The sequence below is a fragment of the Lathyrus oleraceus genome, chromosome 1, assembly GCF_024323335.1.
Source record: "Lathyrus oleraceus cultivar Zhongwan6 chromosome 1, CAAS_Psat_ZW6_1.0, whole genome shotgun sequence".
Lineage (NCBI taxonomy): Eukaryota > Viridiplantae > Streptophyta > Magnoliopsida > Fabales > Fabaceae > Lathyrus > Lathyrus oleraceus.
Window position 1 is genome coordinate 462,231,568 of NC_066579.1, and position 72,089 is coordinate 462,303,656.

Genomic DNA, 72,089 nt, shown 5'->3' on the forward strand with positions numbered 1-72,089 from the left:
AGGAACTCCAAGGGTTTTATCTCTTTCTCTTATCTTTGTATGCTTTAGGACTAACCCTTCTCTTCTTCTCCCCACTCTAACCCAAGCCAAAAATCTTTTTCTTTAAACTTTGACATTGTTTTCAAATTAGAAACCTAGGCCTTATGCCTTTGACTTTTCAAACTCATTTTCATTAATACTCGTTATGAATGAATCTTAATCCAACTTTGACCTCATTTTGTAAATAAATCTAACTTGTAAATACAACTCACTTCAAGTCGTTTTTGTGGTTCCAATGGCCATCTTTGTTAAACCTTTTCATAAACATTAGTCATAGGTTTGAGTTATCATAGTGGTTGATGTAAATCTCACCTCATCCTTAGTGATTGGATTATAAGTCTTTCATACTTATTATAGGGTTAACCCCTCACTAGTATGTTGAAGCTCTCCTCACATGGTGGATTGTTGGTTTAGGTTGAGTTTTCTCCCTTTGATAACAAAAGACCTTAAGGCTTTTGATCAAATCAATTCACCAATCTTTGAGATTTTTACCCCGAACTACGAGGTTTTGATCCTACCTTTGTGATGGTACGTAGGCAATGGGTTCATCCATTCAAACAACAAATTTGTAAATACAATCTATTCTCTTCTCATCCCTCCAATCTTTTGCACATATTTTCATAAATACTAACCTACAACACATATTTGCAAAAAGGGTTCCCTTAGAGTACTAAGGATGTTTTGGATGCGTAAAACCTTCCCATTTCACAACCAACCCCCTTACCTAGATCTCTGACATTTTTATTAGTTTTTGATTTGATAAAACTTCTTACTTGACTTTTGTTCGCTTTTTAGCCTTTCCTTTGGACAAATAAAAGTGCGGTGGCGACTCGAATTGTATGTTTACTTTTGGTTTAGTCAATAAACCATGAGGTAACGAATACCCCGCTACAACACCAACAAAAAGCACATCGACACTACTACTCAGAGGATTCTCTCTTCTCGTCTTTCGGAAATGAAAATAAAATGACATAGAGGAAAAAATTATGACAGAAGAGAATAATTTTCTTTGTGTGTACCATACATACTCTCTACAAATCTCTTATTTCCACCATCATTTTTCACCACAAAACATTAAGCTCCCCCCCCCCCCCCCGGTCAAACTACACACACTTTCCTCTTTTTCACAAAGTCACGTCAAAAAACTCACCTTTATGACACATACCCTTAAAGACAAGGACGAGAAGAAACTCATTTCTCGTTCCTCCATAACTGGTCTTCAGGTTTTCCTTCTTCATCTATTTATTTCAAAATTTTATTTTTATTACTTATCCAAATGTTCCAAGTTTTCACTTTTTCACTCTTTTGTTAATGATCTACCTCTTCATCATATTTTCCATATGCTACATACTCAAAGTCTTGATTTTTATATATTTCATTTATAAAAATTGTAATAGGGAAATAGGTTTTACTTTTTGTTGAGAGAAACTGGATTTATATTTGAGGTTTTATGTATGATGATATAGGTTGGAGGCAAAAGATTGATTTTTGACTAAGATTGAAATTTGGGTACATTTTATTATTGATGAGATTCGTTGTTGCACCATAAAAGTCTATGTAATGATTTTCATTCTCATGTTGTTCGTTTTCACTAAAGCATTTTGCTTGATAGAGCAGAGGTCCATCCCCTTTTTATTTCTCCTTTTTTAAATTTTATTTTATTACTTATTTTTTCACTAATTTAATTATTTAAATTAGTAATTAATTATTTATTTATTTATATTTGATTAGTTAATTAGATTTTAATTAATTATTTGTTTTATTTTTATTTGATTAGTTGATTAGATTTTAATTAATTAATTATTTTTTTATTACCAAGTGGATTATTTGATTAATTGTTTAATCGATCTTATTGTGTTAAGTTGATTAATTAGGTAATCTTCGTTCATACCCTCACATGTAAATAATCATATTCAATGTTTCGCGCAATTTCAATTTCACAGTTTTTTCGATCACTTTCAAAATCAACCATTTTTAAAATCACATACCACAATTCCATAATCATTTCACAAATAATTCCGGACTAACGCGATAAACCCTCGATCAACATCGAGTTTTTTTCTTTGCTTCTTGTCTGAAGCGTTTAATTCCTTTTCTTAATAAAATTAGTTGAAAAGGGAATGAGGCGGAAGTAATTTCTTATCTTTTCCTCGAGTATTCAAGGGCTAGCCATACTTGAATTTCGTTCGAATATTTGTCATTCGTTCAAAATGCATTAAATTAACGGAATTTAGTTTTGTAGTTATTGGAAGAAAAATGAATTGGGCGTGTCGCACCGTGAAAAATACATAGTTGTCACCGAACTTTATTTATTTCAAAGGAAAGTGAAATATCCATAAAACCCTTCAAAGAAAAGAAGATGGTAATCACAACCAAATTCGAGTTCGGAAGTCGGTTACGTAGGGGGTATTAACACCACTCACATCCGTTGTACTTAATAAGAACCATTTTGATTGGTCTTTGTGCGAACAAATTTTATTATCTAAAGATTACTTGCGATTGGTTTTAATTAAAGGGGAAAATAAGTTTTTAATTAATGTGTTCACCAAGATCTCGAAATCCCGTGTCTACGTATTCCCATAGTGCAATGAGAAAATCAGAGCTCTGTAGTTCGTGGGTTAAGGAATAAGTGTTTGTTGTTTGTTTGTATTGAACGATGTTAACGTTCACATTCTAGCAGTTAAACGTTGCTTGTATACTCGCGTATGAGAGACTTAAGCGTTTGTTTATATTAAGGTAGAAGGGACACACTTGAGTCGTATTCTAGCAATTAAATATAGTTTGTATGCTCAGGCATGAGAGATTTAAGTGTTGTCTGTATTGCGGTACAATAGAGATAACATGTCCTTTTTGAAAGGGTAAAATGTTGTCCTAAGGCGAAAATTTGCATTTGATTAGTTGTGGTTGATTTAGTTTGAAGACAAATATTTAGACAGGGAGCTCTACAGTAGTATTTGAATATTCGGGGAGAGAAAAGCTACCTCCTTCTCCTTTTTCTTCCTTTTATTATGAAAATTTTACCTTAATTTTGATGGCACTAAAGTCTATGAATATAGGTGAATATTTTGAACAAATGAGTCACTTGTCTCGTATCCAAAGATATTCAGAATAAGGATAAGAATACTATCTCTTATTCCTTCTCCATTTCTTAAGTCTCGTGGTGCACAATTCGCATCATAATTATTAAGTATTTTGAAGTTTTATTAAGAAAAAAAGAGTTTTTTTTGTTATAATGGACAAGTGAGAAAATTTAATTTTAATTGGTGGATAAAAAATAAAATCAAAATCAGAATTAAAATCGGGTAAAGAATGAATTAGTAACGAAGAAAATAAGAGGAAAAAAACTGATTCATTTTAGTGGTGCAAATAACAATTAAAATAAGGCTCAATGGCCAAAAAGACCCACATGATCAGTTTCATCTTATTTTTTCTCTATAGTGCCTAAACAGCCAACCAAAAAGCGCCATGTGACGGGAATTAAATAAAGAAAAAAGAAATAAAGCATGACACATGTCATTGTCTCGTGCATTATGGGTTGCAACTTCAGTGTTCATCATTTTCTCATGTATTCTTGAATTTAATTTGCCAAAATTACTAAATTGAATAAACAATATATAAATTATATATCATTGGACTCGGTTTTTTTGCAAGGAATCCAAATATGCAACCGAATTTTATAAACAAGCCACAAATTTTGAAGAATCGAACGAAAAAGTGAAGAACAAAGCGTGTAAAGAATCAATTGATTCGCATTCGTTATAATGATTCGTGAAAAAACAATCGCATATTCATATTCGTAATGAAATATCGCTTCTAGTGATGTATTCACATGTTAATAACAATTAAGAATTAAAGAATCATCATTTTCAAGTTTATGTGTTCTATGTCGAATTCAGGTTTTTGGCTCAAATAAGTGATTATTCTAATAATCTATTTCATAACAATGACTTAAATTAATCAACTAGAAACATTCAATAACTCATGACAATGGTATGGAAGAAAAGAGATGAATAAATAACGACGGAGCAGAGATTTGCTCTAGTAAAAGGTTGTTAACAGAGTGCCAAAGAGAAACCCGAAAAACTTTAAAGGTAAGCCTTTTTTTCTATGCTTCCAATAATTTCCAAGCTTGATGATTATTTTTTATGATGAATGAATATAGAAAATGAATCTTGAATGTATAATATTAATGAATATGCTTGAATCTTGATGAACTTTGGATGATGATTGTTGATGATAATACTTGAATTGTTGAAACTTTATTGATGACTTGTTAAAATTGGATTGTGGCTAAAACTCAATATTTTAGTTGCCAACTAGAATCAACAATTTCCAAATAATTCTTCACATATTACATATATCACAAACAGACAAGGAAACTAATATTCAGTCATTCTCATCAACAAACAAAACCTAATCCATTTCCAACATACACCATTTTTCACATATATAAAACCAAATCCCCCATCTAGCATATATTTCTCATTTAATTTTAGTTTCAATATATGAACTAACTTTCAGACTCATTTTAAACCTGCTAAGTAAGTTGTTCATCCCAAAACCTTTAAGCTCAATACTCAAAACTTTAACAACATACACACAAGGTTCATTAATGAAACCCCACCCACTCCTCTTCATTATCTCATAAAACCTAATCATTTACTCTCTTCTCTTAGTTCCAACAACATTTTTAATCAAACATAAAATAACATGTATGAATTTCATATAGGCATTTTCTCAAACATCCTGTGAATGCATAAAGAGAGATGGAGAGAGATAAGTACATAAGTTGAAGAAAAATAGAACAATAGAATGACGGTGGTGCGACGATGATTGTTGAACGGGTAAGAGTCTCTAAGCTTCTTTCAATGTTTAGCGCGGTGGAGTTTTCTTAGTGAAAAGTGAAGGGATTGGCGGAAAAGTTACTTCACATGTGAGATTGTTGGAACAAAATAATGCCCCCTCAATAAGGCCCAAAAATAATACATTAATTGAGGGCCTTAAAATAATCTCATTAATAGGGGGTTTAATATACTTGAGTCAGATAATAAGGGCTTTTAAATTTTGAGCTTATTTGACAACTCTAGTTCAAACTGACTAGCCCTCATAAATATTGAACTTTTTAGGACTGGGCTAAAAAACCCTTATAAAATTCGCGCTCTAATTTAAATATTCATATCCTAGATTTTATTGGATTTGAAGGGCCGAACCCATATGAACTAGGTCATTTTGACAGCTCAGTCACCAAACCAACTATAGGTTACATGACATTTTTAATCGACAATCTTTTGTTAAAAACATGTATATCACCATAATCTATTCAAATTATGCTATGTAAGTCCACTATTTAACAATATTAGCATCCATGATACGAATTAGATTTTAGGATGATGCACAACCATGCATCCTAATCTAAGATTAATAATCCAAAATTAGTAGTATGGTGGAGAACACTAAGCACAAAAGTCATTCCTCGCACAACAAAACCAAGAGAATTTGGGATAAAAGCAACATGGAAATTTAGTATATGGGTGAACTATTTAGATAAAAATGAAGAGGCCCATTGTCTTGCTAGATGGGTTTTTTATGACAAAAGTCTGACTTGTATATGAGATTTTGTCCTACTACCCTAAAAATTGAACTTGACACCCCCGTATTTTTTGTATTGACAAAAATGTCCTTAGCATTATTTACCTCATCTCAAAATTATATTTGGTTAAAAAAATTTACTCTAAAAAAACAGTAAAGAAATTTTAGAAAAAATCTAATAAAAATTTTACTAAGCAAAATTTTGCATATTTATCACATTTTATAGTGAAAACACAAACAAAAGGAATGTAAGGTAAAAAAAATGGGGTGATGCATAGACATATGGCAAAAGCTCAATAGAAACTTATTGAATGAATAAATCCTAGTGTTTTTTTTTTAAATTATTTTAAATGTAAGATTAATACTAACATTTGAAAATCTTAGTCAAAGTTTCTTAATTAAATATTAAAAATAAGAGTCTGGTATTTTGAAATTAGAAAATAATAAGTGTTGGTCTAAGAAGGTCCTGTATTAAGTGCAGTGAATGTTACATTTGGGATCGTAGTCAGAGTGATATCCCAAAAAACTAGGAGATGATGAGATTTGTTTAGAAACCCTAAAATCTGTTCGGGTCGAGGGTTCAGTAAAATACCCGTTTTTAACACAAAATAAATATAAAAACGAAACAAACAAACATTCCTTCATCCTCTCTGTTTCTGCGATTGCGATTGCGATTTATTCACTTCGTCACTGTCTAGTGTGTTCTATATTAAACTCTTACAATCACTTGTTCTCTTCATGGCTTCAACCAATGGTCCCCCTCCACGAATTTCACCTACTGCTGCAAAAGGTAATGTCAATGCGTTGATATTCATTCGTATATACATTTATCGATTAATTATCCATTTACCTTTTTCAATTTTTGAATTATTTATCAACTTGTGAATTTATGATTATCAACTTACTCAAATTTTGTGATTTAGGCGTTATTTTATTCATCTATCATAATTTGAATGCATATACGTGTATATAAATATAAACTGACTGCCGTGGCCCGGAAGTTTTGTGGATTTGATGATGCTCTGTGCATTCCTTCCGATGTCGCCATGCTGTTGTGGTGAAAACAAATTGATCTTCTAACTGATTCATCCGACTTTACAAACCAGTTCTTGTTGTCTATCATATCATTGCTGCAACCTGTATCATGGTACCACACATTTGCTTTCTCTTTGCTGAATCTCATCTCATGTGCCACAAGAGATGCTTGCAAAACTTCAATTGCTACCACAATGTGATCAAACGGAAAGCCTCGGTGCTTGGGTATATCCATAGGCCTAGGAGACACAACATTGTTGTAGTACCTTTTAATTCTATGTAGAAGATCCACTACCTCTGCCGTTAGGGTTGTTGCTCATTTAGGAGTGGAAGCAGGCAGGTAATTCCGTCATATGTTTGAAATGGTTGCTTCAATCAAATAGTCTAGAGTGTACCCTTCAATGTGGTTTCATGTTAGGTTTTAGTGAGCCAGGGTGATTTTATTTTGTTTCTCTTTTATAGGACAAATTACATATTTATATGTTTTATTTATGGTCTACTTACTGTCTTATTAACTTCAGCCTTAACCATGTGATTGGTATTATTCCTATAAGAAACTAGAGAAAGGGAAAATTGATTCTCTTTGATTCTGTTAGTATGATGACAATTCTTTTACAAATGGGGACGGACAACTTTATATAGCTGCCTCTTAACATGCACCAGTAGGTTTATCGTGCTTCACAGTGGACAGCGCGTTCACAGTGGACAGCTGTCATGTAAAAAACTGGAGCAGTCACACTGAGCTTGGAATGATGAATCAGAAGCTTGGAGGTGGAAAGTGTTACGAACCCGAAATTCCGCAACTTACAGAATATAGAAGAAATGGATTAAAATGCACAAATATGGAAAATAGTGTATTATTTCTAAAAATGAAAGGTAAATGCAAGAGGATGAGTATCCTAATGCCCACAGAGCAAAGCTCCTACAGAGGCAAGAAGCCCACTGTCCATAACAAACTATTACTCTTCCATGATCCTTTTACACTCCTTCACGTCACTCTATATACTACTAAGAGGCATAACAAACTTGCCAACTAAGCAACCTAAACACTCATTATTTACCATATAACCTCACCACACTCTTTATTACAATAATAGCCCTTTTCCTATATCTCTCATACTCGGGTCTCTATCAGAAAGCCTCAGTGCTTTCATTGGTGGAATAACCTTAACCACCTTTCGATTCAGAGTCCTTATGCTTCATTATTGGTGCTTTGGTTCGCTGCCACTTATTGTTTCAATCTCTGACGTGTGTAAGCTACACCCCACCTTATTATATGAAACATACCGATAAAATGACCCTTCACCAAGGGGAATTTAGAAAATATGTTTTATAGAACAGTTTCAAGACATTGCAGGTTGAGAATGATAACTATCAATATTCATTCACCAATTCGAGGGAGATTATTGTATTTTAGGAAAATATGTTGCTTTATAGATTTTATTTTCTCTAGTGCGTACAGATTTTATTTCCTCTTTGCTTAATTTTAGGATAGCCATTAATAGATTTTACGGACTTAGTTTATACTATATTTTAGCTTTTTGGCTTTTGTACATTTGACAATCACATAATCAATTTTCTCCATCTTTCAAGTTCATGGACAAACTTGGAATGTTTTTAACCTTTGAGTTTGGTGTTGTGTGATTAAGTTATCCCGGTTATTCTTACTTACTGACTATGCCCTTTATAATATCAGGAACTATTGTCGGTGTCGATGGGGATTATGCTGATCAACAACCTGACCTGTCCTACACCAGTTATTTTCAACAACCAGGCCTTCATAAATCAGAAGACATGCCTTATCGTTCTTCGGTATCACCTTCTGCTGGCATGCAATATAAACCTGTCAGTGGTTCTGTATTTGCAAAAAATTATCCAAAATCTTCTACCTTAGAGGATCAAAACAGCTCACAATATGCACATAGAACTGGCAGTTTAACCAGCAGGCTACCCAAGATTTTGATTAATGCCAGAAAAGAAATGGAAATTCAAAAAAAGGTAATCAGCTGTAGATTATGATGTGTCAGATATTTTAAGATATTAGTGGATATCACTGCTTGTTGTTTATATATATTCATTTTGTGGAGTGGTATAATTGTTGTATTTATGATGGATACCTAGAAAAGGTGTTATTCTCTTTGTTTTGTCAATACCAGCTTCACTCATGTGGATAATTCATTGAGGGAAAATTTATGTTGGACCTTGTTTGCCAATTGCCACCTCTAGAATCACTTGTTTTTCTTTTAATGGATAATAATGTACATGGACTTTGTGTTATTTAGTTTAGATTTTCATTGTAACTTCCGTTGAATTATGGAGTTTTGATTGAGTGAGTGTTTTATTTTGCAGGCTCCTCATTTGCATTCTAATTTTACAGCTGCTACACCTACAAGGACCTACAACCAAACAGGAAACTTTTCATCATTTGCCAACCCAAGAAGCCATGTCTTCCCGCATACTAACTACAGGCCAAATGCCTCCACCAACTACAGACCAAGTGCCTCTACAAATTACAGACCAAATGTCTCTACCAACTACAGACCAAATGCCTCTACGAACTACAGACCAAATGGTGGAGTGTCTAATGTAAATGATAGAGTTTTGTTGAGCGAGGAATTCAGAAGTGGAGGACCTGAAATGTCAAAGGAAATGACTCGGGGTCCTCGGTTTCATCAAAGAAGTTCTCGCCCACAATCATCAGTTGTTAAGGATGAGTTTGCAGTCACAGTATGCAGAGATCGATATAACCTTCCAGATTTCCAAACTAAATATGAAGCTGCCAAGTTTTATATGATTAAATCTTTCAATGAAGATGACATTCATAAGGGTATTAAACATGATGTTTGGACAAGCACTCCACATGGGAATAAGAAGTTGAACGCCGCATTCCAAAATGCAGAAGCTAAATTAAGTGAGACAGGCACGCAGTGCCCAGTCTTCCTCTTCTTCTCGGTGAGTTAAAATCCCGTCCCAAAGTTTTCTCTTGTTTTACATTTAAGAACTAAGGGTTCATGTCTTCCAATATTTTCCTAATTATTCTGTTATCCCGAATGTATTTTGTTGTCAAATCAGGTTAATGCAAGTGGGCAGTTTGTCGGAGTAGCTGAGATGCTTGGGCCAGTGGACTTCAAAAAAGATATGAAGTTTTGGAAACTCGACAAATACAACGGGTTCTTCCCGATTAAGTGGCATATAATAAAAGATGTTCCAAATCGCCAGTTTGTGCACATCATCCTTCAAAACAACGAGAACAAGTGTGTAACTTTCAGCAGAGACACACAAGAGGTAATTCTTACTTTCAACGGTGTTAACATAATTCTTCTGTCATAGAGTCTGAGGGAAATCGTTGTTGCATAAACCAAAATAAAGTTTGTGTCAAAGTTGCGCCTTTCTGTTGGATATGATTTATCATTAAACCCGTAATTGTGTGTTTTGCAGATTGGACTGAAAGAGGGTCTGGAAATGCTGAAAATATTTAAAAGTTATCAAGCTAAGACTTGTCTATTGGATGATTTTGATTTCTATGAAAATCGAGAGAAGTTAATACATTCTGAAAAGATTACTGAGCAGCATACAAGCCCAAAACAGGAAGTGTACAACAATGACAGTTATTATGTAAGTTCTATTTCCTTTGTCTAGAACGCAATTGCCGCATAAGAAATATGTGATTTACAGCAGGCACACGCAATTCTATTTCCTTGCATGCTGTAATTTTGATTTATATTGTGCAGAACACAATGAAGGCAAGAGAGGAGAAAACAGAGATGCATTCGAGTGGTAGGAATGAAGAAACTCTGGTCAAACTGACAAAGAATCTCTCTCTCAATCCCTCTGTAAGACAAGGCTTTAGATAGTTAGATTGACCAATTACGAGTAAAATACCAAAGAAAAAAAGGATGGCCAGATTAATTTTTTTATTTTATATTTTAGAGAATTATGACAATAAGTATGGCTCTTATCTAATTATGACAATTTATTATACATAAGATCACCTCGAGACATTTGGATTTTAATAAAGTTCACATCACTTTTACATTTCAATGGTATTTCTTGCCAACATTATTAATTATTCAAATTGATTATTAATGACCGCTCAAAATAGAGTTAACATGCCAAGTGATCCAATATGCGTGTGACACAAGAGACTAAAATTACCCTCAGCAATGTCTAATAGAAGCAACATTGATGTAAAAATGATTGATGTAGAATTGAACAATTTTGAAATTAATACTATTTTTTTTTTATCTTTAGTAAAAATGATTTTTTTAATAAATATAAATGTTTTTGCTTGAATTTTGCATATTTGATTTTTTTTAATCAACTTATACTTCTAAACTTTGATTTTTTATTTAAAATAACCACTTTTTTCAAGAATAATACAAAAATAATCACAATTTCAAATTATTTACCAATATAATCATTTTTTTTAAAAATGAACCAATTGGTGATTTGCTATGGCGCATGCGTTGATGAATTTATACTCATGTGTCACTGCAATTGGCGCATGCATGCAATTTATACGCATCTACTCTTTATTTTTTTACATGCATGCGTCAATTGCAGTGGTGCATGCTCCTATATTTTACATGCATGTGTCAATTGTAGTGGCGCATGCTTCTACATTTTACATTCATGCGTTAATTATAGTGGCGCATGCTCCTATATTTGATATGCTTTTACATGCATGTGTCAATTGCAGTGGCGCATGCTCCTACATTTTACATATATGTGTCAAACATGGTTAGTTTGGTAAATAAATTGAAAACATTGGTATTTTGGTATATTGTTCTGGACTGGGCCATGACACTAGGCACGGCACGGCCCAATGCTCGCCAAGCCCACGTCCAAACGACCGTGTCCAAACGACCACGAGGACACGTCAGGTGAACGACCGTCCGCCCGACGAACGTCTCCCCGGCCCCTAAATACGTGTCGGACAACGAGCGGGTCCTCCTCATATGATCTCCATCCACTCATCGTCAACCCACGTCGCGGACACCTAAGTTGTGTCGGGCAGAGCCATAACGGCATCTCACTCACCACGTCACCCAACTCCCCTATATTGTCTCCTTAGGGATCGGGGCAGTTGGACCAGGGGGCAGACCTTGGTCTAGGTCTTAACGCTTCTTACGCGTCCCCTGGCAGCTCCTCCTTGGGCCTAGCTAATCCAGCCCATTAGGAGCCTTGGCCCAGCGCTGGGGGCTCAATATAAATACCCCTTTCATGGCAAAGGGGCAGGTATTCTAACTCACACTCTGATAACCTCATTCTGTACCTTTTCTGACTTAAGCATTGGAGCACCTTGCAGGTACACCCCCCTCTCATTTCATTCTCCGGCCCATTCACCAAGACCTTGGAAGGCCCTCCTGATCAGGTCAGATCAGTGGCGCCGTCTGTGGGAACTAGCTATCCCCATCTTCATCAAACGAGGATCAAAAGCTCATTTATTTCTGTCCTTCCAACATGGCCGGAGAACAACATAGCGATCACAGCCGTCCCCTCGACAACTACAATATGGACGACGGCCCGCCATCCCATGAAACGGGCGCTCGGGACGGTCATCCATCCACCCCGTCTCCAGAGCCCCAAAACAACGGGGATGCCTCTCACGCCCACAATTTAGGGGCAGAGACATTTCATCCCATTCCCGTTCCCGTTGAAGGAGACGCCGTAATGATTGCCATGGTGAATGCCCTCAATCAGGCCGGTTCTATGCTCCACCAGCAGCACGAACGAATCGTGGCCCTCGAAGCCGAACGACAAGAAGCCCGGCCCCAGCCGGTGAGTAGGATACAACAACGTTCGGAGCCAACGAAGAAGCGAGGACGTCGTTCTCCAGAACCCCACGTCGGCAGGGCACGCGCCCGTCGTGACGGTGGTCGAGCGGGAACATCACCAAGGCGCGGACACAGCCCCGACAACAACGAACTGTCTCCCTTAAGGAGCGACGAGGAAGATTTGCATTGCCCCCTATCTCGGGCAATAATGGAAGCCCCGCTCCCCAAAGGCATGGAGAAACCACCAAATCTAGCTGTGTACGACGGGACTACAGATCCCGACGATCACGTCGACAACGTCAACGCGATGCTCGACTACCGCAATGATATAACCGGGCACCTCAAATGCCGACTGTTCTCAACGACCCTCAGGAAAGGGGCCATGGCTTGGTACAAAAGCTTGGCCCCTGAGTCCATTACGTCATGGAGAGTCATGAGGTCCATGTTCACCAGGCACTTTACAGCTTCCCGTCGTCACCCCAAGACTGAGGCGACCCTGGAAGCCATAGTGCAGAAGAAGAATGAAACACTGCGCTCATACATCGAGCGATTCAACCAGGAAGCTGTCGAGGTAGATACCACCGAGCACATGAAGAAGTATCTCCTCGAGAGAGGTCTCTTGCCCGACAGTGAACTTAGCAGAGCCGTAGGGATCGAGCCTCCCCGCACCTTAAACGAGCTCCTGCATAAAGCCCAGGCCTACATCAGATACGAGGAAAAGCAGGTGGCACACAATGCCCGCAGCGGACGTAACGCTGGGGAAACCGAGCACTCAAAACGCGAGGACACGAGCATTTCCCGTCGCAACGGAGACAAACGAAGAGAAGAAAGACCTCGCGAGCTCCGGGAAGGAAGAGGCCCCGCGGGCAGATATAGCGAGTACACCTTACTGACAGCTCCTCGGGAGCGCATCCTCGCAGAATGTATCAACTCTGAATTTAAGCAGGGCAGGGTCAGGTTCCCAAAACCGTCTGCACCAAAGCCCCACACCCCAAAACCGTCTGCACCAAAGCCCCACACCGACAAATCAAAGTACTGCCGGTTCCACAGAAGTCACGGGCACGTGACCGAAGACTGCGTCCACCTGAAGGATGCGATAGAAATTTTAATCCAAGAGGGGCACCTGAAGCAGTATACGAGGAAGAACGAAGCCCCCAGACGCGACGAGCCAGAGAAGAAGAGACCCCGGGAAGACACACCCCCTGACAACTCTCCCTATCAAGTGGCCCTCTGCGTGTCACGACCGGAAGATTTCTTCCTCCCCGAACCATTGCCCGAGGGCAAGATCACTGCACTCAGCCCCTGGGAAAACTTCCCTGCCACACTGGTGATATCAGGAGGAGGAACCAACGGGGAATCCGCGGCCCTCTCCGTCAAACGTAAGTTCGACGAACTCCTACTGACTGCCCCCGAGCAGAAAGCGACATTGACAAAATACCGGGGAAAATCCAACCCAATATCCTTCTTCCTGGAGGAACTCCCGGGCGGATCCCCGAACTCGGGCATCCCACTATTGATAAGGGCAAAGATGGCCCAATTCGACGTACGACGCATCCTGGTCGACCAAGGCAGCTCAGTGGATATCATGTACGTCCACCTCTTCAAGACTCTGAAGCTAGACAAGACCAACTTAGCCCCCTACGTCGGATCAGATCTCCAAGGATTCAACGGAGCAACAACCAGACCGTGGGGATATGTTGAGCTCCTCGTCACCTTCGGCGAACAAGAAACGGCCAGGGAAGTCAAAATCCAATTCCTGGTCGTAGACTGTCCGTCTCTCTACAATTGCATCTTTGGACGCCCGACACTGGCCGAACTCACCGCGGTCCCATCCACCGTCCACCTGAAGATGAAATACTACACCAAATTGGGACGTGTGGTCACCATCCATGGTGACATCGAAGCAGCCCGGCGATGCTACGACGCCGCAGTAAAAGGACAGGCCGTAGTCAGCACGAAGAGCAACTGCGACAACAAAAAACTCAAGACCGAGGATCCTGCCCGAGGAGTCAACGCCATCGACCTCGACTGTCGCATCGGGCTGGACGAGACCGAAGAGGGGAGGTTCCCCAAGGAACGCTCTCTCGAACACCCGGTCCGACCAATCCCCGACGGGGAGTTCGAACTCATTCCTCTTGGGGACGATCCGGAAAGGACGGTGAAGATAGGTAAGGGACTACCCGAGGAAACAAGAGAAGAGCTAGTAGCATGCCTCAAAGAGAACTCCGACCTCTTCGCGTGGAATGCCGCAGAAATGCCCGGGCTGGACCCCGAGATCGCGTGTCATAAGCTAGCTTTAGACCGGGCAGCCAAGCCCATAGCACAGCGTAGACGCAAGCAATCGCCCGAAAAGGCAGAGGCTGCCGAGCGGGCTGTAAAAGACCTCTTAGAGGCAAATTTTATTTCTGAAGCCCAGTACACAACCTGGCTCTCTAATGTAGTCCTCGTTAAGAAAAATAATGGAAAATGGCGTATGTGTGTTGATTATACTGATCTTAATAGGGCTTGCCCGAAAGATGCTTTCCCCCTCCCTAATATAGACTTGCTCGTTGACAACTCTGCAGGTTTTAAACTCTTGTCCTTCATGGACGCATATAGTGGATACAACCAGATCCCTATGTCGCCCGCAGACAAGAAACACACAGCGTTCATGACCCCAACGGGCAATTACTATTACAACGTGATGCCGTTCGGGCTCAAGAACGCTGGCGCTACCTACCAACGCATGATGAACAAAGTCTTCAAGGACGAAATAGGGGACATGCTCGAAGTGTACATGGACGACATGATCGTCAAATCACACGAGGAGATAACCCATGCTCGACACCTTGCGAAGGTATTCGAGCAGGCGAGACAGTGTAAAATGAGGTTCAACCCCGAAAAATGCACGTTCGGAGTCCGGGCAGGCAAGTTCCTCGGTTTCTATCTCACCGAAAGAGGGATCGAGGCCAACCCCGACAAATGCCGGGCATTCTCGGAATTTCCGACCCCGAAAACCAAAAAATCGATCCAGTCACTCAATGGAGTGCTCGCCTCACTCTCCCGTTTCATCGCCAAGTCCGCCCAGCACGCATTGCCATTCTTCAGACTCCTTCGCAAAGAGGCTACCTTCGACTGGACCGATGAATGCGAGCAAGCGCTACTCCATCTAAAGAAGGTTCTGTCCCAACCCCCGGTCTTATCACGGCCATCAGAAAAGGAAACCCTATACTTATACCTATCCGTGGCAACCGAGGCCGTCAGCGCCGTTCTAATAAGAGAAACCGACGAAGGACAAAAGCCCATCTATTTTACGAGTAAAGCACTCCAAGGTCCCGAGCTCCGATATCAGTAAATCGAAAAGGTCGCCCTGGCCCTCATCAACACAGCGAGGAGACTACGATATTACTTCCTCGCACACACGATAAAGGTGAGGACCGACCAGCCAATCAAACAGCTGCTCGGGCGCCCTGATATGGCCGGGAGGATGCTCAAGTGGTCACTAGAACTCTCCGAATTCGACATACAATACGAAAGTAGGAAAGCCTTGAAAGCTCAGGCACTGGCCGACTTCGTCGCGGAGATGACCCACTGCCCGACTCCAGCAGAAAGCGCCCACAAATGGACGATCTTCGTCGATGGCGCCTCTAGCACATCAGGCAGCGGGGCCGGGATCATCCTCGAAAACGAGGAAGGGATCCTGATAGAGGTATCATTGGCGCTAGCGTTCCCAACATCAAACAACCAAGCCGAATACGAAGCCTTCCTCGCAGGCCTGAGGTTAGCCGAGGACCTGGGAGCAAAAGAGGTAAAAATATCCACCGACTCCCAGCTCGTGGCCTCACAAGTGCGAGGAGAATACCAAACCAAGAACGACAACCTCCTCGAGTACTTGTCCCTCGTCAAAGAAAAACTTGATAGATTTGAAAAATGGGAAGTTCAACACATACCCCGCGAGCACAACACACGGGCAGACGTTCTCTCGAAACTAGCCAGCACGAGGAAAAAGGGTGGGAATAAATCAGTAATCCAAGAAATTCTCCCTCGGCCCAGCATCGACAAACTACCGCCTCCACTCGAGGTCAACGCTATTGGAGATGCCCGCTGTTGGATGACACCCATCTACAATTACCTCACACGAGACGAACTCCCGGCTGACCCGAAAGAGGCGACCACTGTCAAACGACGCGCATGCTCGTACGTACTCCTCGAAGGCAAACTCTACCGGAGAGGATTCTCCATCCCACTACTCAAATGCGTCGAGGAAGAGAAAGTCCCCGACATACTTGGAGAGATACACCGGGGAATTAACGCTCAACACCTCGGCGGACGATCGCTCGCACGAAAAGCCCTTCGAGCAGGCTACTACTGGCCGACCATGCAAAACGATTCGAAAGAGCACGTCAAAAGATGTGACAAATGCCAACGACATGCCGACATGCACCTCGCACCCCCGAACGACCTCAAATCACTGTCTTCCCCGTGGCCCTTCGCGTGGTGGGGCATGGACATCCTCGGACCCTTCGTCACCGGATCATATCAGAATAAATACCTCATCGTCGGGGTGGATTACTTCACCAAATGGATCGAGGCGGAGGCACTGGCTAAAATAACCGCGCAGAACATTCTCCGGTTCTTCAAACGCAACATCCTCGCTCGGTTCGGTATACCCCAGGCACTTGTCACAGACAACGGGACACAATTCACGGACGGAGGATTCCAGGACTTCATCGCCAGCCTGGGCACCACACAGCATTTCACGTCTGTCGAGCATCCGCAGACGAACGGGCAAGCAGAGGCGGCCAATAGGGTAATCTTACGTGGCCTCAAACGCAGACTCGGTGAGGCAAAGAGGGCATGGGTCGAGGAGCTACATAGCGTGCTATGGGCCTACCGCACGACTCCACATTCTACCACCGGGGAAACCCCGTTCCGACTAACTTACGGCACCGAGGCAGTCATCCCGGTGGAGATACGGGCGCCAACGAGGAGGACGGAGGAGCCCCTAGACGAGGAAATGAACGATGAAACCCTTAGAGCCGAGCTCGACCTAGTCGAGGAGATACGTTCCGAAGCAGCTCTCAGGGAAACAACCCTCAAACAAAAAATAGCACTACGCCATGACGCGAAAGTCATAAAAAGAGAGTTCCAGGTCGGCACCCTGGTCCTCAGAAGAAACCAGAAAAACCCGAGAGAGGGCAAACTGGCGGCCAACTGGGAAGGCCCTTACCGCGTCCGCGACAAAACGAGCAACGGGGCCTATTACCTGGAAAACCTACAAGGAGAACAACTCGCTCGACCATGGAACGCAGAAAAACTTAGACAATATTACAGCTAAATACACCACGGGGAGACGTGGCAGGTACGACCACGCTCTTCGTCCCCAAAACCCCAGGGAGGAACCACGAGACCCGGGAACGATCCGGGGTCACATGACAAACACAACCCTCCCCGACGGTTGGGATCTTGACCAAGACTCAACGTCGAAGTACCAGGACTGGCAGGGCACCCAGCTCGCGATGGGAGGGCCCAAGCCTCGGGACCAGGGTTCGAACAACGGACCCGGGCCTCGATACCCACGGGCACAAAGCCCGACACTTCGTCGGTTCCCTAAACCGAGGAGATTAACAAAGTCGAGCAGAGTACGAATTCATACAAACAAGTATCGAACACAAACGAGCACAATGAATGATAACGTAAATATTCATGCATTAAAAACGATAAGAGCGGCCGAAGCCAAGTACGCCCGAAGGCCATATTACAACGCCCGAAGGCCAAATACATAAGGCACGCAGGCCATGACAACTAAAATCAAAGAAAAACAAATAAACTAAGACTCCGCTCGGAGCACCTCTTCATCCTCTTCTTCTTCTTCTCCCCCCAGCTCCTCCTCCGCTTCAAACGGGCAGATAATCTCACCGTCCCGGACGCAGCAGTTATAGGCCGACCCTACTGTCACCAACTCAGGGTTCAGAAGCCCGAGCTGCTCGACAGCATTGTCGAAACCCTCTTTGAAGCAGGCCACGAGATCTTGGTTGAGAGTCCGAATATGCCCTAGCAGCTCACCGCGCGAACCAAGGGCGTGTTCCTCCTCGGTCTCATCTGCCAGAGGACGGACCTTTCCCTCGAGAGACTCAACCTGAGCCCGTAGGCAAGCGTTGTCCTCGGTCAGCTTCTGATGGTCGACCACCTGCTCTTCCAAGCTCGCCTTAGCAGCCCTCAACTGGTCCCTCTCCCTTTCCACCTCCTCCAGCTTCTGGCTCAGCCCTTCCTGCAGCTGATGCTCTTCTTTGTAGTCCGACAGATCTTTAGATAGTCTTTCCTTCTCCGTCCGAACCTGCAAAAGGGCATCCTCCAGCGAGGCGGTGGAGACCGAAGTGTCGGTCAAAACCATGGCCGTCTCCATCACCCGGATGACAGCAGCAATATCCCTGGCCAGATCTTTCCTCCGGGCAGCAACATCCTGGTCCAGAATAGCCTTGGCCTCAGGCGCGGGCACAGCAATCGACTCCTCGGCCTTGAAGAACGACCGTTCCACATAGCAGGGAGGTAGAAGATAGCTGCCCGGTCCATGCGAACTTCCTGGAGACGACCTGGTAAGGGCCCCAGCCGGACGCTTCCGTTTATGGAGGGGAGAAGCCGCTGGCGACGGACTGCTATCAGGAATGTTGATCGGGTTAGATCAAGGAGGAGAGGAAGGAATCACGCTCGCCGCCTGCGAGGGACTAGCCCCGGCATCGCCAGCAGTCTCCAAGGGACGGGCCACAGTTTTCTTCTTCTTCTTGGGCACCCGGTCAGGAGCGCCGACCTGATTCGCTAGCTTCAGCACCCGATCACGAGCATTGGGCATGGCACCTGCAAATAAATTACACAACAACATTAGCGAGCGAAGTCATAAACAGAAATAAAAAGCTAAACAAAGTCTGCCTACTCAATAACGCCAGAGCTTCCTCCTCGGTATCACACTCGAGCAGAGCCTTCGTATTGATATAACGCGCCTCGGTGATTAGTTCCCCGGCCTCATCCAGGTAGGGCACGCCCTGTCGATTCGCCCAGAACCCCAAGCTGAAGCTCTGCACGTAATCGACCAGCTTCTTGTACGCGAGCCTATCCTCCTCGCCGAGCATCGCATACTTGACTCGGTAATGCGCCGTGGAGAGATCGAAATGATCACGCTGCCACCTCAGCGGTATCTTCGACATCAGCGTCTCCTCCCCATTGGGTGTCCGCTGATAGTAGTATAGAGAGTGAAGGGCAGCCCGGGTAATCGGCATCACCACGTACCACCGGTTTTTGAAATGGCGAACAGAATCCTCGTACGTCTTGAACAGACGCACGGGCTGCTTGAAAGAAACCCAACTGTGGCGACCACGGGAACCGGACCTCTGGAGATGGAAAACGTGGAAGAAGAGAGCCCGGGTGCAACCAATGCCGAGGAACTGGCAAACTAACTCGAATGCCCGCATAAATGCGAGAGCATTAGGATGTAGTTGGGACGGCGCCAGCCGGAGCCACTTGAAGACCGACATCTGGAAGGAGTTGAAGGGCAGTCTAATCCCCGCCTCACGGAAAGCAAATTCATACATGGTGAACTGCTTCCCCGGGAAATGATGGCAAATGCGGTCTTCTTCCTTGGGGGCGCAGCAATACCAGTTTGGTGGATCCTCCCGGCTTATGGTCTCGACCATAGCGTAAGCAATGACGGCCTCGTCACAGAAGTCTGATTCCTCCTCCAAGGGCTCGTCCGCAACCCATGAGAAGTCGACCTGCCCGGAAGAGGAGGCGTGTTCGGTACCATCTCGGACACTCCCGTCCCCGACAGGGAGACGAGCGATTGTGGCGTCTTCGGTGGAGGACCCAGAATCTTCCCTCCTCGGTCGTAAGCGCCCGGTAGCACCTGAAACGCAGACAGAAAGAGTGAATTCGACGTCGTATCAAATCCACCCTTCCACCGCAGGTCAAGTGAAAGGGCGTAGCGGCGACGGACACTAACCGTGCTCAACTCGGTGACGCGCGCATTCTATGGAGACCGGGCATAAACTTCATACAGCCTATGCAAGTATTGCCCGGCATATGAAATTTATGCCCGGTACAGTATGATCCCAACCCTATTTTCTACCACCTAATATACACCTACAGTCCACTACACTGTTCCTAAGTTAAACCTAACCACATTTCTACAAAAATAGCATGCGTTTGACAGAAAACAACAAGGAAAAACAGTGGGTCACAGTGGAAAATCATACCTGTCATAGTTAAGTTGAAAGGGGTACGGTGGTGCCCGAGCAGAAGACGGTGGTTCAGATAGGAGGACGGGCGGAGACGGCGGTCCAGACGGTAGAGCGAGCAAACGAGGGAGAATGTGGAGAACTCCGGTGAACGTGTGAGCGAAAAAAGTGGAAATGAAGTTACTCAACCCCTTTTTTATAGGGCTTGGCACGTGGACCAACACGCTAGGTCATCATTGCCTAGCCTGCCTACGCCGTCTTTGCACACGAAACGAAGCGACCCCACTGATTCTGAGACACGTCTATCAAAGATAAGAAACTGAAACGACCCGAGCACCTATCCGTCTCCTCGACTCACCAAGACGCCACCTCCCCGCGTCATACCCACGTTTACCACAAGGAAGGTGCGGACCAACCGATCACCTCCATCCCCGACATTCCCGGAGAAAGGGTCGGTCATGAACAGGTCTGTTACGACCTCACCTGTCTAACGATGAAGCTTCCCCATCGCCTCGGGGAACCCTTAGTTGAAACATAAGTCATCTCTCTGGCTCAGAGACTCGACTTGGGGGGCTCCTGTTCTGGACTGGGCCATGACACTAGGCACGGCACGGCCCAATGCTCGCCAAGCCCACGTCCAAACGACCGTGTCCAAACGACCACGAGGACACGTCAGGTGAACGACCGTCCGCCCGACGAACGTCTCCCCGGCCCCTAAATACGTGTCGGACAACGAGCGGGTCCTCCTCATATGATCTCCATCCACTCATCGTCAACCCACGTCGCGGACACCTAAGTTGTGTCGGGCAGAGCCATAACGGCATCTCACTCACCACGTCACCCAACTCCCCTATATTGTCTCCTTAGGGATCGGGGCAGTTGGACCAGGGGGCAGACCTTGGTCTAGGTCTTAACGCTTCTTACGCGTCCCCTGGCAGCTCCTCCTTGGGCCTAGCTAATCCAGCCCATTAGGAGCCTTGGCCCAGCGCTGGGGGCTCAATATAAATACCCCTTTCATGGCAAAGGGGCAGGTATTCTAACTCACACTCTGATAACCTCATTCTGTACCTTTTCTGACTTAAGCATTGGAGCACCTTGCAGGTACACCCCCCTCTCATTTCATTCTCCGGCCCATTCACCAAGACCTTGGAAGGCCCTCCTGAAAAAGTTGGTTATTTTAAAAAAAATCCTAAATTTGTATGTTTTTTTTAAATATAAATAAGTTTTATTGGCACTTTTTAAAGATTTCAAATATAAAAAAATAATATTCTATAAAAAAATTAATTATTTCAATTTTTGAAACAAATAAATAAATACGTTTTTTTAATTTCAAACTTCTCCAAAATACAACCGGGAATCACCAACTTGCACAAAACATTGAATTAAATACAATAAAAATAATATATTTCTACAATTTCAAATTTCTCGAGAATTCAAATTTCTTAAGAATACAAAGTCACGACAAAATAGAAGTTGATGATAAATCTTATACTTTGGTGACAAGTTCGGAATGTTGTTTTATATAGTAGTGACTCTATATAAAATCATCTAATTAAATTATTTAAGTATTTATTTTATTTTATTAATTTAAAAAATAATATTATGATGATTTTTTAATTGGTAAAAATTGATTAAGTTAGTCTTTTTCATTTATTAGTGACAAATTTAACGATTGATTTTTGAATTTTTTCGTTATTAATTAAAGAAAAAAAAATACAAATATGATATATTTGAAGAATTGAATAACCAATATGATATATTTTAAATTAAGGGAGAAAATAAATTCTAAAATTGACATAAAAAAATAAAATTAAGACTATAATTATGACGAGAATATGAAGAAGGTCCCATATACCCTTAAGACTGATAAGGCAGTGAGGCTTGGCACAACAAGAAGGATTATAATGATCAAATTCAAATCACTATACACTTCAAATTTATCAAAAGAAATTTCTAATTCATTTTAAAATTGTCCAAATGAAATCCTTACTGGAATATTTATAGGGGAACTCTTCGGAAATAATCTTTCACTCATTTAAATATCCCACATTTTTTAAAATTCAAAAATATATATTTTTTATGTTTAGAAATTTATTTTTGGATATATTTAAAATCATACCTATTTTTCGTAATTTCTGATAGCCATCATATTTGAACAAAATCTAATCTAGAAATGCATCTCTGAATATTATTTCCGGAGATGCATCTCTGTAACAATCATTATATTCATTTATGATATTTTTATTCATTAGGTTAATTTATTTAACAACTCAATAATGATTTTGGAGATGCAAATCCAAAAATATCAAGCGGAAAATTGAATAAAATATCATCTTATTGTTCTTCTTCCTCATGATCAAAGTCTACTTCACACTCAAAACCCTTTAAAAAGTTTCTTCCATTCTCAATCAACTTTTCAACAACAAAACATCATTCTTTTATTTTATCACATCAAAAGGAGCAAAAGAAGCTGAAATTTAAGGTAAAGTCCATTCATTCCGTCCCTCATTCCTTACATTAATATGTTTTTGAGCTGAAAAAAAGAATGTTGAGTCCAAATATGCATCTCCGAACTAAGATTCATGTGTTCCGAAGATGCATCTCCAAACTAAGATTCATATGTTTCGGAGATGCATCTCTGGATTTGTCTGATACTTTGAGTTTTGATATGATATTCTGTTATGAATGGTATTAGATATGGTGCACCCATATATGTTTCCCAAAGCTATTGTGTGGATGAATCTTAAAATCGATAAAGTGAATGATGATGTTAAATCAGATGAAGTCAATTATGATGTTAAATATGGTGCCATGTCGGTTGTTGTCGATGTAGATGTTCATGAACAATTTACAAATAAATAAGAGTTTATTGTTCGTGAACATATGCTACAATGGATCCACATGGAGGCCGTGAAATTGAGATTTAGCGTTGAAATAAGAAGACCTGACAATGGTTCTGATAGAAAACAAACATTTGCATGTATGTCATACCCCAAAATCTACCCTACCTCATTCGTTTTATCTGGCTCATAGATTTTAATTCATCTGCATACATTTACCACAATCATCCATTTTAGTTAAGGTCATACGTTCATTTGCACATACATGTAACATTACTAGGTCTAAAGGTTCTTAGTGTTTGGATTTCAACTGAATAAAATGGATTGTCTCAATATATGAATTATTACTTCATGATCATAGGGTTTTCTCAAATAAATTATGTGAGTCATTCTCAATACGTGACAATTAAATAAATCCCCATGGATTAAGGCTTTGCTTTTAGAATAATTTACTTTGGATTATTGTGAAAACTTGGAATTGGAATAAAGAAGAGCTACGAGACATTTAAATCACAAGTTGACTTGTGGTCAAAGTCAACCATGGAAGGTTGACTTTGTTGACCAAGTCACTTTGACTTTCACATTTCACTACTACTTTCCTTTGAACACATTACATTTTGCATTGATTAAAGGATGGACTATTGGAAGTTCAAATTCAAAATTCAAATTCACAAAATGGAGGAAAAAGTATTTTATTACTTGAAAAGCAAGTTACAAAGTCAACTACCATGTACAAAAGTCAAGATACATTTTAAATTCACCAACACATTGAAAAAATGGAGAGTACATTCAAAAATACGCATTTTAGCCACAATTGACTTTTTAGTCAATTGTTAACTTCTTGTCAAACAGTTGACCATCATTGACTTTCTACCATAAACTTATTTCTCTTCTAAATCTCCAAGTCTTGTCCATCTTCATGTCATTATAACCACACTGTCTTCAAAAATTGCACCACATGTTCAAAAGTCTCCAAGCTTCATGCCTAACCATGCCAAAACTTGATGTCAGACCAATCCAAAACTTGTTGCATACATGCAACCAATATCCAACCTGCATTCATCACATGCACACTCCATACTGTCGCATTACGCGAAAAACCGGCGGGAAAATAAGAACAACAGAGCCGCCACCGTGCGTTATTTATCCCAAAAGAGGGAAAGGAAACGCTCGAAGTAAACCTGGAAAGAACATGGTCTCGCGACCAAAGAGAATGGGATCGGGAGTCGGTTATGCGAAGGGAAGGTATTAGCACCCCTACGCATCCGTCGTACTCGACGAGATCCACGCACACTAGGAAGGAAAATGGTTGCTAAAACACTGCTCACACACACACACACTGGCTGAAAGAGACACAAGAAAACAAACAAGACTGACTCGGCAAGATATCGCATCCTGGGCCTACTTAGTCTATCAAGCATAGACATCAGAGTCTAAGTAGTTCGGACTGGGGAAACGACACATGCTCGCTAGGATATCGCATCCTATGCATACGTATCTCCTCGGATGAAGGAGAATCAGAGCATTCGTAGCTCGGCTAACACGCACACAAACAAACACAGGCAAAGGCAAACGTGGAGCCTGAATGCCAATCACTGGACTTACATCAGCATCCGAACCAAAACACACACAAAGAGGCAAACGTGGAGCCCGAATGCCAATCACTGGACTTACATCAGCATCCGAACCAAACAAACCCACACTGGAACCCGAATGTCACTCGATGGACTTACATCAGCTTCCAAGCACACAACAACACACACAAGAAAAGCAAAAGGTTGCCCGAAGAGATCAGCTCAATCTCCTGCCTACGTACCTCATCTGGTATGAGGATCAGGGCGACGTAGTTCCCCTATGGAGGGACACAGGACTAGCCTAACCAGATAACAGAGGGAGACACAACTAGGGAGACTACGACTCGAGCCTAGATGTTATCATGCAAAATCATCCCTAAGTTAAGGTTCTAGCTAACTTGCACAGGAAGCAAGCCTATCCTAAACATGACTTGCACAGGAAGCAAGCCACACCAAACCTAACTTGCACAGGAAGCAAGCTAAAGCAAACCTATCTTGCACAGGAAGCAAGTCAAACAAACACACGAGCATAAGTAGCACACACTATATGCAAGCAATGGGCTCAATCAAGGTTAGGTTTTAGTCGAGGGGTCATATCAACCTCAACAAACAAACCACTGTAACTGGGTAGTGTTAGCTCTTAACCCTAACATTGAGAGTTAGGGTGAAGCTGATGAAAGGTGAGTGAAGATGAGACTTCACAGCTCTTATCCCTGGCCTGGGAGAGCTTAAGACAAGAATGTGTGGGTTCAGAAAGGGGGAACCCTTCTACACATATGACACTGACTCAACTGTACAATTGTACAAGATCTTGGGTTTGTATCTGCAATGCATCAACACAGTGGTGTGAGCACAGCAGATGACACACAGAATAGCAGGGGATAGATTGCATATCCCTTGGGTTCTGCCAATTGCCTCTTCACTTAGGAGGTCTTTGAATATATACAAGGACAAATGTAAACAGTCACAAATATTGCCTCTTAAGGAGGACTTCAGACAGTTGCCTGGCCAAGTAACAGGTCAGGTCTTCCAGACTACATGAAGATAAGAAATTATACCTCAATGCAAATTGCTCTTAAGCAAAGCAAATCAAAGTTCTTAAAGAACTATAAGCAACTAAAGGTACCTGAAACCAGTCAGACAACATCAGTATACAATTCAAAGTTAAATCAAAATGAGATAGAGATCAACAGTCAACATAATCAGTTAAATGTGCAAAGCACAAGGCTCAAAGCATGTGAGCCAAGCAACCTACAAAACAAACAAGTTAGTCATGATAATCAATTAAGCTCAATCAATTTGTATTGATCTCTTTGGGTATTTGTTGCTTAACCTGAAACAACAAACTTAAACATGAGCAACATGACCACTAGGACAAGCCTAGGGTCAAAAAGAGATAAGAAAGTCAAAACAGCAAGTGACAAGTGTCTAACATCAAGTTCAAACAATCAAGAAACAAACTCAATTGGTTCCATGTTCATATCAATCATCATCATCATTTCATAAGCAAATTAGGTCAAAGCATGGCATATAGAAGCTCAAAGAAGTCAACAGAATGATTCAACTCAAATCCAATCACAAACAATTCAAAAAATTCTCAAATAATTCATGATCGAACATCATCCATAACATGATAAGCATACCAAATTTCAGCTCATTTGGATAAAGGGAAGTTGGTCAATGAAAATCAGAAAGTCAAGGCAAGTTCAAGCATGCTCAAAGAAGTCAACCAAACATGCACCAACTTCAATAAATCATAAATCAGTGACAACATATGAGAAATGAATGGGATTAAAACCATGATAAACCTTAAGATGTCTACTAATCACATGTCAAATTTCAAGTCCATCCAATTAAGTATGAGAATTTCACAAATCAAATGAGAACATGTGTCACAAAAAGTCAACATATGACCAAACAGGGGAGAAAATCCCAAACAAATAGGAAATGCCATCAATAATTCCAGAAAAAATCACATGTAAACTAGACATCCATAAGTACATTCATGCAAAAATTCAAACCAATTTGAGTTCAAGAAGCATGGTAATTAAAATCATGAAGTTGGACATCAATGGTGTGACACAAATTGTCACACCCCTATTCAAAAAAACACAAATCACAAACCAGCAATGATAAATTCACAAACTCTACACTAAAATCACCATGAACATGTCTAGTTTGAGCACAAAAAATTTGGGAAGCATTGGATAATGTATCATCATTTCACAAGCAATTTGGTAAGACATGCACAAAATGGACACATATGACAAACCCTAGCACATTTTAGAATCCATACATGCAAAAAATCTGGAAAAATCATGATAAAAAACTAGAGGTCATGAGGATCATTCCACAAAAAATCCCATGAAATTTGGATAAAAATTGAGCAACTTATGATTTTTTAAAGATACCATGCCAAGATGAAATGAAAATTGAAATGAAAAATGATTTAATTAAAATAATAAAACGGGAGTGGCATTTCTGTAAATAAGCGTTCATGTTAATGAAACGCTGCGTTGCGGATAGAAGCGTGTCACACGCTTAATGGCCATATGGCCCAGAAACTTGGAAAATGCATGCATGGCTCGGTTTCAAGATTAAACACGATCTGGGCTTCATCTTCCTAGGGTTTTAATGCAACAGTACGTGTTCTTCATCATGAAGAACAAAATTCCCAGAAATGGGAAGCAAGCATACCAATCAAACCGTCTCATCATGGACAAACATAATCTAACCCTATTTTCCATTAAATCGAGCTAAACAATATGAACCAAGCAAAAGCATATTGGAATGTCAAACTTCATGACAACATAACTCTCAAAATACTCAACCATTTCTCAAACTACAAACACCAATGAACTCAGCATGGAAGGACCTTCCTAAAGCATATCATAATTTTGAAAATGGTGAGGTTCGAGTTCTTACCAAATTTTGAAGAGCTGTGTCGATTGGTGGTTCTTTGGCCTGGATTAGTAGAAACAGATGCACATGAAGGTTTGTACTGGTGAATGGATGATGAATCTTAGCTCAGCAACCTTTGGAACAGCTCCAATCCAGATCTGCCATGGATGAAGCTCAATAAAACAGTGCTGGCAAATGGTGCTGCAGTTGTGGAATGATGCTTCCAAATGCTCCAACAATGATGGTAGGTGAAGAAGCAACCAACAGGGCACGAGTTCCCTTGAGAATTTTTCAGAAAAGTTCAAGTGTAGAAAATGAGAATTTTTGAGAGAATGAGATTTTTGATCTGGTTTGGCAAAGTGTGCTAGGGTTTCTTTTCAGATTGGAAATGAAGTATATATGTTCTGTTTAATGAAGCTTAAGCAAGGTTAATGAAGTGGTAATTGGTTTTGCTTTAAAATGAAATATTTTGGTAATTTTGCTAAAGACCAACCAATATTGCATGGGGTGCATGGATGTGCACGAAATTGGGCTCAAACAAATCCCAAATACCAATTCTGAACATTTGCCAATGGTACAAAGTGTTGGAAATGATTATTTTGAAAGTCCATTTTTCCACCTCACTTATTTTAATTCATGCTACTTAAAAAATGCCATTTTGATTGGAATATTTTTGGTGAATTGTGATGAAAGATTTGGATAGAGCGCATCAAATAGGACTTGTAGCAAGAAACCCCACCCAATTTGGCCAAATGGTTTGGAAGATATGCCACTTTGAAGTTCAAAATTTTTTGAGAATGATTTGATCATAACTTGCCAACCATACATGAGAAATGAGTGTTCTTGGACTTTTTGGAAATGGGAGAACAATATCTTAAACTTTCATGTTGGGCAAAAATTCATTTGAAGCTTGTATGATGATGTAATTTTGAGGAGCAAGACTTTATATTTTTGGCAAATTCCAATTACAGGTCAACTTTCTATTTTTGGAAATTTCTTGTTTGACTTCAAATTCTTCAACGTGGATGCTTGACTTGTTATATGAGGCTTATATGGACATGAATGAGATCTCTCAAACCAATTCCCTCCTTGAAATCCATAAAATCAGGCACAGTGGACCACAGTTGACCATAGTTGACTTTCTAGGGTTTCTGGTGGACTGCACATTGACTGATGACTTTTGAGCATCCAATCCTTGACCAAAACACTTCAAAAGGACCCCTAGGTCATGTGAACATGTTGGACCAACCCTAGGGCCTTGTCTCAATGGAAATTGCACTGGCTTGCTTGACTGACTGATCTCCTGACCAGTTTGACCTAATTTTTCTGAATGGCTTGCACTTGAGCAAAGGGACAATGCAATGTTATGCAGTGGACTATGTTAATGCTATGACCTAATATGAGAATGTATGTACAAAAGGTAGGTGCAAATTTGAGGTGCTACAGCTGCCCCTATTCAATCAACTGGGAACCCGAATGGATGAGAGCGACGGCTGTCAGACTTTCAGGGTAAACAGGGATTGAATACCAAGAACCGTAGAATTTGCACAATACAGGGATCCACCAATGGAAACGTCCACTGGGGTTTGATATTTATTACTGGGTATTTTTGGTGTTTGTTTTTTTTGTTTTTTTTTTGTTTTTTTTTTTCTTTTCAGAGGATACGGCCACATCCAGACATCACAACGATGATGAATGGGAATAGAAATCACAACTAGATGCCAACGGACAACTAGGAAAAACTCAACGTTTACCGAGACCAACGGAGAGGTAACCAGACATTAATGAATGACTGGAAGAGATACAACCATACGTCAACGGACGAAATGGGAAAAACTCAACGTTTACCAAGACCAACGGAGAGGTAACCAGACATTAATGAATGACTGGAGGAGATACAACCATACGTCAACGGACGAAATGGGAAAAACTCAACGTTTACCGGAACCAACGGAGAGGTAACCAACTGGGGACGACCAGGAAAAACTCGACGTTTATCGAAACCAACGGAGAGGTAACCAACTGGGGACGACCAGGAAAAACTCGACGTTTATCGGAACCAACGGAGAGGTAACCAGACATTTACTGATGAATGGGAGGACTCGACCAGACATCAACGGATGAATGGGAGGAAATTCGACGTTTACTGACATCGAAAGATGATGTTTACAGACACCAAAAAGGATCGACCAGACATTTACTGATGAATGGGAAAAAGAGAAATACAAACAGACGTCAACGGACGAATGGGAAAAACTCGGCGTTTATCGACACCAACGGAAAGGAGGAAACTCTTCTGGGGAGAGTGAACACAACCAAATCATCAACGGATGATCGGGAAAAACTCGACGTTTATCGACACCAATGGAGAGGAGAAATCTCCACTAGGGAAGGGAGGACGACATTACGAACATCGAAAGATAATGTTTACCGACATCAAAAGAAGACCAGACACTTACGCATGACCGGAAATCACCGAAAGATGGTGTTTACCGACACCAAGGAAACAACACACGCGGGTGTTGACAGGACGACATCTATACATGTCAAGGCAAGGCTAAACACTTGCAGGGGTCTCACTGGGGATCGAGGTCACGACAGCGAGCCGACAGGAAGGAACACCAAGAATACCGGGTTGTAGGCATGAAACGGGTGACCGACCAAAGCGTGAATTGGTTTGTGTTCCAAAACACTCAACATCCTGAAGAGGGCTAGAAAAGCAGTCTTGTTAAAGGATGGACAATCGATTCCACAAGGAATACGAATCTTACTCAGCTGGAGAAAACAATCAAAAGATTGACCAAAGAGTGCATGAGATATATCGTCTATAGCCGTCAAAACATAGACAATACCCTCGCATGGAAGATTATCCATAGCCGGGTTGGAGGTTGTTAGATGGATAGATCAACCGACATCATCCTGAAGAGAGCAAAGGAAAACTTGTTAAAGGATGGACATTCGATTCCGAACAAAGGAATACGAATCTTACTCAACTGGAGAAAACAATCAAAAGATTGACCAAAGAGTGCATGAGATATATCGTCTATAGCCGTCAAAACGTAGACAATACCCTCGCATGGAAGATTATCCATAGCCGGGTTGGAGGTTGTTAGATGGATAGATCAACCGACATCATCCTGAAGAGAGCAAAGGCAAACTTGTTAAAGGATGGACATTCGATTCCGAACAAAGGAATACGAATCTTACTCAACTGGAGAAAACAATCAAAAGATTGACCATACATGACACCCATGACATAAAAAGCCATAACTCAAACATGATTCAAATGCACATACATGACACCCATGACATAAAAAGCCATACATGCATACATTGTCATGACCATTCAAGCATCATGAAAAATTACCCGCCATAACATATGCCCTAACCAAACTAACTGCCCAAGGTAGTTATAACCTCTATTTAAATTTCTCTCAAAATCATTTCAAACACCTTAAAATCTCCAAAGCCAACACCCCTCTAACTAACCACTAACTGATTTCAAACAAACTTCAAACTACCTAACTAACCTCTCTAAAACCAATTGGCTAACCACTAACAACCTTGAAATCTCCAAAGCCAATGACCCTCTAACAAACTTCAACTAACTTTGAAACAAGTTTCTAACTGCCTAATAACCTAGTGACATGTGTCTTGCGCCAAATTACCCAAATACCCTTCATTTTCATTTTCCCACCAAAGTTAGTTTCAAACCCTAACAACCTCCTAACTACCAAACGAACACACTCCCTATTCAATTTTTACACTAAAATTAGTACAAAAGAAACACATTCCTCTCAATTTTCTCACACTCTTTACTTCGTGGGTAAGTGTGAATCTCTACATTCTTGATCCATGCTTATCACCATGTTGTAGCCCATGAGTTGCCAAACATAGCCCTAAGGTTATACTATGAGTTCATAGATGGTTGCTATTTAATTTCACTTAGAAAAATCCAGGGTTTGTAGTGTTTAGGGTGTATTAAAGGGTTTTGGTTGATGGTCAGGATAATTAGAGATGAGGGATGAGTGTAAGAGGAGGAGATGGTCATTTGATGTTAGTTTGGGTGCACTATGGGCTCTGTCGCCGCCAAAGGCAATTTTCGATAAGATGTAAGCAATTTCCAATGAGGGTATTGAGTGAGAGATGAAAAAGAGGGAGTCTGAGAGTGAAGTAGTGAATGAGGGAATTATTTCCCCTTTTCCCCTTTTGAGTTCTTCTCTCAGGTCAGACCTAATGGCCTTGTGTAGCGCACCATCCATTGTCCATTACACCCCATATCATAAATTAATCAATAACAAAATAACTAGGTCAAAGTAAGCTTGGGCCCTGCACCCAATTGATATGCACACAACCTTCTGCCATTGTGGTTGTCAGCACCCCTGGTAAATTTTTCTTTATTTTCTTTATTTTTCGTAGTATTTTTTTTAATATATTAAGATGGAATCTAGTTATAATTAGGTTTTAGTCTTAATTAATTTCATGATTAAACTTCTTAATTATTATTAGACTAGATTAAAAATTAGGGTTCTATGGCCTTAATCTTTATTTCTTTTTCTTTGTCTTTAAAATGCATGATTTAAAGGATTATCAATTTTGAGTTGGGTTAGTTGTATGAATTATGTTGACTTAGTTTCTTGCATGATCCATTCTATTGGTTTAATTAGTTGATTAAATTCATCTTGGTCAATTGATTATATTGATGACTTTAGGATACTAGCAATGTTAATTAATCTTTTGATTAGTTAATGGTAGGATCAAAACCATAGGGTGAAGACTTTGGAACAATTGCATCACAACATTAAGGCTTTTCCCATTTTAATCGTGTTAAATTAAAATTATTTTTGTAAATAAACCAAAAATACTTAAAAAAATACAATGTAAATTATGCATCACGAGCCTTAAGAAATTGAGAATAACGAGAGAGTGTATTCCTATCCTTATTCTGAATATCTCTGGATATGGGACGCATGACCAAATTGTTTAAAGTATTCACCTTCATTCATAGACTTTAGTGCAGTTCAAATCAAGTCAAATTTCATAATGAAAGAAATGAAAAGGAGGAGGATGTAGACTATCTCTCCCTGAATGTTCAGACACTGATATAGAGCTCCTTGTCTGAGTATTCGTCTTTATACTAAAATCAATCACAACCAATCAAATTCAATTTTTCGCCTTAGGGAATTCAAAAGATTTTCATAAATGACATGTTATTTCCATTATACCATAATACAAACAATGCTTAAACCTCCCACGTGCGAATATACAAGCAACATTTAACTGTTAGAATGCGAATGTTAATATAGTTCAATAAAAACAACCAACAAATATGTATTTTCTACCCCACGAACTACAAAGATCTGATTTTCTCATTTCACAATGGGAACACATAGGCACATGATTTTGAAATCTTGACGAGCACATTAATTAAAAACTTATTTTTTCCCTTAATTAAAATCAACCACAAGTAACCTTTAGATAATAACATCCATCCGTGCAAAATAATAAAAATAGTTCCCGTTGAGTACGACAAATGTGAGGGGTGTTAATATCTTTCCATTGCATAAACGACTTCCGAATCTGAATTTGGTTGTGATGACCATTTTCTTTTTCTTTTAAGGGTTTTATCGATATTTTACATTTCCTTTAGAATAAATAAAGTTCGATGGTGACTCTGTATTTTTCGCGACGCGACAATGAAATATTGTCAATGATGTAATCTCGATACAAATTGTGATATACATAATGTATATTCTACTTTATTCTTATATAATTTAGGGGTAAATTTTGGAAAACTATCATACAATTTTTCTATTTCTAAACTTTGCACTGCATATTATATTGATTTTATAGTAACATTGTTCTGAGTGAATTCAGATATGGATCTCCAAACACATATAATTTTAATTGTAAAAAAAACAAAACAAAGGATGTTACGAATGTGCATCTCTGTAAACACCCTTATTTTGTTTTAAAAAAAGGTGTGTTCAGATATGCATATCTGGAATATGTCTTGATGAAAGAATATGGTTTCTAAGATCCAAATTAATCTAAAACTTATATAAATAGGGCCTCACATCCCATTTTCTTTACAAAAACAAGAATAATACGTATCCTCGTCTTAAATTTGTGTACTTCAATGACACAAATCTTCCACTTCAATTTAGGGCATCCAAGGACATACTTCTTGTCAATCTAGAATCCAAATGGAACACTCTCTTGCGATATACAAAAAATCTGAGAGTTCTCAAGCTCAAGTATCGTTCACCCTCGATTGAAGACGAAGGAAAGATATACTTTACCATACTTAAACTGAAGACAAATGAATATTTAAAGGTTATGCATAATACATTTTACCGTTACTCAACAAAAGATCCGATTAAAGTCGATACGATAATTGCAAGATCAGTCGAATATATTATAAAGATGTTGCAACGTCTTGAACCACTCATTTGTATTGAAATTTAATGTTAAATTTATATTAATTTAACGATTATCTATTTTATGTTTATTTTGATATTAATTTATGTTGTTTATTTTTCTCCATTATTCTACAATTGTTTCTTGTTGTTTATGGTTTAACCTAACAAGGAATATTTCGGAGATGCATCTCCGGAATATTTACTGAACATTGAATTAAGAGTTGTTACGGAGATGCACCTCTGAAATCACCTTAATGCATATATGGAGATGCATCTTCAGACTAAATTTTAACAAAATAAATGTGTCTCAACAATTTGATCTGGCGTGTGTGTGAAAAAGGTGCATCCGAATATGATCTAGGAACAATTATAACTTTTCAGCATGGTGTGGAAACACCTCATAGGGTGGGATGAATATCCCCCAAACTGTTATATACTGAAAATGTTATTAAGACATTAATATAAGTCCAACTAAAAGACTTACACCATTTATTTAAAATAAAATCAAAGTGAGTAGCATAATTCAAATTAAACAAAAAAAAGCTAAAATAAGAACATATTTTTTTGCTTTCCTTTTTTTAAAACTCAGAATCAAAATGTTATACTCATTTAACTCAACCAATACATATTATTTTTGTCTTGTTTTCCTTCTTATTAATCCATTTTATATCCTTTATTTTTGACATTTTAATCTCATTTTTTTTCACACATGTATTATATTTATAAATTCATCTCATTTTACATATCAAATGATCACCTATTTTGTTCTTCTATTTGTAATCACTCTCTCTTCATTCTCTATATCTCATTTCTTTTTCATTATGGGTTTCTTTAAATATAGATAAATTTATTCGAAAAGTGTGAATCATTAAATATAGTCACACCTCTAAGTCACTAATTGAAACCTTGATTTCTTATATTGTAAGAGTCTAATCCTTTTATTAGACTAAACAAAACTAATAAAAGGATCAAGAGTAACCTTGTACTAGTTATCAGTGTCTCCCCAAAAGAAATTGACCTTGTGTTTGATTTTTATTATTTGGTTCCATATGTTGGATGTTATTGGGTAATCCCTAAAAATATGGAGCAAATTATCCTAATGCCCACAATGACTACACAAAGGCTCCCTTAAAACTCCATTTGGAAATCAAGGAACTGGTCATAGGTCATTAATAAAGTACATGCCAAATGAACACTCTGAATTTTTCCATGACTTGTAACTTCTACATAGTAAGTCATTTATCATCAATATGCACGTCTGAATAACCTTATTGTTAGGGAAGCCAACTTTTGGAGAAAGAGAGAAAAGAATAATTGACAAAGAGTTATGAAAATGAAAGAGAATGATTAAGTAACATTAATTTGATGGTTGTTTTTATACAAAACACATGTTACTTATTTAACAAGTAACTACTCATAACAAACCAACAACTGATAAAAATAACCAACTCTAACTAACTTTTCTTCGCATAATAACTTAGCAATATGCTAGATTACACTCAACACCCCTTCTTAATTAAAGCTATCAAAATCTATAACTATAAGTTCCCTTATCAACTTTATGAATTGCAATATTTTGATGGCTTTAGTGAGAACATCAACCACTTGTTCTTTTATTGCGAAATACACAACTTCAAGCTTTCTTTTGGCGACTTGATCCCTAAGAAAATAGATTATGGTTTCTATGTGCTTGCTCTTTCCATGTGAAACTGGAATTTTGGCTAGATTAATTGTTGACTTGTTGTTTATATGAAGTTTGATTTGCTCTTCTATCTTGATCATTAAGTCATTCAACAATTATTGAAGCCAATTTGCTTGACATGCTACAACAACACCTGCAACATACTCAACTTCACAACTGGATAAAACAATCACTGATTGATTCTTTGAGCAATGTGACACATGTTTTTCTAGGAATTTGAAGATGTATCCAGTTGTGCTTCTCCTATCAATCTTGTTCCCACACCAATCACACTACGCCAAAAACTGGAATAGACAGCGCACCTTAGAGGGCGCTTTATTACAAAAACACACTCTAAAGTGAAGCGAAAAAATAAGGAGCGAACAACTGGAATAGACAGCGCACTTTAGAGGGCGCTTTTGTAATAAAGCGCCCTCTAAGGTGAAGCGAAAAAATAAGGAGGAGATAGAGGGACAACAATACAGGGCGCTTTTTAGAAAGCGCCCTCTAAGGTTACCCTTAGAGGGCGCTTTTAAAAAAGCGCTCTATAAGTCCATGTGCATTTCCAGTTTATACAGCGCTTTTGGAAAGCCTTAGAGAGCGCTTTCATAAGCGCCCTCTTAGGCCCCCTTTAGAGTGCGCTTTTTTTCCACAAGCGCCCTCTAAGGTCCCCTTTAGTAAACATTAAAATTATAACATACTGCGCGTTTTGTTATTTCACTCTCTGTTATTTTCGTTCTTTTTCACGTTAGGGTTCTCACTACTACGATTTTCGCTACTTCTAAGGCGTTCTCCTTCCACCTCTGTTAGATCTACGACGTTTCCTCCTTCTATTAATTCGTTGTTAGCTGTTCGATTTTGACACCATAGGTATTTTTCTAATCTTCATATTACTTGGTTTCTCTTCTGACGTTCGCTATTGTTCATTTTTGGTTTCATTTTTCTTGGTTCATACATTTATTGAGTATTCTCAACAATAATTATTGTGTTGCAATGCTAGCAATGGAGACTAGGCATTATGGGTCAAATTTCACCAACTGTTCCATTTGTTTCTCGATGTAGAAAAAGGAGGCAGCAATATCTAAAACACCTTCTACCAATCAAAGGTACACTATGCAGCTTATGAGTGTATTTATTCTAGCATACATAGCGTAGCTAGTAACTTAAGAAGTTTAGGTATGGATGTTATTTGATAGAGTAAATTAGAGTCGACTATTCTTCTGTTAGCTTTCAGTTAGACCATTATACAATTCTACATATATATTTTCTAGTCAATGTTTATCTTTTGTAAAAACTATATGATGATATATAACTATGCTACAAATTAGTGCATACCACTAATGCTTAATGCATGGTTCATACATTCTCATGCTATTGAAGTCAGAGATATCTGAAAATGTTGAGAAACTAACTCAATAAACCAAAATTGTTTTGGTTTTGGGTTGTTGTTGGAGACATGAATGCCCTGCACAGAGACTAACTCAATAAACCGAAATTGTTTTGTCTCATCCCATTTTTGGTTTCTCTTCTGAAATTGTTTTTTGTTTATTCTAATTAGTAATGGATAATACATGGATGTCTTCCAATCGATTGTCGAGAGAGTACGAGAATGGGGTATCAGAATTCGTTAAGTTTGTCGTTGTGCACGTCGAAGACCCCAGTAGAATGATATGTCCTTGCTTGGGTTGTTGTTATGGGAAACGGGTTGACGCAGTTCAGTTGACATTGCATCTAATGAGGCATGGAATTGATCGAAGTTATACATGTTGGAATTTGCATGGTGAGAAAAGTAACGAGAATGCTGAACCGGGGGATAGTACGACCTATGCCTCAAACTATAGTGGCGCAGATACATACGATTGTGATCGAGTTGAAGAGATTGCAGAAGCACTTGAAGGAGATCTTAAGGATTGTCCCGAAATGTTTGAGAGGTTGGTAAGTGATGCAGAGAAACCTTTGTATGATGGTTGCACTAAATTCACAAGATTGTCTGTGGTATTAAAGTTATACAACTTAAAGGCGGGCAATGGATAGTCGGATAAAAGTTTCACAGAGTTATTAGCCCTTTTGAAAGATATGCTTCCTGAGGATAATGTTCTTCCCAATCGAACATATGAGACCAAAAAGATGTTGTGCTCTATTGGCATGAGCTATGATAAGATACATGCATGTCCAAATGATTGCGTTTTGTTTCGAAATGAGTATGCATCGTTAAATGAGTGTCCTAAATACGGTGTCTCGCGATATAAGAACAAGTTGTCTCCAGCAAAAGTCTTGTGGTATTTTCCTGTTATTCCGAGATTTAGACGCATGTTTCATAGTGAAACCGATTCAAGACACTTGACCTGGCATGCAGATGAAAGAATTATAGATGGAAAGTATCGACATCCGGCAGATTCACCACAGTGGTTGAAAATTGATAATGATTATCATGAATTTGGAGAAGAATCAAGAAACCTTCGCTTGGCATTATCTACTGATGGAATGAACCCACACGGTATCCAGAGTATCTCACACAGTACATGGCCTGTGATTATTATGATTTATAACCTACCTCCATGGCTATGTATGAAGCGTAAGTACATGATGTTGTCTATGTTGATTTCTGGACCTAAACAACCAGGGAATGACATAGACGTGTACTTGAAGCCCTTAATCGAAGATTTAAAGATTTTGTGGGAGACCGGTGTGGAGGTTTATGATGGATATAGGAAAGAAAGTTTCAACTTGAGGGCGATGTTGTTTGGCACAATTAATGATTTTCCAGCATACGGAAATCTATCAGGGTATAGCATAAAAGGTCAATGTGCGTGTCCTATTTGTGAAGATAAAACAGATTGGAAGTGCTTGGAGTTTGGTCAGAAGAATGTCTTTCTCGGTCATCGGAGATTCTTAAATTCAAATCATCACTACCGTGGATGGAGAAATGCGTTCAATGGAGAGACAGAACAAGGCAGAGCTCCACCTATATTGACGGGTGATCAAATTTTTAAAAAGGTGAAAGATTTGGATACTCAGTTTGGCAAGCCTTTTGCCCACACACTTGTCAAAAGTGGGTGGAAGAAGAGGTCAGTTTTTTTTGAATTGCCGTATTGGAAGTCCTTGTATGTGAGAGATTTTCTTGATGTTATGCATATTGAAAAAAAATGTATTTGAAAGTGTTATTGGCACGTTACTCAATATACAAGGAAAGTCTAAGGATGGCCTTAAGGCAAGAAAGGACTTGATAGTGATGGGAATAAGAACTGAATTAGGACCCTTGAAGAAAGGAAAACGAACATATCTACCGCCTGCTGCTTATACTCTATCTAGAAAGGAGAAAAAAACATTGTGTAAGTTTCTAAGTGAAGTTAAAGTTCCAGAAGGGTACTCTTAAGATATTAGAAGACTTGTGTCTATGAAAGACCTCAAGTTAAAGAGTTTAAAGACCCATGATTGCCATGTTATAATGGAACATTTTCTCCCAATAGGTATACGTTCTATTCTTCCAGAAAAAGTAAGAAGCTCTATAACTAAGTTGTGTTCTTTCTTCAAGTCAATTTGCAGTAAGGTGATCGATCCTGCGATCTTACCAATGTTGCAAAAAGAAATCGTTATTACTTTGTGTGAGCTTGAAATGTTTTTTCCTCCATCATTTTTTGACATAATGGTACATCTAGTTGTTCATCTTGTGAAAGAGACACAATTGTGTGGACCAGCTTATATGAGATGGATGTACCCTGTTGAACGTTATATGAAAATATTAAAAGGGTACGTGAAGAACCGAAGTTGACCATAAGGTTGTATGGTTGAAAGATACATTGTTGAAGAAGCGATTGAGTTTTGTACTGAATATTTGTCTAATGTTCAGTCAATCGGACTCCCCAAGTCTCAGCTTGTCGAAAAGAAAGAAGGAAAAAATCTAATTGGAAATAAAATCGTGGCAGTATCAAGGGTCGAACGGGATCAAGTGCATTTGTATGTTCTGTGTAACACCCTTCTAAAATACCCCAATAATTTAAATTAAATATCAAAATACAACATCAGAGTAATTATGCCATTTAAGGGTGTCACACAATATTCCACACCATTCTACAATATAACGGTCATGCTCTTTTTTTTTAATTCAAAACATAGACATTTGCATAAAACACAGCGGATATAAATTCCATCAATCATGTAAAACATTACATGTAAAATGGTTCTCAACCAACAATAAAACATTTAAAACAAGTTAAGACAACCCATCCCGATGTTACATCTATCAGAGCACGACCCACTAAGGAGACTACACTAGACTCCAAGCATTCGCTTCTACTCAACTCATTTCTCGTTACCTGTAAAATAGTTGTAAGGGTGAGTTCCTCAATCAATATAATAAGCATTATAGAATATAATGTCATGTTAAGCAATTTAACACATTAATCACCCTAATCGCAACATACAATCAGTAACAGCACATCGGCTCAATCTCATGCTCAACACCAACATAAAACACAAGTATAATCTCAAATCGTACTCCATAACAACACAAACACACGTATAATATTGGAATACATCCATTCATATTATACGCCATACATATATTATGCAATGAGACTCCATGCATGCGGTACCGACTATTTGTGAACATATAGTTCAACCTCACCGTCCAAATCCAGGCACGGCTACCAAGCTCACTAGTCCCACTCATTTGAGACATAGTGACTCACTCACTAATTCCTCACCATGGGAATTAGCTACCACCCCAAATGGGCCATGCTATGCACGCTAATCACCTAGCATGCAAACATCAACAACAATCAAAATGATTTACTCACTAATTCCTCACCATGGGAATTAGCTACCACCCCAAATGGGCCACAATATGCATGCTAATCATCTAGCAATGCAACAATAACAACAACTCAGGAATAGACATATGCTCACACTCTAAGCCATAAAACAGTCTATTCACAATGCATACATAACTGATACATTCACAGCATCATGCATACCATCACACATCATCAACACATTTTATCACAAAAGCATATCATATCATGCCGCATAATCAAACACAGTATTAGCACACTCTACTAATACCTATACCACTCAAAACAACGGGAAATAATCCCCACTACGTCATACATCAGCTAAGTTACAGCACTCAGCCTAAACAACCAAAAACTGCACCACAACAGTTCAGGGAAACCACAAGTCTGCCCATACGCGTATTGCCTATGCCCATACGCGTATTGCCCATTCCTGACCAAATCCATACGCGTATTGCCCATTCCCATACGCGTATGCTACGCGTACCACATTCTCATACGCGTACCAACAGAGACAATTTCACGTTCAAAACCTCATCTCTTTCACTCATACGCGTAAGGCCTCATCCATACGCGTACCAGCCATATCATACGCGTATTGCCTAGTGCCATACGCGTATGACCAGAAACCAGAATTTCCAGATCTGCAATGGCTTCTCCTGCTACGAGATCTATCCAATTCAACCTTCCACAGTCCAAATTTTACACACAATTCATTCATCTCGTCTAACACGAATCATACACTTTCGATTTCACAAATTTCTAACCTTTCTACCTCTAATTCCTACGAATTTCTTCAATTTTAATCCCAATTTCGTTCATCCCAAAAGTTCACAAATTCATCATACATCATTCAATCAGAGGCAAATCAATGGTTTCTCACTACCCATCACATATTATCCCATAATACCCATTAATCGATGATAAACCCCCCTTACCTGAGTAAATCCGGCAATCTCTGAGCTCCAAGCTTTTCCTTCCTTCAACCTTCGTCCTCTGGCTCTTTGCCCTTTTTCCCTTTTCTGCCTCTTTTCCCTTTTCACGTGAAAATAACTCTTTTTACCAAATGGAACCTTTTTTACTGATTTCTACTTTTATTCCAATAATAACAATAAAAATAATCCAATAATAATAATCCCAATAATATTCCAATAATTATTATTCCAATAATAATAATAATTCCAATTATTTAATTAAATTAATAAATATATTATTAACTCAATTTAAATAATTATCTTATTTTATCGGGGTGTTACAACTCTCCCCCACTAAAAGAGTTTTCGTCCTCGAAAACATACCTCAAGTGAATAACCCAGGATAAGACTCCTTCATCTGGCTCTCAAGTTCCCAAGTCACATTGCCACCCGCTGGTCCTCCCCAAGCTACCTTCACCAAGGCAATCTCTTTACCCCGCAACTGCTTCAACTCTCGATCCTCGATCCTCATAGGTGATGTTTCAACAGTCAGGTTATCTCTCACCTGGACATCATCTACTTGGACTACATGCGACGGATCATGAATGTACCTCCTCAACTGAGATACATGAAAAACCTCATGCAAATTCGCAAGTGACGGCGGTAAAGCGATACGATAGGCTACCTCCCCTATCCTCTCCAAAATCTGATAAGGACCAATAAATCGAGGTGTCAACTTCTTCGACTTCAAGGCTCGACCAACTCCAGTTATCGGAGTAACACGAAGAAACACATGATCTCCCTCTTGGAACTCAAGTGACTTCCTCCTCTTGTCATGATAACTCTTCTGACGACTCTGAGCAATTCTCATCTTCTCCTGAATCATCTTAATCTTTTCCGTAGTTTGTTGAACAATTTCAGGTCCAACCACAGCACTCTTCCCGGACTCATACCAACATAAAGGTGTCCGACATCTCCTACCATACAAAGCTTCAAACGGTGCCATACCAATGCTCGAATGAAAACTATTGTTGTAGGTAAACTCAATCAAAGGCAAATAACAATCCCAAGCACCTCCCTTTTCCAAAACACAAGCCCTCAAAAGATCCTCTAGCGACTGAATCGTCCTCTCAGTCTGACCATCAGTCTGCGGATGATATGCAGAACTCAATCTCAGCTTAGTTCCCAAAGCCCTCTGCAAACCTTCCCAGAACTTCGATGTAAATCTAGGATCTCTGTCCGAAACAATACTAGACGGAATACCATGCAAACTTACAATCTTCTCAATATACAACTCGGCCAATCTCTCTAACGGATAATCCATTCTGATCGGAATGAAATGAGCCGATTTCGTCAATCTGTCAACAATCACCCAAATAGCTTCAAAATTCTTATTTGTCCTCGGCAAACCAGACACAAAATCCATACTGATACTATCCCACTTCCACTCTGGAATAGCCAACGGTTGCATTAGCCCAGACGGCTTCTGATGCTCAATCTTTGACTTCTGACAAGTCAAACAAGAATAAACAAAACTCGCAATTTCTCTTTTCATTCCCGGCCACCAAAATAACTTTTTCAAATCATGATACATCTTCGTAGCTCCAGGATGAATACTCAGGCCACTACGATGTCCTTCCTCCAGGATACTCTTCTTAAGTTCGGTAACATCCGGAATACATACCCGATTGCCAAATTTCAAAACACCACTCTCATCAACTCTGAATTCACCACCTTGACCTTGATTCACTAAAGTCAACTTATCAACCAAAAGCATATCGGATTTCTGACCCTCTCTAATCTCATCCAAAATATTACTCGTTAACTTCAACATTCCCAATTTAACACTATTGTGAGTACTCTCACACACCAAACTCAAGTCTCTAAACTGCTCAATCAAATCTAATTCCTTAACCATTAACATAGACATATGCAATGATTTCCGACTCAATGCATCTGCCACTACGTTTGCTTTACCCGGATGGTAATTCAAACCAAAATCATAATCCTTCAGAAACTCTAACCATCTCCTCTGTCTCATATTCAGCTCTTTCTGATCAAACAAATACTTTAAACTTTTATGGTCACTGAAAACCTCAAATCTTGACCCGTACAAGTAATGCCTCCACAACTTCAGAACAAAAACCACAGCTGCCAACTCTAAATCGTGTGTCGGATAGTTCCTCTCATGAACCCTCAGTTGTCTCGAAGCATAGGCTATAACCTGCTTATTCTGCATCAACACACCACCCAAGCCCAACAATGAAGCATCACAGTAAACCTCAAATGATTCCGACGAACTCGGTAATATCAGAATAGGAGCAGTAATCAACATTCTCTTTAACTCTTGGAAACCTTCTTCACATTTTGAGTCCCAAACAAACGCTTGCCCCTTTCTAGTCAACATCGTCAACGGTAACGCCAACTTAGAAAATCCCTCAATGAACTTCCTATAATAACCTGCAAGTCCAAGAAAACTCCTTATCTCAGAAACTGACTTCGGAGCTTCCCACTTAGATACCGCTTCTATCTTAGAAGGATCAACAGCAACACCACCTCTTGAAATTACATGACCAAGAAAACTAACCTCCTCTAACCAAAATTCACACTTAGACAGTTTAGCAAATAACTTCTTTTCTCGTAGAACTCTTAAAACCATTCTCAAATGCTCAGCATGCTCTTCTTCAGATTTCGAATACACTAAAATATCGTCAATAAACACCACAACAAACTGGTCTAGATACGGATGGAAAATCCTATTCATGTATTCCATAAATACTCCAGGCGCATTAGTCACGCCAAAAGGCATTACAGAATACTCATAATGTCCATACCTTGTTCTGAAAGCAGTCTTCTGAATATCCTCAGTTTTCACACGTATCTGATGATACCCAGATCTCAAATCTATCTTGCTGAACACACTCGCACCAACCAATTGATCCATCAAATCATCAATCCTCGGCAAAGGATACCGATTCTTGATAGTCACTTTATTCAATTGCCTGTAGTCCACACACAACCTCATAGTACCTTCTTTCTTCTTAACCAATAACACTGGTGCACCCCACGGTGACACACTCGGACGAATAAATTTCTTATCCAACAGATCTTCCAACTGACTCTTCAATTCAGTTAACTCAACAGCAGACATACGGTACGGAGCCATCGATATCGGCCTAGTACCAGGTACCAAATCGATCGAGAACTCAACTTCACGCTCTGACGGTAATTCATTCACTTCTTCAGGAAACACATCAGGAAAGTCACACACCACGGCTAGATTACCAATCACCAGTTTATCTTTAGCTTCCAAAGTCGCTAACAGCATAAACAACTCTGCCCCATCTGCTACTTCCTCATTCACCTGCCTTGCAGATAGAAACAAACTCTTTCCTTCCTCAATCTCAGGAAAAATCACAGTCTTATCAAAACAGTTGATATAAACTCGGTTACACACCAACCAGTTCATACCCAGAATAACATCAATCTGTACTAGTGGAAGACACACAAGGTCCATTCCAAAGTCTCTACCAAAAATACTCAAAGGACAATTCAAACAAACTGAAGTAGTAGTCACTGAACCCTTCGCAGGAGTATCAATCACCATACTACCCAGCATCTCAGATATCTCTAACTTAAGTTTCACAGCACAATCCAAAGATATAAAGGAATGAGCAGCACCTGTGTCAATAATAGCTACAAGAGGAAAGCCATTAATATAAAGATCTTGCCTCCCGACTGATTCTCCTTCTTCGGCTTAGGACACTGTGGGCTAATATGACCCAACTCTCCGCAGTTGAAACAAGTCACAGTCTTCAACCGACAGTCTGCAGCCAAGTGACCACCTTTTCCACACTTGAAACACTTCTTCTCATTACTGGTACACTCATGGATACGATGTCCAGCCTGACCACATCTTTAACACTTAGCAGGGGCACTAGAGTCTCCCCCACTAGGCCTCTTCATCCCACTCTGCTTCTGAAAACCTTTGCCAGCTGCATACGGTTTTCCACGATCATTCTGATTCTTGCCTTTCCTATCAACCCTTTGCTGATAGCTCTCTGCTCTAGCCTTGGAATCCTGTTCAAAAATCCTGCAACAGTCAACCAAATCAGAAAACACTCTGATCCGCTGATATCCAATAGCCTGCTTGATTTCGGGACGTAACCCATTCTCAAACTTCACACACTTTGAAAATTCTCCAGTAGCCTCGTTATAGGGAGTATAATACTTTGACAGCTCTGTGAACTTAGCAGCATACTCAGTAACAGACCTGTTACCCTGTTTCAATTCCAAGAACTCTATCTCTTTCTTTCCTCTAACATCCTCTGGAAAGTACTTCCTCAGAAATCTCTCTCTGAACACAGCCCAAGTGATCTCAGCATTTCCAGCAGATTCCAACTCAGTGCGGGTAGCAACCCACCAATCATCAGCTTCCTCTGACAACATATGCGTACCGAACCTGACCTTCTGGTTGTCGGCACACTCCGTCACTCGGAAGATCCTCTCGATTTCCTTCAACCACTTCTGAGCGCCATCTGGATCGTATGCTCCCTTGAACATTGGAGGATTGTTCTTCTGGAACTCACTCAGTTGACGAGCAGTTCCCATTCCCACAACATTTGGATTTCCTCCAAGTACTCCAGCTAGCATACCCAGAGCCTCAGCAATTGCAGCATCATCTCTACCTCTTCCAGCCATCTCTATTCTGAAAACCCAACAACTAAAACAATAAGTACTGATAGGGTTACACAACACCTATCCCGTACAGGGGAAACAGAATAATTACGACTCGACTCGACCGACTATGCTCTGATACCACTAATGTAACACCCTTCTAAAATACCCCAATAATTTAAATTAAATATCAAAATACAACATCAGAGTAATTATGCCATTTAAGGGTGTCACACAATATTCCACACCATTCTACAATATAACGGTCATGCTCTTTTTTTTTAATTCAAAACATAGACATTTGCATAAAACACAGCGGATATAAATTCCATCAATCATGTAAAACATTACATGTAAAATGGTTCTCAACCAACAATAAAACATTTAAAACAAGTTAAGACAACCCATCCCGATGTTACATCTATCAGAGCACGACCCACTAAGGAGACTACACTAGACTCCAAGCATTCGCTTCTACTCAACTCATTTCTCGTTACCTGTAAAATAGTTGTAAGGGTGAGTTCCTCAATCAATATAATAAGCATTATAGAATATAATGTCATGTTAAGCAATTTAACACATTAATCACCCTAATCGCAACATACAATCAGTAACAGCACATCGGCTCAATCTCATGCTCAACACCAACATAAAACACAAGTATAATCTCAAATCGTACTCCATAACAACACAAACACACGTATAATATTGGAATACATCCATTCATATTATACGCCATACATATATTATGCAATGAGACTCCATGCATGCGGTACCGACTATTTGTGAACATATAGTTCAACCTCACCGTCCAAATCCAGGCACGGCTACCAAGCTCACTAGTCCCACTCATTTGAGACATAGTGACTCACTCACTAATTCCTCACCATGGGAATTAGCTACCACCCCAAATGGGCCATGCTATGCACGCTAATCACCTAGCATGCAAACATCAACAACAATCAAAATGATTTACTCACTAATTCCTCACCATGGGAATTAGCTACCACCCCAAATGGGCCACAATATGCATGCTAATCATCTAGCAATGCAACAATAACAACAACTCAGGAATAGACATATGCTCACACTCTAAGCCATAAAACAGTCTATTCACAATGCATACATAACTGATACATTCACAGCATCATGCATACCATCACACATCATCAACACATTTTATCACAAAAGCATATCATATCATGCCGCATAATCAAACACAGTATTAGCACACTCTACTAATACCTATACCACTCAAAACAACGGGAAATAATCCCCACTACGTCATACATCAGCTAAGTTACAGCACTCAGCCTAAACAACCAAAAACTGCACCACAACAGTTCAGGGAAACCACAAGTCTGCCCATACGCGTATTGCCTATGCCCATACGCGTATTGCCCATTCCTGACCAAATCCATACGCGTATTGCCCATTCCCATACGCGTATGCTACGCGTACCACATTCTCATACGCGTACCAACAGAGACAATTTCACGTTCAAAACCTCATCTCTTTCACTCATACGCGTAAGGCCTCATCCATACGCGTACCAGCCATATCATACGCGTATTGCCTAGTGCCATACGCGTATGACCAGAAACCAGAATTTCCAGATCTGCAATGGCTTCTCCTGCTACGAGATCTATCCAATTCAACCTTCCACAGTCCAAATTTTACACACAATTCATTCATCTCGTCTAACACGAATCATACACTTTCGATTTCACAAATTTCTAACCTTTCTACCTCTAATTCCTACGAATTTCTTCAATTTTAATCCCAATTTCGTTCATCCCAAAAGTTCACAAATTCATCATACATCATTCAATCAGAGGCAAATCAATGGTTTCTCACTACCCATCACATATTATCCCATAATACCCATTAATCGATGATAAACCCCCCTTACCTGAGTAAATCCGGCAATCTCTGAGCTCCAAGCTTTTCCTTCCTTCAACCTTCGTCCTCTGGCTCTTTGCCCTTTTTCCCTTTTCTGCCTCTTTTCCCTTTTCACGTGAAAATAACTCTTTTTACCAAATGGAACCTTTTTTACTGATTTCTACTTTTATTCCAATAATAACAATAAAAATAATCCAATAATAATAATCCCAATAATATTCCAATAATTATTATTCCAATAATAATAATAATTCCAATTATTTAATTAAATTAATAAATATATTATTAACTCAATTTAAATAATTATCTTATTTTATCGGGGTGTTACATTCTGCACAATGAGAATGAGGTTGAGCCGTATGTTGAAATTCACAAGGATGTTCTCCGAGGTTTAAATCCCAATAGAAATGAAAATTGGATAGTACGAGAGCACAATCGATGTTTTATACCTTGGTTTAAGGATCATATTTATTCAAAGTATTATTCAAATCCCGCTTCAATAACATAAAGGTTGAGATGCTTAGCATATGGTCCAAGTTTCCATGGTTTTTCTTATAGCGCATACGCGATTAATGGATACACATTTTATACCAAAGAACAAGATGATAAAAGTACTATGCAGAATAGTGGTGTCACCGTGGTAGCTGAAGCAATGCACATATCAAGTGTGAAGGACTTAAACCCCAAATTTGCAAATCTGTCGTATTTTGGTGTTATCGAGCGCATTTGGGTGTTTGATTATGAGAAGTTTCAGATTCCTATATTTGGTTGCAAGTGGGTTGAAAATAATAACGGCATTCGAATGGATAAGTCAGGATTTTTGCAAGTGGATCTTAATAGGGTGGGATACAAAGATGAGTCTTTTATTCTAGCCTCTCAAGCTAGACAAGTGTTCTATGTCAATGATCTGAAAAGTACGAAATGGTCTATAGTTCTTTTTTCCAACAAAGTAATTGATGAAAACACTAGAGATCAAGGTGATATTGATGTTGAGATTGAATCGTTTACCAGAAATGATCAAGATGAGAATATTATATCAAATGATTCATATATTAGAAATGATCATAATGAGGGTATTTGGATCAATCCAACCGTATGTGTTGTTAAGAGACATGTAGAACATATTCCAACCAAGAAAAGAAAGAGAACTTAGTGAAAAAGATACAGGTCAAATGATTTTAATTGTTTTCTTTATTACAGGTAAAATGGCTTTTATTACAGCAAATCGAGTCAGTTGCATAAAAAAAAAAGGTATAAACACAATTATATGATATTTATGAATTGGTTGTATATTTAGAATCTTTAGTTTTATTTCTTTTTAAGTTATGAATTGGTTGTATATTTAGAATCTTTAGAAGTTAAACGATTATATATCAGTGGATTGTTGTATATGTATGGATTGTTGTATATAAGGCTTGTTGAATGCAATGTGTGAAAAAGGGCTTCAAATTATACAGTTTTAGGTGTACTGCTTCAATATACAGGTTGTCTAAAATAAAAAAAAAATAGCGCTTTTTAAAAAAAATAATTAAATAACCACCCACTTTAGAGGGCGCTTTCTAAAATAAGCGCCCTCTAAACCCTTTAAATTTCCACTTTAGAGGGCGCTTTCCAGTAAAAGCGCCCTCTAAACCCTTAAAAGTTTCCACTTTAGAGGGCGCTTTCTTTAAAAAGCGCCCTCTAAAGTGGCCCTTAAAGGGCTTAAAGAGCCACTTTAGAGAGCGCTTTCACCAGGAAAAAAAGCGCTGTCTTTACCTATGCCAGCGCCAGATTAGAGGGCGCTTTAAAGCGTTGTTATAGGCCAAAAAAAGCGCCCTCTTTTTCCTTATTTGGCGTAGTGTCAGCATCAAAAAAATCAGTCAGCTCAAGTTTATTTTGCCTTTTCTTAAAGGGAATATGATACCATGATGAAGTGTGCCATTTATGTACCTTATTATCTTCTTCATAGCATTTAAGTGTTATTTTATAGGGTTGTTCATGAACATGCTCGCCAATCCGATTAAATAACAGATGTCTGGCCTACTTTGACACAAGTACCTCGATGAACCTACCAACGACTTGAATGTGTTAACATCCAATTTGTTTTCTTTGCCTTCATCTAAATTCACTAATTTCAAATTTGTTTAAGTTGGTGTGACTGCAATATTAGACACTAACATGTTGAAATTTGTCAAGATATCTTTTTGCATACTTTAATTGGTGTAGAATCATTCCACCAGAGGTAGGTAAGAATTCCATGCCAAGTAAATAGGCTAGCTTGCCTAAACCAGTCATTTCAAACACTTGCTTCATTTTCCCCCTTAAAGTGTTCAATTTCAGTCTCATAACTACCAATTACAAGGAGATCATCCACATAAAGTCAAATGATCAAAATATATTTCCCTTCTTCGCCTTTGATATAAACATCTTATTAAAAATTGCATTTTCTAAATCTTGCCTCAATGAAATTTTTGCCAATTCTTCTATTCCATGCTCTTGGGGCATGCTTTAGGCCATGAAAGGCTTTGTGTAACTTCCAAACTAGGCCTTCCTTTGCTTTGATGACAAAACTAGGTGGTTGGAATATGAACATTTCTTCCTCTAGAGGCCCATTAAGAAAATAGGACTTCACATCAAGATGGAAGAGAGACCAACCTCTATAGCAGGTCAAATCAATTACCAACCTAATGGTTCCATGTCTTACAATTTGTGAGAAGAACAAATCATAATCAATTCCTTGTAACTGGAGGATTTTTTTTGCCACAAGCCTAGCTTTGTGCTTGAAAAACTTTCCTTTAGGATTCACTTTAAGCTTAAACACCCATCTGATTGCGATGACATTCTTCCCTTTAGGTAACTTGGTTAATTCCCAAGTTTCACTCTTCTCTATGAAAGAAATTTCTTCAACCATGGAATCCTTCTGAGCCCGTTCCTTGAGAGTTTCTTGATGATCAATGGGTTTAACATTTGCAAACATTTCAAGAAGCATTATTTATCCATCAATGTGTACTTCATTGTCAAGAACTTGCTCATAATCAACTAGTCTTCAAAATTAAAGTTATTGATGATTCTCTTTTAATTGTGACAGACAATGGTTATATTGTTTTGTCTCCTTTAATAACCATCTAAGATTTATTACATGTTTCAAATTTGTCTGGAAACTTGTTATTTGATAGTAAGCTAACACAAAATAAAAACGGCCGAGTTCAATTCTTTGATACTCACTGTTTGTTTCAAGATTTGATATAAGAGAAGACGATTGACACTACTAAGGAACATGTTGGAGTCAGAAAACAACAACAATTTGAACTAATAAATTCTTCTTATATATATATATATATATATATATATATATATATATATATATATATATATATATATATATATATATATATATAGTGCTAGGAGAAATAACACTGCTCTGCACGAGTCGTTGTGCTCTCTATAAAAGATCCACTTTCTCTGGTGTTAGGAAATCAACAGTATTAAAGACAAATGATATGAAATCATGTTAGTTGTCAGAACATAGTTCTCATGTTTGACCACTTTACTCGAGGGAAATTTGTCCCCTAATAAAACCTCTTGTCACCGGTCACACTAGTGGGGAAACCCTAATCAAGTTCAAGCATGCATGTTTTCCTTCTACCCCCACGTACACCAGAACATCTGCTGGTCTAAGTGCTGGTCACCCATCTTGTGGGTCAGCCAAGAAATTCACAAACTCCTCTTGACATATATTTCAATATGCCGAAATATATCAAATGTGACATTTCTAATAAAGTCATGTCGGTATTTGAAGATTGGAAGCTCCATACAATGAATAATGTGCTCCCCAAATGTATCCAAGTATGGCTTTTGATAAATAGTGCAAAAATTATCAATAGGAAATAAAAGAATCTTAAGGTGATATCTAAGGATAGTATAATAATCTACTGGTGACATATGTTCATGTACCACTAGTAGGAGTAACTAGGAGAAAATCCTGAGCTAGTGTTGCTTACAAACAACCAAAAAACATTTTCTGTTTTGTAGTCATGTCAAACTTTACGTCTATGTCTTGGAAACTTTTACTAGAAAAGACATTCCCCAAAATATGTTTCACTTTAGGAGGGACAATGTTCTTTCTAGTAAAACTGCTAAAGTCAAAATCTGAAATGATAACACTAATACTATCCAAAGCTATGTCAAAACCAAAGTCCATATCATATATCTCAATGTCTCTCAATACATGATCCTGTAACACCCAATATTGAGCATTAGAAGCCACAAAAGCGTATGAGGTCTCCTCTAATGCAAAGTATAAATCCAATCTCCAAACTCTAATAGTTAAAGAAGACGTGAAGGCCCTAAACAAAAGACCTCCACCAACCATATATCTTAAACCCCCCGTTCACAACTCTTTATCAAACAAAATAGTTGATTCCTCCATATGATTAGGTTGACATGTTCTTAGGCCAAAACTCAATTTGGCAATACCCATGTATGATTAAAGTAGAATAAGCTCACTTTGAGGATCCATCAGTTGTGGCAGAAGATACATTAACTCAACAAACCTGACAACTTTATTCATCGACAACCTGTCGATAAAGCCTCCACCTTGACTAACAACCCCTCAAAGCAACTTCATTTCCAAGACCGACACCGTAATTGCTGAAGGGAACCAAACCCCAAAAAGTTTACTACCATCACAAGAAGACCAATATATCTCAGTAATAAAAGTATTCAATTCGAGACCTAATCTTAGATTTGTTTCCCGAATGATGTCAATGGCTTTACCCACCTCCTATGACCCCCATACAATGACACCGTCATCAAGATATTAGACATGAAGAAGCTTACAATTGTCTCTGATAGAATGAATAAGTTAGTGTAACACAAGAGCAAAAAAGATAAGCCCTAACGGGCCACCTTGTTGCACTCAAGTGGCTGAAATAATATCCCTAAGGTACAACCTCACTACTTGACCATAAAGAAACTCATCCACAAAGAAATAGATGGGGATTTCACCCCCACTTTACGTAGTAAGGTTGATCTATCTACCATGTAAAAAGCATTAGAAAAATCTACCCTAAGCATAACCAAAGAACCATTTCCACGCCACTTGCTTAACACCCTGTTGACATTGTACAAAATGACCACAACACCATCCAATACTCCAATTCTAAATTGAAAGTCTTTGAGATATATCTCATGCCACATCTTTTTTTACTCATTTTATAGCAAACTTGGATACCAACAACCTCTAAATAGAATTCATAACAATTGATTTTATCCCACAATTGGACTTTAATAACAACGTCAAGGGTGCAGAGACAACAAATTCGGTCAAACCCATCGAACACCTTCCTCTCAGCCATAAGTTAACAACTAGAGTGATTGCACATAAAATATCTCTTATCACAACAAAACCTTTTCACACAGTGCGTATAATATATGTTGTGTTCGCAAACCATCTCTACCATAAGATATTCCTTCGAGAAATGATTTAATGCATATGAAGATAATATCAACTTCATCCACTAGAGGAGCTTTAAAGAATAAGGTGACTGACATAGAGGGAAGTGGTATGTACAGTGTGTTTAACATCCAAAACCTTCATTGTATTTGCATTATAGAGGGCCACTCTAAATGATCTAAACACTTTCACAATCATTGTGAAGTGACCACCTGCAACCTTGTGGAGACATTGTTTGACGTTAAAACTCGTCTATTTTTATCTGTCTCATCAATATAAATTCCACTATGACCCAAATTATCTTACTCAGAGCTGTAAAACACACTATCAACTAACTTAACAAAACCATCTACATCTCTATAAAGAACTAAGCACTCCAAAGTGTGACATTATTGCACAAAGACTTGCAATTTCACATATTCTGAATTTCGACAATCTACAAAGTGCAACCAACAAGAAGTAATAATTTAAAGGGTTAAATACACTTTACCCCCCTGTAATGTTAGCGAGTTTAGGGTTACCCCCCTGGTAAAGTTATTTTTTCAATACCCCCCTTATGTTATGTAGATTCCTTCATAGAACCCCCTTAATATCCAGGTGGCATGGAATCTTGGTTTTTTATTTCAGACGTGGCTTTTTAATTTTTTTATTTTCACATGTGAATCTCCAGCATGGCATAAATTAGAAATTAGGGTTCCCTTCCCAAATCCATCCCCCTCTCTCTCTTCGTGAAATCCCAAATCCCTACCCCAAATCCATCCCTCTCTTCATCCTCGTCCGTGTCCCCTTCATCTGGGTTATGGGTGGCAGCAAGGCATCTTCCACGAGTGAAGTTGGAAACGGCTTACCAAGATGTGGATGCAATGAAACCATGAAGTTGTTCGTCTCCAAGTCAATTGAAAACCCCGGTCGCAAATTTTGGAAATGCAGGAATTATATGGTGAGCAATTTTGAAGCATTTTATTATTTTGAGTTTGATTTCGAAATTAATTGTTGGTGGTGTTTGTCTCAAATTGCAGAATGGGTGCGGTTTATTTTTGTGGGATGATTTGGTCAGTGAGTTTGCAGTGAAAGAAACCAATCCGTCCGGATGCCGCCAATGTGAAGTCAACAAGGCTTATTTGATTGAATTTGCTAAAGAGATTGTTGAGGAGATAGATTGCAGAGTCGGAAAGCTTAACAAGTTAGAAAAACTGAAGAAAAAGATTGCAATGGAAAAGAGGAAAAATTTATGGTTAATGTTTGTAATTGGTCTGTCATGGATGTTGATAGCAGCTATGGTTAAGTTAGTCTAATGAGTCTGTCATGTAATTGTTATGTCATTAGTGTTTTTCAGCAATGCAATGAGTCTGTCATTGTTGTAAGATTAGTGCACAGATATCTGAGTGAGTATTGTTGTAGATAAGTAGCTCCAGTGAAGTATAATGTTCTGTCAAGGGAAAACAAGTTGTTCTGTTCTGCTTCTAAGTACATGTTTGGATTAACTGTGATCTAATCTAGGTGCAAAATCACAGTGCAATTGAAATTTCTGCAAATGCTGTAGGAGGACTATTTTAGTTAGATTTTGAAACATGGAAATAATGGTTGTTGTTAAAGCAAATATGTAGTAGAAATGAATGTCATTACTTGTTTATGTAGAATTACTCGTTATCAGAATATATAAAACTATCTATTTGATTTTTAGAGAACTACTTTAATTGGCAAGTTGGCAGTGGTACTTGATGTAGCATCACCGAGTTACTGCCGAGGACATGGGCGGCTCTCCAACGTTGCTTGGCAGTGGTACTGTATATAGTTGCTTGATAGTACCAACATTTAGCTTAAACCATCAGGATAAGAAGCAGGAAAATTGTTTTATGGGGCATTGATCTATATAATAATGCAATAACAAAGACAATGATGAGGTATTCCTCATCTTATCCAATTAATTTCTAGATGAGCTACAAAATGCTCAACAAAGATAACCTACAGCAAATCCACCACGCATACAGAATGCAAGTAAATCCTCAGATAGACCATAAAGCTAGTACAAAAGACAATACAATGTCTAATAATTAAACAAGCAGTAAAAACACAGGAGCAAAACCAGCAGTGTCAACCTAATGATACTTGGGTGCCTTGCTCTGCAAATACTTGGACAAAACATCCATAACAGTTCCAAAATCAGCCTTGACCTGCATTGGAGGATTGGCAAATTGGCAAGCCAGGTCTTTGATATTCTTTGAATGGTAATCAATTTTGGACTGAGTAAACTTCAACCCATGTGCAGTGCTCACAACAACAGTCCAAAATCAGCCTGAGCCATAGCATCCATCAATTCTTCCTCAGTAGCCTCCTCACCAGGTACAATAACCCAATCAGGTGCCTGCCAATCAAACTGCTGCAAAATCTCAATAGCAGCAGTTTTCTGTCCTTCAAGCCTCAAACTGTTCAGAGAATTAGCCAAATAAATAGGCAATTCAGCAGTTACTTCACGAATCAACTGCATACACCCATCAAAATCAGTATCAATGCTAAGAACAAACGCTCCATTCGCAATCGGCTGAACCAGTTGAGCAATAGAGATTCTATTAGCAGGCAGGAAAACAATGGAAGGAATTCCAGCAGATGCACAACCAACACCAACAACAGGGCGGTTCATTTTATGCTTTTTATAAAGAAGGAAAATAAGAGAGAGCATTCAAAAAGGATTACAAAAGAATCACAGTAAGCAGTAAAGGCTGCTAGAAAAGGATTACAAAAGGATCATAGTAAGTGAATCACAGTAAGGATTACAAAAGGATTACAAAAGAATCACAGTAAGCAGTAAAGGCTGCTAGAAAAGGATTACAAAAGGATTACAAAAGGATTACAAATTTCTAATGTATGAATCACAGTAAGTGCATATGTTTGTTACAAAAGGATTACAAAATACATAGCAGAAACATAATAATCAGTCCCTCATTTTGAAGTGGGTATGTCTTCATTTTCTGGTAGGGTAATTGGTTTGTCACTAGATATTCCTTCACCTGTTATGGGTCTTTTAAACCAACTCAACTTGATCCTCTCACTTTGCCTTCTTTTGATGATAGGTTTTTTTTCAACCCTTTTTCTGGATTGTTTTGTGATTGAGGCAGCCACACTAGATCCTGTTTGACTCATAATAGTTGGAACAGGCATATCAGTTGGAGGCTGTGGATCAGTTGGAACAGGCACATTTGTTGGAACAGTCATATCAGTTGCAGTTGGGGCAGGCATATCAGATGCAGTTGGGGCAGGCATATCAGATGCAGTTGGCATATCATTTGCAGTTGGCATATCAGTTGCAGTTGGCACATGTCCTTTTTTAGGTTTTCTCTACAATGTAAGACACAATGTATGCTTGTCATCACAATGAAGAATGTAAGACAGAATGTAGAATGTAAGACAAAATGTATATCACAATGAATTACCTTTCTTTTAAGTGCATTGGGATCCTGAGTGGTAGCCTTACAAGTCATAGCATTGTGACCAAAATTATCACATTTGGTGCACTTATATGCAACACCAGATCTTCTCTTCCTTGCACCATCCTCTCCACTTTCTCTTATCCTAATCTTCTTAGGTCTACCAGGACCATTTTTATATGCAGGTGGTAGAGGTGGTTCCATATCAACTTCTGGCCACATATCTTGACCATTGATTGGACTTACTGAAAATCCATAACATAGTGCAAACTTTTCTCTTGTGTAACAAGCATCAACAAATTCATCAGGGTTTTGCTTTCTATAACTCAGAGCAGCTACAGCATGCCTACATGGAATTCCTACTAATTCCCAAAAATTACAACTACATGACCTTTTAGCAATGTCAACAATAAATTCATGTGTGTTGTAACTATGTGTAACCTGAAAAGTCTCAGCAATTGACCATGTTGGCAACCAATGACCACTATTCAACACCTCATTATCTAACCTTCTCCTAGGTATTGGCATCACCTTATGTGGCCAATTTTCTAGTTTACTTGCAGAGGTGGATAACCTATTCATCAGATATTTTCTTATCCACTCACACATTGTGAGTATAGGTTTGTCCCTAGCAGCTAGAATGGTAGCATTAAAAGACTCTGAGATATTATTCATCAATGTATCACATTTAGGGTAAAAAGAAAAGGCATGCTTACACCAGCTTTTGGTAGGAACAGCCATCAACCAAGTCCAAGCATTGGGATCTGCATTCTTCAATTCATTCATCTTTTGGACCCATGCCTGATAGTATGTGGCTTTAGCAGCTCCCATCATTAAATCTCTAATAAGGGCTCCTCCACCAAACCTTTTCTTGAAATTAGCATACAAGTGCCTAAGACATAATCTATGCTCAATAGTATCAGACAATTCTTCAAATACAGCCACAAGTCCCTGATACAAAATAGAAATTTTTTCAACATTTAGAGAATAGAATAATTTGCAACAGAAAGATAGAAATTTTTTCAACATTCATAGATAGTTACGACAAAAACTCTACAACTTTATGAAGGTTTTTTTCAACTTTAACTCTACAACTGATATGATTCAGATATACGTTGGATTGACTATGAGGGAATACAAACGTCCTCTGAATCTTTAGAGCAGATTTGTGGCATGTGTGTTTTAGGAGCTGGTATGTTTAGATTCTGTTACAGAATCTCTTAGTTAGATGCTCAGGTTCTATTACAGACCAGAATCAGTTACTAATGTCTGTATACAATTATAACAGAATCGAAACTTGTTATAACTCAATGTTACATGTCTACAATTCTGTCTACTTTTTACTATACTTTTTACTATACTTTTTACAAATGTCTGTATACAATTATAGCTCTATCAAACTTGTTTTCAAGAATGGGTCATCAAAAAGGTCTCCTGAGTTCATTGTTACAGTTTTCTTTTCTTTTTTCTTTTTTATATAGTATGCACGGACTTTCATCCTTCACTACTGTACATTTCTTCTCTATAGATTAACATCATTTAGAGAATAGAATAATTTGCAACAGAAAGATAGAGTTAAATACATACCTTCTGTTGATCAGAGATAAATACATATCTTCTATCCTGCCCAATGTCCTCCATTAGTAGTTGTATAAACCATCTCCAACTCTCCTTGGTTTCATTTTCAACCACACCAAATGCCAAAGGGAAGTATTGATCATTAGCATCCCTGCCTACAGCAATAAGTAACTGTCCACCATACTTGGTCTTTAAGTGACATCCATCAACCCCCACAAATGGTCTGCATCCATGAATAAAGCCTTTCTTACAGCCATCAAAACAGAAATAAAATGACCGAAACCTTGGTTGTATGGATGGACTAGGTCTTTCTACATTTATCTTCACAGTGTTGCCATGGTTTACCCTTCTTAGTTCTTCTGCATACCTCCATATGTGTGTTGACCACTCACGGATAGCTGCCCTAAAGTCATCAAGTGTGTTGAATTCCATACCCCACTTGAATATAAAGTCTTTGTTTAGATGCTCTTTCCTAAACCTAGCATACTTGGGCCTTTCTTCATCACAAGAATCATCTGGGTCAGAACTATTCAACTCATCACTATAGTATACATCATCTGAATCCATACTCTTATTGGGCTCCTCCTTACTGTTATTGGGCTCCTCCTTACTGTTATTGGGCTCCTCCCTAATAGGCTTAGTAACATCTATTCCTTCAAAACCATCAAACTCCTCCCTAATAGGCTTAGTAACATCTATTCCTTCAAAACCATCAAACTCCTCCCTAATAGGCTTAGTAACGTCTATTCCTTCAAAACCATCAAAGTAAGCAGTAACTCTTTCATCTTCACTGTCATCTAACCCCTCTACCTTCTCCTCATCTAACCGAACAATTCCATTATCAGGGGGGTGGTCATCATCATTCACACATTTAGGTTCCCTATCAGCAGGGTCCATGTTCCCAGTACTATGTTCAACATACAAATCTCCTTTCACATTCATAACACTTAAGTATAGAGCAACATCATCAACAGCATCATCATCTTTCCTAATTAGAAAAAAACCATCTTGAATTTCTAAAACTTTTGTCCATACCCTAACACAATCAGCCTTATACCCTAACCTACTCAACAACTTCTCAATGTTATCCATGTTCCAATTTGAAACATGTATCCCATTAACTGTCGTATCCGTACCCCCTCTGTATATAATTTCTTCTTCAGAAACCCTGTAAAATTCACCCCCATGGTGGAGTGTAACACTAAAGTGTTGTGAATCCTGTCAATATATTATACCCACATGTCAAAGATTGTTGATTTCAAGATTTTACCCTACGACATTGATGAACTTCAAATTTTTACTAACCTCGGACTTTGGACACTTCACTGAGCTCGTCTTCACTGAGCTGGATCGCTTCTTCGTATTCGCTGAGGTTGTCTTCATCTTCGTCTTCACGGCGGTCGTCTTCATCTTCATATTCGTCTTCACTGCGGTCATCTTCATCTTCGTCTTCATCTTCGTCTTCCCTGAGGTCATCTTCATCTATGTTCAGAACCCTAATTTTCTAAGGGGGAATTTGAAATGGCAAAGTGTAAAATGACACATAATCACTTTAACAAAATTAAAAATATGCCAGGTGTAGGACCTCTTATTAGATTCCATGCCACCTGGATATTAGGGGGTTCTATGAAGGAATCTACATAACATAAGGGGGGGTTTACAAAAAATATTTTTACAGGGGGGTAATCCTAAACTCGCTAACATTACAGGGGGAAAAGTGTATTTAACCCTAATTTAAATTAAATTGGCTAAGATGATGATTTTAGAGGGACTAATATTTGTGTGAAGAATCAAAATGAAGCATTACATTAAACTCATAATTAATAAAATGACTTTTACAAGGGCTTTTATTTTTTTTATAACTTGATTGCATTTAGGGATGGAAAATCTGAAACCCTAAACCCTGACCTGTGTGAGTGATAGAGCCGATTCAATGACAAACAATCCAAAGCACACAGTTGAATTTGAAGAATGCAGTGATAATAGGCCGTCAAAGATTTCAAAAATCGAGTATCCCAATCCCATCGTCGACGGCGAAGAAGAAGAAGCAAAGACAGTGATTGAAGACCAAAAGCAAGAGATGAACCAACACCGTAAGATTCAACGCTACTTGGTGGCGATTGAGTACATCGGAACTCGATTCTGTGGTTCTCAGAAGCAGCTCACTGACCGTACTGTTGTTGGTGTTCTTGAGGTAACATCACATTTCCATTTCCAATATTACATGTAATGTAATTGTGTACTTTTTTTTTGTGATGATTGATTGTTTTTGTAATTGAATGTTTTGCATTTGTAGGAAGCTTTTTGTAAATTTGTTGGACAACGAGTTTCTGTTATTTGTTCGAGTCGAACTGTGAGTATAATGCTGCTAATGTATTAGAATTAGTATATAACATAACACGAGATTTGAGAAATTATCGATTATTCCAGGATGCTGGAGTGCATGCTTTGTCAAATGTTTGTCATGTAGATATCGAACGAATCAGCAAAAGGAAGCCTGGTGAAGTGGTTGGTACCTCACTAATGTTTGTCTTGTTCCACATGAAAAATTTCAGCTTAATGGATTGTATGTGTTTCTCTTGTTGTGAACAATTTTTATATGAATTTATGACTTGCATGAAACTTTATTTGATGAATTGTGGTTCAATCTATGTTGTTGAGTTTAAATGCAGTATAGTTGTTAATATGTGATTGTGATCATCTGGAAGCTGTTCTCTGTCAAATGCATTCAGTTTAAAGTTGTAGATAAATATATTTTAGCTTCTTAGAGCCATCTTCATGTATGCATTTTCTATTATTTTTCAGTAACTTCCTTCTTGTAAAAATGCAGTTACAACCTCATGATCCTGCTGTGGTTAGAAGGGCTGTGAACCATTTCTTACAGGTGTGTGCTTCTGTGATTACCAAATTCTATATCATTTTAATTTGGTGCTTCTTCTATCTTTGGTAAAATTCTTGATCTTGTTTAATGATGGAGAAGAAGAAACTTCAAAGACAGGGTTCCACATCTCTTTTCTCATCTCCGGTGATATCCATTTTTTTGTGATTTATGTTTATTTTTCATATGAGGCAATGTAAATGCCAAATAATAACTGAATGGGAAATCAAGCATGTCTTTGAATGCCAGCTAGCTGCAAACGGCGTGTGTTTGAAGTTTACTTTTTGTCATCCTATGATTGTTAGTGTCTCAATCACATGTACCTGTCTGCTAAGTGCATTATGTAGTGGCAAAAACATGCATCACAGCTAATTTCTGAGCTACTGCTTTTCGTCCTTTCGGTGCGGATTTTGACAATTATTTTACCATTGGTGCATAAATATTTTTTGAACAGTAGATGTGTTGTTTGTGATAGCCTCCCTTTAGTCTGGATTCTTAACTTTTATACTATAACAAACTTCATTTTAAATATGTATATTACGAATAAATGAAATATTGAGTATTTTCTTTTTCAAGTCTGTGTTCCAATATTTGTTGTCAACTACATGCTAGGTTGTTAATCTCGGATAGCGGCGGGTAGCGCCGGACCCCCAAAATGCTATAGTGGCATGGCGGGATGACTGCTATTGTGAGCTTTAAAATCCAAGGTAAATACTTAACATGAATACATAAATACTTAAAATGAGTTCCAACAACATACATAATGCTTTCAAAACAGAAGTTGCAACAACATACATAAATTTCAACAGCACTACAGTATAAGTTCCCATCAAAATCAAATTGTAAATGTCTCAAAATGACTAAACCAAATTCTAAACGTAAACAAAATGACTAAATCACATCCGCCTCATCTTCACTTCTAAGTTCCACCACATTAATATCATCTTGCTCATCACTTGATTCAACTTCAAACTCTTCTTCCACCTCCAACTCCTCATCTCCATTAGACACTAATGTAGCACGTCTAGAGCCATGTCTAGTAACTCTTGCTGGTTAGCCATTAGCCCCAGCGGCATTACCAACAACTTCCCAAGTCAAACCCTCTTCTCCTAAAACAAAATCATCTTTGAATATTCCATTTTCATCCTCATTTTGTCGCAACCATTCATAACATTCATCAATATTGTTGAGGAGAATAGGATCAGTTAAATCATTGCTATTGAAGCGTTCTATAAGAGCTTGGTTGTACTTCACAAATAGCGGCCGCTATTTCCGCTATCTAGCGGCTAGCAGGCCAAAAGCGTGCGCTGAAGTCCTGTACTGCTTCGCTATGCCACTATAGCGTGCTATTGACAACCTAGACTACATGTTTGGCTCGAATATGAAGTTGGAACTACAGCTTTGAAAACCTAAATTGTTCCTGCAATTTCATTTATCAGCTACTACCATTTGAAAAAACTGTTTGTTCTCAGAAGCTCCTGACAATTTTTTGGCAATTTGATTTATTTCAGAAGCAAAACGGTGACTTAATGGTCATTGATGTTAGATGTGTTCCATCAGATTTTCATGCCAGATATAGTGCACAAGAGCGCACGTAAGTTACATGTGCATTGATTATCTTTGTTACAAATGCATTTACAGTATTATCTATAGCATCATTGGCTTTTGTGAATTTTTATTTTATGAGACTATTTTTATTTACAATTGACATTTGTTAGATTATGGATGGAGAAGTTGTTTGATCTATAAAAAGTTTCTTTATTGTATATGATAGGGATAATTAAGAATATCACAATAAGATTGATCTTGGACTGTCTAATGATGTATATGTATATTTATCATGCACTACTACCCAATAATTCTTTCTTATTCTTCTTTCTTTCTTTATTTTTATTATCCTGTGATCATGTTGTAATTGGTAATTGTTTGGAGCTTCCATTCAGATACTTCTATCGCCTGTTGTCTGGGCCAGAGCCTTTGTCAACCTTGGAGAAAGATCGAGCATGGCATGTAGAGGAGGAGCTTAATCTTCCAGCAATGCAAGTTAGTTAGCAGTTACCTATATTTAGTAGATTATTATGCCTTCAGAACTATCATATGAGATGCGAGTGATTAATGATATCCATGCAGGAAGCATGCAAAGTTCTAGTTGGACATCATGATTTTAGTTCTTTTAGGGCAGCTGGTTGTCAGGTAAGGTTTATTTTCTCCGATGTTGTAACTTGTATCCAATAATAATTTATAATGATAAAATTCCTAGTAGTAAGTAGTTTTACCCAACGACACTCTTCTGTATTCCTCCGAAGGAATGGGGCCTGTCTATTATATACGTTGATTTGTTTTTTGAGTTTCATAATTATCACATTAAGTTGTTATTATGCTATCACTTAAAGGATTAATTTCAGTTTAATACTCCTTATGTATTCTTTCTGAAATTTATTACCATGTCTATTTCTCTTTTCTTTTCAAAACTAGAGGTCTTTTTTTGAAGTTCTATATCATATCATGCAAAATTTATTTTGAACAATCCAGAAAATATGATGCAAAATTACCCCTTTACAGGCAAAATCACCAATTAGAACTTTAGATGAACTCAGTATCGTTGAAGTTATACCAAGTCCATATTTTCCATCTCTAATGGATAGAGAACGACAAATTAAAGTTGCTGATGATATTCATGGCTTTCACAGCAAATCTGAATCCGCCATTCCTCTTGGATCTAGTGCAAGAATTGATGAAGTAAGGGCATCAAATGAAGATGTGGGATTTGGTAAAAGAAGGTATCATCGTTGTTTGGTGGTAACTGCACGCGCACGTGCTTTTCTTTACCATCAGGTTGGTATCTTCCTTTTGAATGAGGATTCTAGGTTGTATGTTATGCTTTGTCCTGCATGGACAAACTGTTTTGGTCTGAATAAATATGTTAATTAATTGCAGGTTAGACTACTTGTCGGTGTTCTCAAAGCAGTTGGCACCGGAAACTTGTCAGTTCCAGATGGTAGGTACTCATCCCGGTTTTCTCTCTTCATATGTGATAATGTATATCCATGGATACTTGACAATATCTATACTATGATTTTGGCTAAAAATGATTTCACTCCATTTCAGTTGAAAGAATTTTGAATGCAAAGACTATTAAAGCCGCAAGTCCAATGGCCCCGGCATGTGGTCTCTACTTGGGAGAGGTGAAGTACCATCTACCTAGTTAGTAGACATTGTGTGTTATGATCCTGATTTGAGGCCTAGTAGCTCCAAGAAGAGATGAGAAAAAATATCTAGGCAGCAAGTATTTTAGGCATGCGTATTTATAGCTGATATTAGAATATAGTTGATAACAAAAATGCCAAATTGTAGGAATGAGTGTTTTTGAGAGAATAACTAATATAAAGATTGTAAAGTGAAATTTAAAAACATTGAATGAATAAATAGTTTTTCGTCTCTTCTTGGAGGTACCTGGCTTTAAACCAAGAAATAATTCTAGGAGATAGGTTCTTCCTTTGGGCCTTTGCTCTTAACATTTTGAATCTCTAGGAAATGGTAGTGGACTAGAGTGGATTTTTATGTACCCTTGTAAGTTGTATCTTTCTAACTCTGTTCAAAAATATTTGTTCCAATCTAAATTAAGTTGAATTATCAGATCTCATCGAAATGGGATTTGGCCGCCATCAAACTAACTACTTTAGCTAGAGTGATTGAGATATAAGTCTTTGATTTGTTTTTCTCTTTACTAATTATTCTCTTTACTTTCATATTTTCTAGTTAAGGATTGAACATAGATCTTCAAGCTAGATACTTGATTGATTTTATTGAAACATTAAAACTTCAACAACCAAATTTGAAGCAGGATATTAGGATTAAGTACACAGTTACAGGATTCCATGCAGTGATAAAACTTGCACGAAAAATAATCGAAGTCATTTATACGGTAGAAAACGAGTGTCGTTCCATTTGTTAAACTAAAATCATTCTTATATTTAATATTTTTCATCACATTAAGAAAACAAAAATCCTATGATTGAAAAAATTAAAATTAAAATTATGATTTTATTTGATATTTTATGTGTGCTCCTGAATGAAAGTCATTCGGACAAGTATGGAAATCATTATGACAAGCATGAAGGCTATACAAAATAAGATGGGAGAATCATACTCAAATTAATAACAAGCTTATTAAAAAAAGAAAAGAAATCATATGTTTGAAAAGAACAATAGGGTATCATGTGCAACAAAGAAATAAGACAATTCCATTGTTAAAAGATATATTTTTAAGACCGAGGATGAAGATAAAAAATATAAAAGTATAAAACATGAGACTATTTACTCTCCACTTTATGTTTAAAGTTTTATGTACTAAAACAAAGAATAAATGATAGTTTTTACAATTACATGGAAGAATACAATTTTCATTAATATTCTTGTTGAGCAAAGAAGTTTTGAAAGATCAAACTTCTAGAAATATATTTATTATCTAATCATTCAAGGCATGGAAATAGTAAAATACAAAATGTGCATTACACTTTCAAATATACTCTTACAAAGAAGCTTTGAAAGATCAAACTTCTATAAATATATTTATGATCTAATCATTCAAGGGATACAAAATGTTCGTTACAATCTCAAATATACTCTTACAAACTTATTTAGATTCAAGGTATACAATAATTTCTCATAACCAGTATAATATAAATTGTAATCTAATACTCACTTAGAGATTTCTTATACTCATAGTTCATTTAAATTTGAGTGATAGTATAAGATTGCTCAAACTAATCAAACTTGAAGAAGTTTAAAAAACACGTAGTTGTATAAGTGGAGATCGAAGGAAGAATTTCAAAGCACATAAAAAAATCTCATAAACTATATGAAGATTAAAAGGGACCACATTTACCTAATAGATTGCGTGAATTAAACATAATTACATAAATATTGATGTATTATCTAAGAAATTTTAATGTACTAATTCAACAAGGTAATTAACTAAAATTTATGTACAAATATAAGACAAGATTTCATGCCTTTCGACTAGAAATATTGGAGCAAAACATGAGTGATTGACATAGGAAAGATTTGGTATAGTATTTAGCGGAAATTTTAAAAGTTTGGTTATTAATCAATTCGACAAATCGAAGGAGATTCAACCAAAATAAATTCAAATTCAAACTAAAAAACTATTTTTTGGTCTTATCCAAATACCAAAGACACGTGGAGATCAACCGAAAGCAAATAAAACATGCAGAGGTGTCGTATCGGTTGGAAGACAGTTGGTTGGAAGACAGTTGAACGTTGAATACTATAAATAAGAATTCTAGAGTTAAGATTCAGGATGGTGAAATCATTGCAAACTTCAATACAAATTCAAAGTACCCATACGCAAATGATAAACGAGTCTCTGAAAAAAATTTACTTGCCTATCAATCTTTGTTTATAGAATTTTCTTTTCATTTCATCTACATTTACTTGTTTTTATTTTCATTCAAATTACTATTTCGATTTAGTCAAAATTATTGATACTCGTTAGCATTTAAATTTAACCATTTTTCCAAAATAGTCAATGCAAATAAATGACAATATTAATGCACACTTTCTTTTTTTAAAAATTCAGTACAACATACTCCATAATTTATTAGTTCGGTCATTCATGCAATAAATTTAAAATTAAGTGATTGTTTATCAAAATCACCGATGAACATGATGTCAATTTTGGACACCAATACATCTTTTTCAAAAGTCTGTGTTAGGGGTGTTCGCGGATTGGGTTGAATCTAATTTGATTAAATCCAATACTCGATCCGATCAATAGTCTTTGATTTGGATTAAGTGTTCAACTCGTATTTATAAGACTAAATTCGAACCAAACCAACCTACTTATTAGTGGTTAAGTTGGATTGAGTTTGTGGATCATTCACAAAATATAATTTTCAAATTTTAAATAAAATATCAATTCAATCAACACATTTATTTCACAAAAACATTAAAAATTTATAAAACTTTAATATTTCATTTGAATAAAATTTATCATCTAAAAATTGATCTCTCAATACTTAGATTTTTACTATTAATTAAAATTACAATTATATTAAAAAAATATTTAAATTATAAGAATTAAAAAAAGTATATGAATGATAAAAATTATACTAATTAATTTATAAATAAAATAAAAATAATGTGACATATTAATGAATTAGAATCGCGGATTAATAGATATAAAACTTCAAACTCGATATCCTACAAATTGGATTAAATCAATATATCATTGGAATAGGTAAAAATAAGAGTTTAGGTTGGATTGAGTGAGTAGGTTCACGAATTGACCTTTTGCTATGAAATGCTGGTGAATCTTCTTAAACTTTAGTATCTTTATATTACTTTATTTATTCAGACGCATACATAGCACATACTTTTTATACTATCTTGATTTAATTAATTCTCTGCAAGAAGTTACTATTCCAATAATCTTTATTCAAGGATAGAGATTTAGTTTTAGTACAAACGAAAATTCAAAAAAATAAAAAAAATCAACCTCCCCTTCCTGTGAAGTTTACTTCTACTTTGAAGGTAAAAGTATAAAAAACAACGCAAATCTACAAAATCTACCATTCCTCTAAATATTATTATGACTATTGTACATTTTAACAATGAAGGCCATCAACTACAACACTAAAATCTGTCAGAAAAATCTACAACATTAAAAATCTAGATTTAATTGGAAGAAGTAGTGAATCCATTAAAATAGGACAACTACTTCATGAGCGACCTAATAGCCCCGTGGATTGAACTACTGCGAGCTGAATTTCTTTGACGTATTAGCGAGTGCGGACCACTCCACACAGATTGCCTGTTTTCGGGGAAGAGAGTTCCACACAAACTTGAAAGCATGGGATTTTCAGCATAAAAGCTCTCAAGTAGCTTAGCTTTTTGATGGCTATTTTGGGGTTCCTACAAACACATTCAACCATTAAGTACATATTGCAACAGAAAATATGCAAATAGTTGTAACAGAAACTTAATGCAACTAGATTCTGAAAACTATAATTTCCTATCAAATTGTGTTTGGTATGTATACCTTGTGCTTCTTGAGTTGTTGGAACTCTGCAGTTGGTCCTTCTAGTTGCGCTTTATATTCATCATGAAGACCAGTTGTGTCTCCAAGTTCCGATTTCTCTGCCAAGGTTCCATCTATCCGTCTCTTCTCACTGTCCATTTCAATCTCTTCCTCATCTTCTCCCTCTTCATCTTCCTCCTCTTCTTCATTCTCTGGGCCACGGTCATCTTCCTCCATCCCATCATCATCATCATCATCATCGTTAACTTCATTGACCTCATGTCTTCCCTCAAAAGGGCTGCGTTGCTTCTCGCTAGGCTCCATCTTTGTCACGTCTCCTTTGTCTTCGTCAGCATCTCCGTCAGTACCCGCCGATTCATCTGTGTTTGAAGATGAATCCTCCCCGCCAGGACTATCTCCAAGCATCGATTCCTTTGAAACAAGAGAAAGTACATAACTATTTGAGACATAATTTCAGTCAAGAACCTCACCGCATAGAAACATGATACATGCCCTAAAATTTCCACCAATGTTTAAAGGGATACATTTTAAAGGATAAAAACATATGCATAAACAATAAAAATACCTCTTGCTTGAACTCTCTAACATGCTTATCACCACCAGGCCCAAAATTTCCTTTTGCAATTCGGTCATTCTCCTCCCGTTCCTTCCTACGACGCTTTAGCACACAAATTGCACATAAACAATCATGTTTATGATGTCTTCTGCAGATAAGGAAAAACAATCATATAAACATTTCAAATAAGGCAAAGCATCCTGTCATAAACTCATCATTTATGACATCAATATTTGTGTAAGAACCAACCAAGTTTACAAAAGAACTAAAAGATGCATTTTAGAGAACTTATGCGGAAGGAAATGCAATTCCCTAAAGTCAAAGGCTTCTCTTTTCCTTTATCTTAAGATTTATAATTAAGTTATAAGAAAAGTAAATATCAGGCTTATATTGAGTTTACGGAAACAAGTGTATCTATTTACCTTCAATCTATTAGTGAACTTGATCAATACAAACAAACACAGTATCAACATGAGATTTCATTTAGTTTACATTATATCAACTCTCAATCATTTCCACTATAAGAAATATTACTTTAGGAATGACAAAATCATACAATAAATAAGGTAAAGTTGAAATTTTTGAACACACACCCATGACGCTTTTTTTTCTTATGCTTCAACTGCCCATTCTTCCCTACTTTTCCATCACCAGAAAGTGCAACATCTTCTGCTGTAGTAGCGCCATATGCAAAGAGAAAAATGAATTCCCACGATGATATCAGAAATGAAATAGAAATAATCCGTTTTTCAGAAGATCAGCCCCTCTTACATGATAAATTGACAGTACATGGAAGTCTCACCTTTGGTCCCTTTTGGCTGTTCAGTGTATAACCCAGCAGCAGTCCAGTACTTCATAAAATTCTTCTTTACTCGCCTCATAAGATCCACTATATAGTCACCCTTATTGTTATACTTATAGCAGTTCTCCCAAATGTATTTTACATCATTATAGACATCCTCCGAATTCATATACTTGCCATTCTTTTCAAGGTTGCTGCATATAGTTCCAAAATCCATTGGTGTATCAATGATATCGAAATAGTCCTGGTTCCAGACAGCGTGTGAATTATGATATTAGACACAAGTAAACATAACATTTTTTTCAAAAAAGCGCTCTTCGTTTTTGTTCCAAGTTTCACAAAGAATCACATTAGTCTCCATGAATGAACAAATATCACGGAGCTTTGTAAATTTATCTCTGCTTACTGAGAAAGAGGGAGGTAGCAACCATGTGAAAAAGATGCACCCAACTTCTACAGAAAGCATGACAGAAAAAATCCAGCATTAATTGCTTTAAGTCTAACTTTTGCTTTTCCTAAATGGTGACGAAGCAAAGTTATAGTACGAAACAAAATCTCCAAAGCATGCATGATACAGATGATTAGGCCAAAATTTTTAACAAAACAAAATACAGAAAAAGTTGAAAACATTAGGTTTATGGAAGAGGTTGAGATAAGCCAAAAATAAAACTAATGCATTAAGGGATCTAAAATTAGAGTGAATGTGATCCAAATTAACTAGAAAAAAACCATGAAAAAGATACTTGAAAATATTTATACTTACAGGAATTCCAAGAGCTTCCGGATTAACAGGAACATTGAAGGGCTCAGCAGCATCCATTTTCATTACCTTCCTTATAATCTGTACAATAAAACAAAAAACACAGCGAAAAGAAAATTACTCGATACGGATTCCATTAATAATGGAGAATTTAATGCTGGGTTCGCATAAAAAACTAAAGGAAACCAATTCTAAAGTTCCAACACACCATTAAGGAGGTATCCAATTCCTGCTTATGATATCTGGGATTAAGCGGCGGAGCTTTCCTTTCTTTTACGTAGACAGCAGTCTCAGAGGAAACTGGCAAATGCTTGCTTGTCTGGTCAGAATTTAATCCCAAAACCTTTGAAGATTTGATCTTTATGCTACCGGCTTTCTTTGATGAAGCACCAAACTTAATATGAGGCAACGAACTCACACTATCTTCAATTCTATCGGCATTCACACTATGTCTCTCCAGCCCATGTTGCTGACTACTCCTATCAGTATCACTTTGCGAAGGAGCATCAGACGAGTTCGGTTGAGAGTCCAACATTTTCGGTGTCCTAAGCTTCACCTTAACACGTCCAATCGATTTCGCAGCGTCCTTAGTGCTTCCAAAACTGTCACGATTCACGTTAGCAACATTGCAACGTTGATCAGTACCAGTGGAAGACGGCGTGTCTACTTCCATTCCAGAGTTATCTTCTTTATTATCATTACCAACATCAAAACCAGAAGCTTCTGAATTATTTTGATCCTCTTCATTTCTAAGGGCTATAGGGTTTGTACTACTCTTTGATTTTCCTTTCTTATGCCCACGTTTACGCTTCATCTTCTAAATTCTATCCAACCAAACACTACCAAACACTACCAAATACCAACCACTGTTTCTGTGCTCAAATTCTAGAGTAAAACAAATTGAGACCAAAGTTAAATCAACAAACAACATAGTATACAAAAAATTCATTACAAGATTATTAAAAACATAAAAGAAAGTGCTTTTTATGTGTTTCACAAGGAGAAAAGAACCAATTGAAGAAAAAGATATCGATTTTAGGTAATCGAAACCATGTTATCCACAAAAACATGGTATGAAAGAAAGATGAATGTTATTGAAGATGAGAAAATGAAAGAACAAGTTACGAACTTACATAGTTGAATTGAGGAGGGGCGGTTAGAAAAGGCACGTGCGCCGGTGACTGAGAAACCTTCAATTCACGGCGGCGGAGGAACTATACGACGCCGTCGGGACAGGGAACC

General features: G+C 38.2%; 6 protein-coding genes across 10 annotated transcripts in view; 4 read left to right on the plus strand and 2 right to left on the minus strand.

Annotated features, from left to right (window-relative positions):
- The first annotated feature begins 6,088 nt into the window (after positions 1 to 6,088).
- On the plus strand, positions 6,089 to 10,704 carry LOC127085961 (YTH domain-containing protein ECT4). Its single transcript, XM_051026568.1, has 6 exons — positions 6,089 to 6,418; positions 8,360 to 8,661; positions 9,013 to 9,615; positions 9,736 to 9,948; positions 10,102 to 10,278; positions 10,395 to 10,704. The coding sequence occupies exons 1-6, from the start codon at positions 6,367 to 6,369 to the stop codon at positions 10,515 to 10,517; spliced, it is 1,470 nt and encodes a 489-aa protein (XP_050882525.1). The 5' UTR covers positions 6,089 to 6,366; the 3' UTR covers positions 10,518 to 10,704.
- Positions 10,705 to 12,126: 1,422 nt separating this feature from the next.
- On the plus strand, positions 12,127 to 15,774 carry LOC127115326 (uncharacterized). The gene has a single exon (XM_051046905.1). It carries the CDS (start codon positions 12,127 to 12,129, stop codon positions 15,772 to 15,774), a length of 3,648 nt encoding a protein of 1,215 aa, XP_050902862.1.
- A 3,304-nt stretch (positions 15,775 to 19,078) lies between these two features.
- Positions 19,079 to 20,115, minus strand: LOC127115931 (uncharacterized). The gene is made up of 2 exons (XM_051047345.1): positions 19,351 to 20,115; positions 19,079 to 19,274 (listed from the first exon to the last, which is right to left on the minus strand). Exons 1-2 carry the CDS (start codon positions 20,105 to 20,107, stop codon positions 19,102 to 19,104), a joined length of 930 nt encoding a protein of 309 aa, XP_050903302.1. The 5' UTR covers positions 20,108 to 20,115; the 3' UTR covers positions 19,079 to 19,101.
- A 34,413-nt stretch (positions 20,116 to 54,528) lies between these two features.
- LOC127115932 (uncharacterized) lies at positions 54,529 to 55,460 on the plus strand. The gene is made up of 2 exons (XM_051047346.1): positions 54,529 to 54,725; positions 54,805 to 55,460. Exons 1-2 carry the CDS (start codon positions 54,585 to 54,587, stop codon positions 55,078 to 55,080), a joined length of 417 nt encoding a protein of 138 aa, XP_050903303.1. The 5' UTR covers positions 54,529 to 54,584; the 3' UTR covers positions 55,081 to 55,460.
- Positions 55,461 to 60,596: 5,136 nt separating this feature from the next.
- On the plus strand, positions 60,597 to 65,302 carry LOC127085971 (uncharacterized). Of its 4 annotated transcripts, none has more exons than XM_051026594.1 (10): positions 60,597 to 60,982; positions 61,085 to 61,141; positions 61,219 to 61,296; positions 61,619 to 61,672; positions 63,178 to 63,260; positions 63,610 to 63,709; positions 63,797 to 63,859; positions 64,229 to 64,501; positions 64,604 to 64,668; positions 64,775 to 64,951. In XM_051026594.1, the coding sequence occupies exons 1-10, from the start codon at positions 60,722 to 60,724 to the stop codon at positions 64,776 to 64,778; spliced, it is 1,038 nt and encodes a 345-aa protein (XP_050882551.1). In that variant the 5' UTR covers positions 60,597 to 60,721; the 3' UTR covers positions 64,779 to 64,951. The 4 variants fall into 4 exon arrangements, with proteins under 4 accessions (XP_050882551.1, XP_050882543.1, XP_050882559.1 ...); XM_051026578.1 differs by having other exon boundaries at positions 60,599 to 60,982; positions 64,604 to 64,664; positions 64,775 to 65,302; XM_051026586.1 differs by lacking the exon at positions 61,085 to 61,141 and having other exon boundaries at positions 64,604 to 64,664; positions 64,775 to 65,302.
- A 2,806-nt stretch (positions 65,303 to 68,108) lies between these two features.
- Positions 68,109 to 72,089, minus strand: part of LOC127085996 (uncharacterized) — a 4,044-nt gene continuing 63 nt past the window's right edge. Inside the window, exons 1-8 of one of the 2 annotated variants that reach the window (XM_051026624.1) lie at positions 71,981 to 72,089; positions 71,056 to 71,732; positions 70,851 to 70,928; positions 70,088 to 70,331; positions 69,879 to 69,954; positions 69,295 to 69,433; positions 68,730 to 69,140; positions 68,109 to 68,602 (exon numbers count right to left, since the gene is read on the minus strand). The exon at positions 71,981 to 72,089 is cut by the window's right edge and continues 63 nt beyond it. In XM_051026624.1, coding sequence (XP_050882581.1) covers positions 68,405 to 68,602; positions 68,730 to 69,140; positions 69,295 to 69,433; positions 69,879 to 69,954; positions 70,088 to 70,331; positions 70,851 to 70,928; positions 71,056 to 71,661 — 1,752 coding nt within the window. In that variant the 5' untranslated portion in view covers positions 71,662 to 71,732; positions 71,981 to 72,089 and the 3' untranslated portion in view covers positions 68,109 to 68,404. Of the gene's footprint in view, positions 68,603 to 68,729; positions 69,141 to 69,294; positions 69,434 to 69,878; positions 69,958 to 70,087; positions 70,332 to 70,850; positions 70,929 to 71,055; positions 71,733 to 71,980 lie in introns of both variants that reach the window. The other variant, XM_051026613.1, reaches the window with a different exon arrangement.

Coding starts and splice junctions, on each gene's coding strand:
- LOC127085961 (XM_051026568.1), top strand. CDS start 6,367: ATGGCTTCAACCAATGGTCCCCCTCCACGAATTTCACCTACTGCTGCA. Junction 8,662..9,012: donor AAATGGAAATTCAAAAAAAG/GTAATCAGCTGT, acceptor TTTATTTTGCAG/GCTCCTCATTTGCATTCTAA. Junction 9,616..9,735: donor CAGTCTTCCTCTTCTTCTCG/GTGAGTTAAAAT, acceptor TTGTCAAATCAG/GTTAATGCAAGTGGGCAGTT.
- LOC127115326 (XM_051046905.1), top strand. CDS start 12,127: ATGGCCGGAGAACAACATAGCGATCACAGCCGTCCCCTCGACAACTAC.
- LOC127115931 (XM_051047345.1), bottom strand. CDS start 20,107: ATGGTCGAGACCATAAGCCGGGAGGATCCACCAAACTGGTATTGCTGC. Junction 19,275..19,350: donor GGAAGCTCTGGCGTTATTGA/GTAGGCAGACTT, acceptor ATTTATTTGCAG/GTGCCATGCCCAATGCTCGT.
- LOC127115932 (XM_051047346.1), top strand. CDS start 54,585: ATGGGTGGCAGCAAGGCATCTTCCACGAGTGAAGTTGGAAACGGCTTA. Junction 54,726..54,804: donor GGAAATGCAGGAATTATATG/GTGAGCAATTTT, acceptor CTCAAATTGCAG/AATGGGTGCGGTTTATTTTT.
- LOC127085971 (XM_051026578.1), top strand. CDS start 60,722: ATGACAAACAATCCAAAGCACACAGTTGAATTTGAAGAATGCAGTGAT. Junction 60,983..61,084: donor CTGTTGTTGGTGTTCTTGAG/GTAACATCACAT, acceptor TTGCATTTGTAG/GAAGCTTTTTGTAAATTTGT. Junction 63,860..64,228: donor TTAGGGCAGCTGGTTGTCAG/GTAAGGTTTATT, acceptor ACCCCTTTACAG/GCAAAATCACCAATTAGAAC.